Raw genomic sequence first — 72,089 nt, 5'->3', positions numbered from 1 at the left:
CAATCTTAACCCTTCATTTCCCCATTTCTTCTATAAATAGAACCCTTCTCCTCAAGCAAAAGAAAGCATTTTAGAGTTTTGTTGTTATACTGGCATTAGCATAGAGCTTTCTCATAGCATCACTATTTACACTTGCATAGCATTTGCTTATCATATTCAACTATCTTGAATCTCCATATGGCATCTATGGCTAGTGCTAAAAGCTAAGAGCTACACTCATTTGGGACTTGGAGAGGAGAGGAACAAGGGAGGAGCAACTATGAGCATCTTGATTAGCTATTTTATTCTATGTTTATATGCTTTCTATTTCATGCTTAATATCTCTCTTGATATGCCTGTTTAGGATAATCTTTTGTTTCTAACACTAACGTTTGTTTCTTGTGCTCTTGTGTGTGTTGCCATCAAACAGATTTTCTAATCCTTTTTGCAGAGCATCAATATCAATATATATTTAAGGCTTAACAATATAACGAGATTAAGTTTTGGTCTGACGGTCACCTTATTAGAACTTCATAGCTCAGATCACTTTGATGGAATGGATATTTCTGAATCCTTCACTCAGTCAAATGATTTAGGCCTAACCAATTACTATGAAACCCTCCAATCCATCTTCTTGATTATGAAATACGAATGTCAGATGACTAATACAATTTCGTTTCAAGAAACTTTAGTTTGTATTTGATGTGATTAAGTTAGATCATCATTTCAGGAACCATCAATGCTAGTTAAAGCAAACAACTTTTGAGATCTTAAGCAAGACCATGGCCAAGTTAAAGTATCCCATCTCTGTCTGTAATGACTGTAAACAGTTATTCCCTTATTCCCCTGTTTTCAATTTTAAAATACTTAAAATTTCAGACATCTCTGCTAAACACAAACAATTCTGCCAAATGACAGTCATACCGTAACAGGGATCACTGCAAACTGTTCTGGCAACATTTTGCAAACTGTTCTTGTTACAAACTGCCTCGCGGCTCGCAGCCTTTGGCAGGGACTGACCCTTGTTAAAATTGAATTTAAAGCTGAAATTAATAGAGATTCCATTAATAGCAGCTGGAGCTATAGCTACTAGTACACACTAAAACAACAAGAATTTGATGAATAAACAACTGCGTAAAACAACCCACCAGACAGAGAGAAAGAAAGTCACAATCAAGTTTATAAATTAAGACAAAACAATGGATCAGGGCTCTATTAAACTCGCGCAGAAATTATGTTAACTAAAAATATTTGATAAATAAGACTAAAAGCGAGGCATGAAATACTATTGGAACTCGATTTATCAAATTGCTTTCAGAATATTCACTAGCACTTCCAAATTAGTTGCAGACCCTCCTCCTTTACTCACTTCCTCCTCGGCCAAATCCCTAAATCTCATTGCTACTTGTCTTGCTCTCAAACCCTCATCCCCTTCCATCAACATTCTCACCTTCATCTCTACTTCTTCAGCTCTTATAATCCTTTTCCCATCCTCTGCATTTTTCAGCCCTAACGCAAACTTCAACTCCTCCACCATGAATCTGCAATTGTAAAACTGGTCCGCTGCAAGAGGAAATCCCAACATGGGAATACCCGCCGAGACACTTTCCATGACCGCATTCCACCCGCAGTGGCTCAAAAACCCTCCTACGACAGGGTGTTTCAGAACCTCCGCCTGCCTAAACCAGGGCGCAATTACCCCCTGCCCTTTACATTCCTCCAAAAATCCAGTCGGCAACATCTCTGAGACATGACCCGCCTCTTTATCTGGACGAAGCGCCCACAGAAAATAGCACCCGCTCTTCATGAGACTGTCTGCTATTTCCCTTACCTGAGATCTTTCCAGTCATGAAGCTCCCGAAGGAAACATAGATAACCGACCGCGCTGGTTTGCAATCCAGCCATTCAATACGTCTGGAGCTTTGAAGAGGAACCCATGTTCAAGGGACCCACATTGTAAACGGGGGTTTTGTGGCGTTGTATCTCCACTACTTTGCAATCCAAGGCGTAGAAGGAATTCGCCACAATCCAATCGGTTGTACTCACATTGGCCAAACACTCTGTAATTTCATTGCGCAATGGAGAATATGTTGGTTATGGAGGCGATGTGGCAATATAATCCTTCCATCCTTCCAACCCTGCAATGGGGAAAAAACAAACAATCAATTATTTCTTCCCACGAAATCAATCAATTGCAACAATTAATTCAAGTTTTCCTTTTACCTTGACCCTTTTGGTTCCTCTACTCGGTGTGGCTACGAAGTCCCTTTAGTTGTGTGGTTTCCCACCAAGGGTACTATTTTCTATTGGCAGTTTATTTCTTTTATTATCATGGCTATGAAGACAATTGTAGCCCCTACCACTACTTTCCTTTTGCACATTCCCTGTGTCATGCTGCTTCAAACTCCTCTACTCAATTTTGACGGTCCTATGGAGGGGGACCTTTAAGCTATGGTGGGTGGCATCCTTAAGTGTTTTAGGTCTCTTTTGATGAATAAGTGATGAACAGCTAGTACCAAACCGATACTGAGAGGGGGGGGGGGGGTGGGTGAATCAGTACAGGCAAAAACACTTTTCCTGAACCGGTTTGATTGCAAACAGTGCACTTGACTGGCAAACGCTAACACCGGTCTAAACCAAATTACTAACGGTAAAACACAGTGAAAATGTGAAGGACATAAACCGGTAGCCCTTAGCTTTCCATACAATCTAATACCTCATTTCCACTTCACCCTTATGCATAAACAGGTAATCTATCATCAAAATATAATGACTGCTAGTTCAACATATTTTACCAGTTTGACATAAAACACTAAACCATCACATGAAAGGCATCACACATGACACATTGATTTTTCACGTGGAAACCCAACTGGGAAAAACCATGATGGGGATGAATACCCACAAGCTATTCTTGAACTCTTTTGAAGTCCGCTCTGTTAGGAGCCTAGTCCGGTTAGAGACTTTTACAATAGGTTATGCTAGGAACCGATCCTGCTAGGGATCACCCGGTTAAGGGATGGCTAAATACCCGGTTAAAGGTTAGAACCCTGTTAAAGGTTACCTCGCAAGAGGATTTGAAGAACACATTAAATTGAGTCACCCTGTTAAAGGATTTACACAAAAGCCTGTTAAAGCTACCCGATTAAGGGATTTTCCAACTACTGAAATGGTTAGAAGTCAACAGATAATACATTGATCTGATAAAAACACTCAATGCCAAGGCAGATCCACTTTAGCTCCTTTTCTTCTACAATCACACTCTGCAGATATCAACACACTTCTCCGGTCTGACAAGATTCAAGTATCACTCATTGGGATACACACATACCATTTGCCAACAACTTCAAAATGAAAAACATCATCGACTTTATAGGAAACAGATAGGTCGGTAGCATAAGCCCTAAACCCTAAACATTTAGGTTTTACAATCCAGTCGGTTCAATCCTGACCATTAATCACACTGCATCGAATACAACAATCTTGAACCGATCTCAAGACGTTCTCCAACGTTCATTCTTTGCCGCTTCAGGAAGCTGATAACTCATCACGCGATCTCCACCATTTACAGAGACTTCGCACATTCTCGAGGTAGATAAGATCACTCTCCATGCAAGATCCTCAAGGAAATCCTTCACGTGCACAAGGCTGACGTGGCAACACTTATCTGGTCTTCATACAATGCTAACTCATCACAAGATGTCATCGGTTGAATCGCACAAGCTTGGAATGCATCAACCGGAAACCCTGAAGTTGAGACTACCAACTGGTAGTCATGCCCAATGGAACCCCAATACAAAACTTCCATTTACCGGATCTCATACCAACATGTCGATTCACCTTGAACAAACATACCGATTCACTTTTTCACAAATACCGGTTTACATCATCATACCGGTTCTCTTGCCAGTTTGCTTACTACACCATATCGGTTCATACTTCAGCATATTGACATCAATGACAACATACACTATCATCATGTCATCATGCTCTGCACATATGCCAACATCTTTGGCATGGTAGCATTTTCTTCCCCTTTGAGAGACTGTCATTCAATTCTCTCTTCTTGTTTGGATTTGGTACTGAAAGTGTATTTTGTTTTGCTCCTTCTGGGGACCTTATGGAGGTTGGTTTTGAAGTTGCATTTCTCATAAAGGTCTCTGTCATGATCTTATTTCATAAATTTCAAAAGTGATTTTTTTTTTTAAAAGATAGAAATATGTGTATATATTTTTAATTATATCTTAAATATGCATAGAAAATGTTACAACTGATTATCTTATATCAATTTAAAATTCTTTATTGTTTGTTTTGTATAATTGACACAAATTGAAAGATAATAAAATATTAATTTTGATTAGCTCATTTAGATAAAAAAAATAAAATGGAACAAATTATAATGCATGCATAGGATCACACAAGAAGCCCCAAATTCTATTAGGTCAACACTTTATAAGGTATGCATTGACAATCACATCATCTGATAATATTTTTCATAATCCCCATTTATATCATTATTTTTTCTATCTTCCTCCTCAAATGCCTTTTAAAAAACTAGACTTTCCATTGATCCAATATTGAGCCATGGATTTTCTAGAATATTTGAATGTCTTGTTATATTTAGATCTTAACATTTTAGTCTTATTTCAATGGTTTCCTACCAGGCGGAAGAGATACCAAATCCCAGGTATTATTTTTCATCAATGCATCCATTTCTTCTTGCATCACGGACATCCATTGATCATGATGAATATCACTACAAGCCTGTTTAAAATTAACCGGCTCTGTTTGTTCAGTAATCACAGATTCAGGGCACTCAGGTAATAACATTTCATAATCCTTGAATTCGGCCAGAGGTTTCCTCTGCCTCGTAGACTTTCTTAAGTGACCAAAATCAGGACTACTAAAGATGTCTATCATCTGCAATTTGGAAGGATTTTCCCCCGTATTTGAAGGGCACACCCCTATTCCAGAATGATCCCCTGACTTTTGTGTGCCTACTGCCTGCGAATTATTCAAAGCACCTCTGGATTCAACAGAGGAAAAACTACGAGCTGAAGACATGGGAGAGGAGCCACGGGCCTGATCAAGCTGTAGCTCTTCTTCAACACCCGTGGGCTCCCTTGAATTGAAAAAATGTTGTGCACACTCCCTTGACTGTCCAACACCCTGCATATGTTGAACGCCTTGCATAGTTTTAATACCCTATATATCTTCAATGCCTTGCAAATTTTTAGCACCTTTGATACCTCCAATGCGCTGCAGATTTGTAGTGCCATGGACATCTCCAATGCCTTGCAGATGTGTAGCACCTTATACATCTCCAACGTCACATGACATAGTGTGGGGTCCAGCACAAAACCCACGTAATGGCATGGCGTGGGGAGTAGGGGCATCTGTCGTGGCATCCAAACCTGCCATGTTACCTCCTGCAGAGCCGTGTAAAGAATTTGTTGGTCCATACAATAACTCCCTATGTCGTGAGAGGAAAGGACACGCAGTCGGAGCAGAAATAATGTTTGTTTCCTCATTAAGATTAGTGGCCATACTGCTCGATGGAGAGGATGACGTAGGAATGGGGAGATGTGTTAAAACATAGGTGGGAGAAGAAGAAGGCACTGAATGATCTTCTGAAGAAGTTTGTTCAACGATACCATTATTAACTATATCTGCTAATAGTATATATTCGGTGATGTGCCTTACCTGTTCCTTCAATCGTGGAAACACTCTCTCATTAAAAATAACATCTCTGCTACGAAGTATTTTCCTGTCAACTGGATCCCATAATCTGAACCCATATTGGTCTTCACCATATCCCACAAAAATACAACGCTTGGATGGATCCCATAATCTGAACTCATATTGGTCTTCACCATATCCCACAAAAATACAACGCTTGGATTTGGTGTCCAATTTGGTTCGTTTCTCTTTGAGGATAAGGGCAAAGGCTTCACAACCATACACACGGAAATGACTGTAGGTTATTCTTTTGCCCAACCACTCTTCCTCTGAAATACCAAAATTCAATTGAGAGGATGGACTCCGATTAATCAAATATATCGTTGTATTGCAAGCCTCTGCCCAAAACTCTTTACCCAGTCCAACATTGGAAAGCATACACCGTACTTTTTCCAAAATCATTCTATTTAACCTCTCCGCTGCTCCATTCTATTGAGGTGTAAACAAAACAATTTTAACTCTTCAAATGCCATTATCTGCACAGAAAGTATCAAACTCTAATGAATAGAATTCCCCAATATTATCGGTTTGCAAAAACTTAATGTTATAGCCACTCTGATTTTCAACTAGAGCTTTAAAAAATTTGAATTTACTAAACACTTCAGCTTTTTTATTGAGCACGAAAATCCAAACCTTCCTGGTGCAATCATCAAGAAAGGTTACAAAATAATTTGCACCTCCAAGAGAGGTTACCTCAGTTGGTTCGAAGAAATCCGAATACACGAGCTCCAAAGGTGACGTATCCTTGTCACGACCCATCTTCAAGAAGTTGATCCTCTTTTGTCTGCCATAAAGACAATGTTAACAAAAGTCGAAATCTACTGATTTCAAACCAAGTAATTGGTCTCTTTCGATCATCACTTCTAGGCCTTTCCTACTCATATGGTTGAGCCTTTGATGCCAAAGTTTGGAGTCACCATGTACAAGTAGCATAGCAGCTCCCACTTCACCAAGATTTTCTAAAACATAAAGAATACCAACTTTATTGCCCTTGGCAATAGCCATGGAACCTTTCGTTACTTTTCAAGTATCCTTAAAGAAGAAAGTATGACAATCTTGTGAATAAAGATGACTCATAGAAATCAGATTTAGATATCTTTAATTTAGGAACATGGCGAACATCTTTTAACAACCATTTACGTCCTCCTTTCAATGGTAATAAAATATCCCCTTTACCAATAATTTCACAAGATTTGTTATCTCCCAGATATACAGTTCCAAACTGACCTGCTTGATAATTAGAGAAGGCCTTCGTAAACGTCGTAAACAAAGTAGCATGAAAGGAGGCTCTAGAGTCTATAACCCACGAATTTGAAGTAGTTTCACTTGTAGACAAAACCAAAACACTATCATCTTTATCGTAGGTCGTATTAGCCTTGCTATCTTTGACCTTCTCTTATGCCTTCTTGTAGGAATTATAATTCCTTTTGGTGTGGCCAACCTTGCCACAAAACCAACAATCACCAAATTTACCTCTGGATTTTGACCTCTTAATAGATTTCAATCTTCTTCAATTGTTCTCTTTGCGTCTCTTTTCAAGTCCCCCTCTGCTAACAATAGTTAGAGCTTCAGCGGAGGAAGGGTCTTAGTTCTTCCTACATATATCTTCACTAAGGAGTGTGGCTGCTACATCATCAAACTTCAATTTACTTTTGGCAGCCATAGAGTTGCTCACCACCATGACAACTCCTTCCCAAGTATTCAACAACAAACACAATTAAAAAATTGCCTTAATTTCATCATCCAAGCTAATACCCACCGAAATTAGTTGAGTAACCAATGTGTTGAATTCATTAAGATGGTTGGACACAATTCCACCTTCATTCATTTTTCAGATTGTCTAATTTCTTCATAATGAATACTTTATTGTACAAGTAGAGCATGGTAATTAGAAGACAAGAAATTAAATTCCATAACCTTTGCCAGCATCTTTCCTATGTGTACTAAAATGTGATGTAGCCAGTTAAAACATAACCAATATAACAAAGAATAATCAGAAATAAACACAAGTCTAGATCAAATGTTCTTCATGACTCTTCTGCAACTCCAACCATTCTGCCATTACAATGAAAAAGTCCCTATTTTAAACAATCACCAAAAATTTCCTTTTGGGGAGATTTTTACAAAATCCGAAAAATTGTCATTTAAGGAAAATTTCAAATCTATCCCAAAAATCATGAAATCTTCTAGAAATCTAAAAAACATTCCTACGACACAAAAAAACCAATTTTCTAATCTCAAAAAGATTATGAGCTCAAAATTAACTAAAAAACCAACTTTCTAAAAAATCGAAAAAGAAAGTAAAAGCCAATTTTGAGGTCTTAGATGAAGGAATCCGCCCTTGGAAATTTAAATTTTTGGAGGCCCTAGCAAACTAGGTTCTGTCAGCAATCCAATCAACTCCTCAAGATCTACATCCACGTAAAATTTCAGCCCAATCAGACAACCGAGTCAAAAGTTATGACCCCGTGAAGTCCCTGCATCAAAATGGGGTATAAACATCCATAAAAACATAATGGAAGAGAGATTCCTTTTAGATATTGCAGCTAGAAATATTTTGATAGACATTATATGAAATGTGGAAGCATAAATAAGGTAGTGTTTGACAAGATGACTCAAATAAATGTGGTCTCATAATTTTATAGTTCTAGCATATATATATATATATATATATATATATATATATATATATATATATTAAGCAAATACAATTGATAGATTTCAACCCAAATTTACAACCATTTGATTATCTTGTACCAATACGGGAGTTTCGGAATAGAAATCTATCGAAGTAGATTTTATAGCTACAACTACTCTAGTATATATATATACGCGCAAAATGTGGAAGCATAGAGATTGCATGTGAATTATTTGAATGAATGCTTCAAAAAGATCTTAGCTCTTTGTTGTTTGCTCCAAAATCTCATACTAGGAATTATAAATATTAAATTATAAAATCTGTTGTAATGAGAACTCATTTTATAATAAAAAATTTGTGAGGTTACCGACAAAAGAAGAATATACGATTGAGTATGATGGTGGATTTAGCGTAAGAGTCATTATTAGGAATATGATAGTCAAATAAAAAATGGGAGCATACTTTAATAGGTAATCATGGAGATGGTGTTAAAGATGATGCTAGTATTTGTTGTTATAGAAGTCTAAGTCTATCCTAGATTGTGAGTGGAAATCTATCTTTCTTTTTAAATAAAAAGTTTATTCCATCCATTTAATCAAAGTATAAGATCTTACAATCCAATATGGAAGGGTAGGTTGAAATAAATTGGACAATGGCACCTAAATCTTGATTTCAAAATTTTAATGGCCAAATACTAAAAGGAATTTACAAATTAAAAATAGTATATTCTTTCACCTTTCATAAGCTCATTGTAATCCACTTAACACCATCAATGTTATATTCTGGGTATTTTAACTCTATTAAAAGATGTATTATGATGTGTCTAGTCAACAAGTTTAACTTCTTATAACTCTTTTATGTATCTTATATATTTTTATATTTTTAATATGGGAGGCTCAACCCGTAGATGTCAAAACTTTGGATTGAGAAAGTTTATTGAGCACTTTTTTACATAATTGAGCTAAAAGTGATTTATATCTCCATGAATAAGAAACTACTCATGATCTAGCTTAAAAAAACTACCCAAGGCAACTTCTTTCTTGAAAAATAAGTTTTTCTATTCTATAGCCCAAAAATTTGCTAGTCTTATGTTCTTTACATTAAGATGAAAGTTTTGAGAACTTTATTAATATAATCAACTTTCTTTGTGTCATAAGGATATAAGTTATCTTAAGTGCCAGGAATAAAAAATGTGTTCAAAGGTTGAAAGACATCAAACAATCTTTGTAGGATAATGTTTGTAGATGTAGTTTTCCTCTTAGTACATGCAATTCAAATGTTTAACTAATATTTGTTCCTTTAGTGCTCTATGATGACAATATTCTTGAGAGATGTGAGGATGTCAAATGAATATAAATATTTTTCCTTTAAAAGCATTAGTACATAACACCAAATCACACAAACATCTATTTAATTAACTTAAAAATAAAAATAAAAAGAGTTAGTAATTCATATCATAATTTTAAAATTTGGAAAGGAGTGGAAGTATGCATCATTTTTTATATGAGTGAGTTGTAAAGTGAAACATACATTCTTCTTTAGTAGAAGGTGACCTCCAAATAGGAACACCATTTATAACACATGCAATTAGTCAATCATTTGATTGAGTAACATACATCCAAATGAAATTAGCAAACAGAATAATATGATATGAATTTTATACTTTAACCAGGAATTTTAGTGTTTCTACATATTCATTTTTTAAAGCAGGATGTATGATTATGCATTGGAAAAAAAACCTATTATGTGTTCTATTTAATTAGAATTTAACTATATAACACATCACATAATTTGATATGATTTGAAAAATATCATTTAAAAATAAATCATATAAATACTATAAATAAATATCTAAAAAATGTCAAGAGATATCTTATCTTGATTTACTTATATTTTTTATATACTAAATAGGGAAAACATGTTCTAGACCCTTACATAAGAAATGTATTAACCATAGATAAAATTAAAGTCAATGAAATAGTGAAACAACATTACTGATGCAGGAGCATCCCCAGTTTATAGCAATCTTGCATCAAACAAAAATATTTTCTTTTCTATTTTGTTTTTTGTTTGCAGTTTCAGTTTTCCTTTCTATGTGTCCCAGTTTTGACTCACTGGATCCTATGGAGTTGGATTCTACTTGAAGACTTATCATCTTTCTTTATTTCAAACCACATCTCATTTGGATCACTTTCCGGCAAGATATCGCTATCGGTTTCCATGACAATTTCTTCTTACCAGTTGTTCTTTTGTTACTGGTTGCCTGAGACCTATTCTGGTGATCTACCAAAACCCCTTCCGAAGCTTGCGGAGCCTTGGGCATTGATCTCAATTTTTCTTGGTGTGTGGCCAACCTTCTACATTTCATCCTTTGGATTTTCTTAAGGAATCTCTTGGCGGAGGTCGACCTTATTCATTTTGCATGTTATGTCTTGTTCTTCGGATTTTGATCCCTTTTGGGCCGACTCAATCCTTTGGATAGATATACATATATTTGTAATCATGCTTTAGAATGTATTCAAGTGAAGAATCAAGGAGTATCAGATAGATAGACTGTGCCTAGAAGATAGATCTTTCAGTTTAAGGTCCCGGTGTGACCTATTCTACCAGGCCTATGTGTCGGTATGTTGTAACCCGATTGTTACCGATTGGATGTAATCAAATTTCATGCAATAAAACTATATGTTCTGCATTGCCTCCATCATATATGTGTGTTTCCATTGTGTTTACTCTTGCTAATCAGTTTGGACTGATCTCCTTGAGGTCCCTCCTTCAAGTGGTACCAGAGCGAAGTTTCATTCCGGAGGTTGCATGTCCTAAATTTTGTTGTAGGGTGGAGGATTGCGGATCCAACCTACAATTGCAGAGGAGTAGCATGAATCAATGTCATGAAGAGGAACTAGGAATGGTGGAGCGCATGGGAATGCAGACCTTGTTGTGATGGAGATGTTGCGAGGAATAGCAGTCCGGTTAGAAGTCATGGAGATAGCCCAAAGAAGAGGCTGACATATTGAGGATGTGAGCGAAGATGAAGGAGAAGAAGCCTCGACAGAACAAGTGAACCCACTAACAATTGTTCAGGATGAAGAAAGGTTTTTAAGGGTTTTGAGTAGGGTGAACACTAAACCTCATTTTACCCCACCGAAATATGATGGGAAGTTAGATTCAGATGAATTGATGGATTGGATCTCGGAGATGGAGAAGTATTTTGATTTTGAAAACACTGCAGAAGAGAGGAAGGTGAAATATGCCTGTACCCAGTTGAAAGGTCATGCATCTCTTTGGTGGGAGCATTTGCAAGTTGATAGACAAAGAAGAGGTAAAGAAAAGATTAAGACATGAGATAGGATGATTTCTAAGTTAACATCAAAGTTTGTCCCAATGAGTTATCAAGTGGATTTGTTCCGGAAGTTGCAGAATCTGAGACATAAAGAATCTAGTGTGAAGGAGTACATTGAAGTATTTTACAAATTGAACATCAAATCTGAACATGTTGATGATGAAGTTGATCATATTGCAAGATATTTGAATGGATTGCGGATGTCTATACAAGATGAACTCAGTATGATCAAATTAGAGAGTGTTGAAGAGACTTACCAGTATGCAATAAAGGCTAAAGAGAAATTGAACAAAAGACATGAGCAAAGATAGAGAGGTAGAGGTGGAAGGTTTACAAGAGGAAGATTTCAAGGAGGAAGAGGAACTAGTATAGATCAGAACAAGGACAAGGAAGTGAGAAAAGAAGGTAATTCATACTAGAGGAGACAACCAAATGGTTACCAGAATGAGAACTTTGGAAGAAATGACAAGAGGACATTTAGAGGAACTTGCTTTAAGTGTGGAGGAGAAGGACATGGTGCATTTGAATGTAAGAAGATAGAGACTACCGAAAGAGCAACAGTGGTGGAAGAGAACCCCACCGGATCAGACAACAAATCGGAAGATGAAGAATTGTTGATGATGAGGAGAGCTTTGTGTCATACTGGAGGAGATGAAGAACCTATTCATGACCAGGTGTAAGGTATCTGGTAAGTGTTGTAAAGTTGTTATTGATAGTGGTAGTTCAGATAATCTTGTTTCAGAAGAGATGGTGAATAAGTTGAAACTAGAGATTGAAACACCCTAAGCCTTATCAGATAGCATGGATTCAGGATGAACATAAGTTGTTAGTAAGTGATCAGTGTTTAGTAAAATTGAAAATTGGGAATTATCATGATGAAGTTTTGTGTGATATTATGCCTATGGATGTTTGTCATCTTTTGTTGGGAAGACCTTGGTAGTTTGATAGATAGGAAATACATGATGGGATGAAGAATACATACACTATTGTGGCCAATGGGATGAAGCGAACCTTGTTACCTTTGGATGAACCTTTGAAGAGTGGAGTTTGTACGAATACTAGAATCTCTTTAGTAGATGGAAGGAAATTCATGGATGGACTAAGACATGAGAATGTGTGTTTTGCCTTATTCCTAAGAAGACTGAGAGACCAAAACCGGAAGGAGAACACCTGACAGAGATAAGATATTTGCTAACAGAATATGAGGATATCATTTTAGATAATGTACCCGATGGATTGCCACCTATTAGAAGTATTAGTCATTGCATGGACTTGGTTCCCTGAGCTAGTTTACCTAACAAAGCTGAACACTAGTTGACACCGGCAGATAATGAAGAACTGAATATACAAGTGCAAGAGCGTTTAAAGAAAAGTTTGATCAGGGAGAGTCTAAGCCCTTGTGCAGTACCAACAGTATTAGCACCTACGAAGAATGGAGAATGGAGGATGTGTACCGATTCAAGAGAAATAAACAAGATCACAGTGAAATACCGGTTTCCTTTGCCTAGGATGGATGACATAATGGACTGTTTGAGTTGAGCAAAATATTTTACAAAGATAGATTTGAAGAGTGGATATCATTAGATCGGGATCAGAGAAGGTGATAATTGGAAGACAACATTTAAGACTAATGAAGAACTATATGAATGGTTGGTGATGCCTTTTGGATTGACTAATGCACCGAGTACTTTCATGAGGCTGATGAATGAGGTATTAAAGAAATTCTTGGGTAAGTTTGTTATTGTGTATTTAGATGACATTATGATTTTCAGTATGAAAAAAGAGGACCATTTGTTGCAGTTCAGACAAGTTTTACAGAGGTTGAGAGAAGAAAAGTTGTTGATCAATATCAAGAAGTGCACTTTCAGGAAGAATGAGTTAGTTTTTTGGGCTTTGTGATATCTGAGGATGGTTTGAAGATGGAACTGGAGAAAGTGAAAGCCATTGTTGAGTGGCCTACACCGGAAAGCATTGCAGACATAAGATCATTTCATGGATTGGCTAGTTTTTACTGGAAGTTTATCAAAAATTTCAGTTCAGTTTGTAACCCTATGACTGAGACCATGAGAGGAGATTGGAAGGAATTCAAGTGGACCACTAGAGAAAACAAAAATTTTGAATTGTTGAAGCAGAAAGTGATTGAGCAGCCTGTGTTATCTTTATCAGATTTCAATAAGGTATTTCAAGTAGATTGTGATGCAAGTGGAACAACAATAGGAGCAGTTTTGAGTCAAGAAGGGAGAGCAGTAGCATATTTTAGTGAGAAATTGAATGATGTCCGGAAGAGATATTCAGTATGATCAACAATTTTATGCCATAATTCAAGCCTTGAAGAAATAAAGACATTACTTGTTCCCTAAGGAGTTTGTATTGTATACAGATTATCAAGTTTTGCAGTATTTGAACAGTCAGAGTAAGTTGAATCAAAGACATGAGATGGTTAGATTTCTTGCAGAGTTACACCTTTGTGTTGAAGCATAGAAGTGGGAAATCTAACAAAGTTTTTGATGCCTTAAGTAGGAGAAGGAATTTGCTGACAGAGATGAGAGTGGCAGTATTAGGTTTTGAAGATTTGAAGACCTTGTATGATGAAGACCCGGATTTTGCAGAACCTTGGAAAGCATGTAGAGAACCGCTTATGATTGATAAAAAAAAATGGTTGGATTATTTCATACAAGATGGGATGTTATTCAAGGGAGTTCAGTTATGCATACCTACTTGAGTTCCATGAGAGAGAACCTGATAAAATAGAAGCATAGTGGAGGTTTAGTTTTGGCATTGATAAAATAGTTGCATTGGTGAGTGAGCAATACTTTTGGGCCTAGATTCATAAGGATGTTAAGAGATATGTGTAGAGTTGTAGATTCTGTCAAGTTGCAAAAGGTAGTAGTCAGAATATGAGATTGTATAAACCTTTAGCGGTACTGGTAAGACCTTGGGAGGATATAAGCATGGATTTTGTACTTCGATTACCTAAGACACCGAGAGGGAATGATTCTATATTTGTGGTAGTGGATAGGTTTTCAAAGATGACTCATTTTATACCTTGTAAGAAGACATCAGATGCATTGCATGTAGTAGACCTATTTTTCAAGGAAGTGGTGAGATTGCATGGATTACCTAATATCATAGTTTCAAACAGAGACACTAAGTTTGTTGGCAATTTTTGGAGAACACTTTGGAAGAAGATGAAGATAGATTTGAAGTTCAGTTCTTCTTTTCATCCACAGACTGATGGACAAACCGAAGTAGTTGACCAGAGTTTGGGAAACTTTTTGAGATGTTTAGTGGGAGATAAAACCAGAAGTTGGGATTTGATCCTTGCACAAGAAGAGTTTTCCTATAACAATTCTGTGAATAGAAGTACAGGAAAAACAACTTTTAAGATTGTTATCGAAGTGCATCCTAGAGGAATAGTAGAATTGAGAGACATCAGTAATGAAGACCGAAAGAGTTCAAAAGCAAAAGAATTTGCAAATCACATGGTAGCATTGCATATTCAGGCTAAGTAGCATTTGGAAGACATGAATAGAAAATATAAGGAGAACGTGAATGAGAAGAGGAGACTTAAGGAATTTGAAGTTGGCAATGAGGTGATGGTATACTTGAGAAAAGAGAGATTCCGGGTTGGAACTTATAATAAGTTACAGATGAATAAGTTTGGACCCTGTAAGATTTTGAGGAAGTTTAGTTATGGAAATGCATGTGAAGTAGAGCTACCAAATAGTCTAAGTATTTCACCTATATTCAACATTGTAGATCTTCATGAGTACCATGAGCTAGAATTTTAGTGAGGACAGTGTTGCAGACCTTGAGAAACAATTACCCTAGAAGTCCAACCAGATCAGATTGAAGAGATTTTGGATAGTAAGATTGGGTGTAGTACCCAGAACAGTCAGTACAAAGAATATCTTGTGAAGTGGAAGAGCAGACCAACTAAAGATTCATCTTGGATTTCTCAGGCAGAGATAGACTGTCTTGGTTTCCCTCAGACCCCCAAAAAGTGAGAGGCTCACTTTTCATTAACCTCGGATGTCTGATGTAGGAGCATCCCCGGTTCACAACAATCTCGCATCAACCAAAAACATTTTGTTTTCTATTTTCAGTTTCAGTCTTCCTTTCTGTGTGTCTCGGTTTTGGCTCACCGGATCTTGTGGAGTTGGGTTCCACTTGAAGACTTGATCACATTTCTTTCTTTCAAACCGTATCTCATTTGGATCACTTTTCGGCAAGACATCACTACCGGTTTCCATGACAATTTCTTGTTACCGGTTGTTCCTTTGTTACCGGTTGCCTGAGACATATTCTGGTGATCTACTGGAACCCATTTTGAAGCTTGCGGAGCCTTGGACGTTGATATCAATGTTTCTTGGTGTGTGGCCAACCTTTTACGTTTCACCCTTTGGATTTTTGAGAGGAAACTCTTGGTGGAGGCCAACCTTGTTCATTTTGCACGTTAGGGTTTGTTCTTTAGGTTTTGATACCTTTTGAGCCGACTAGATTCTTTGGATCGATATATATATATATTTGTAATCATGCTTTAGAATGTATTCAAGTGAAGAATCAAGGAGTATCAGATAGATAGACTGTGCCTAGAAGATAGATCTTTCAATTCAAGGTTCCGGTGTGACCTATTCTACCAGGCCTGTGTGTTGGTATGTTGTAACCCGATTGTTACTAGTTGGATGTAATCAAATTTCATGCTATAAAACTATCTGTTATGCATTGCCTCCATCATAGATCTGTGTGATCCCGTTGTGTTTACTCTTGCTGACCAGTTTGGACTGATCTCCTTGAGGTCCCTCCTCACTAGTGATTGCTTCAATTACACTAAAGAAAAGACAAGCAACAAATACAAAACCTAAATAATTAGAAGTATGAAAACACCAACAACCCAACTAGTTTTGACTTTTGAAGACTCATTAGTACACGTTAGCAATTCAAATGTTTAACTAATATATGTTCCTTTAGTGCTCTATGATGACAAGATTCTTGAGAGATGTGAGGATGTGAAATGAATAGAAATAATTTTCCTTTAAAAGCATTAGTACATAGCACCAAATCACACAAACATCTATTTAAATAACTTAAAAATAAAAATAGAAAGAGTTAGGAATTCATATCATAATTTTAAAATTTGGAAAGGAGTGGAAGTATGCAACATTTTTTATTTGAGTGAGTTGTAAAGTGAAACATATATTCTTCTTTAGTAGAAGCTGACCTCCAAATAGAAACACCAATTATAACACATGCAATTAGTCAATCGTTTGATTGAGTAACATACTTCCAAATGAAATTAGCAAATAAAATAATATGATATGAATTTTATACTCTAACCAATAATTTTAGTGTTTCTACATATTCTTTTCTTAAAGAAGGATGTATGAGTACGCATTGGAAAAAAAACCATTATGTGTTCTATTTAATTAGAATTTAACTATATAAAACATCACATAATTTGATATGTACTTATAATTTAACTATATTTTTTCTTGATGTACTTATATTTTTTATATATTAAATAGGGAAAACATGTTCTAGACGCTTACATAAGAAATTTTTTAACCATAGATAAAATTAAAGTCAATGAAATGGGTCAGTGCAAGAAGATGAGTCCACTTTTTGGCCAAAAAGTGGAAGTGTTTTCCTTGTTTTTCAGATTTTGTTTCATTTGAGCTTAAATTTTGAAACACTTAGAGATTGAATATTGGAAAATGTCAGTAATATAAAAGATAGCTCTCTGAGTTTACTTAATATGTAATTTATTTTAATACCCAAATAATAAAAAATAACTTTTTGAATGGAGTTCTAAAAACTATGTTTTAAAAATGTCTGTTTCAAGACTATACCATGCATGTGTACGACCCACACTTTTTGACATAATTAAAATTATTTTCTCAAACCGTTTTGGGAAATGGTTTGTAACACATTGAAGATTGATGAGCATATTTTTCTGTATTTTTTTCCAAATATATTTTTTTTAATTAATTTTTTAATTGTCGTAATTATCTTTTTAAAATTTTGACGTGTACGACCCACATAATTTGACGTAAACTTAGCATTTTTTGAATTTTTTTTTTAAATAGAAAAGAATTTTGTGTAGATTGATGACATATAATTTTTTTTTCAAAACTCATTAAAATAAAAAAGTTATTAAATTAAGAAAATTAGTTAATATTTCAAATTTATGGACCTGATTTAGTATAAATTAAATGAAAAATAGTTAAAATAATCAATTTTTAAATTAATTTGCATATTTAAAATCTAGATAGTATAATCTGAAATGGGTTTCAATTTTGTATAAAAATTCTCTGATTAGAGACACGTAAGCTATTTCATTTCATCATATTTGTGCTTTCATTCATGGAGCTTTGAATTTGTAGGTTCATGTCTCAGGTGTGGCCATCCTAGGCCTATCCCAGGCCTAATCCCGAGGCAAGTGGCAGGTTGTGAATTCAAATTCTACATAATGGGCCCCCGTTTTATAAACAGGGGCCCGTTCCATTTTTTGCCCGTTGGATTTATTAACGGGCCCCCATTTTAAAAATGGGGGCCTGTTATTAAAACGGGGACCCGTTATTTAAATAATGGGCCCCCATTTCTAAATAATCGTTACTGTAAAAAAAAAGATAGATTGCATCAATTTACCACACTATCATTGAAATCCGTACTGACAAAGATTTTTTACATCATTTGGCAGTACTTTTTAATATTTTTTACACGATTTTTTGAAGAACTCAGTAAAAAGATTATTTTGTGAAGACGAGTTTGTAAAAATGGGATCTAAGCAACGTCAAAAGAAAAAAAAGAGGACAATGACAGTGGACGAAATTCAAGCACAAAGAGAGGAGGAGGCAAAACACCGAAGAGATCAAAGATCACAACAACGACAATTGAATAACACTTCTGAAGCATCTAGTTTAGTGCCCGTTGTAGATGAGACCATTGAAGACATCATGATGGATGCAAGAAATGTAGAACCACACATGGGTATGACTGTTGATGCAAATCCTAGTATGTTTTTAAATCCTAATGACTATGATGCCAATCAAATCACTGATTTAAATGAAGCTAGATATAAATTTCATACACCAATACGAAAAGAAATAAAAATTGAAAATATTACACCACCCTCTCAGAAAGAAAATAAATGTAATTTGTTTACTATTGATAGCAATGTGCTAGATAATCTTAATGGGTTAGTTTCTTGGAGACAAATCAGAACACATGCAAACATATTATATAAACAATTTTTCTATAATAAAAAGTTAGGATTCCAATGTCAATTAATGCTACAATTAATAAAAATGTTAAAAATGCGTAAAGTCATGAAAAAAATAGGTATTTATGCAAAACCAAAAAGAAAAGATGAATCATATAAGCAAGTTGTATCTATTTTTGCCAGTGCCATCAATTCTATAGGAAAAATAAGTCGATCTAAAGATAAGAATGCAACATGTAGAGTTATAACGACTGCTATAGTTGACAAAATGATTGTTAGTAAAAGAATGTTAAGTGATATAAGTGGCTATTTGAACTTACATCATAGAACCTTGTTAAGAGCGGCCAAAAGAAGAGACACAATTGAAATTGATCCACTAAACCATTGTTGGAGTTTTAGTGGTAGACTTCAAAGGTCGGACATGAAATTAAATGATGAAACTAAACAATTAATTGCAAAATTTTGGCATGATAACACTAGAGTTTCATCAAATGCTAGAGATGTTTTAAAGTTAAGGGTGGGATCAAAAATTTGCGATCCTCATCCAAAACATCTTCTTGACATGACTCAAACTAAATTCTTTGAAAAATTTAGTGATGAATCTGTGTTAGTGAACTTACGAATTAGTCAAAGATCATTTGAAAAATGCAAACCCTGGTATGTTAAAATCAATAAACAAAGAATATCTTGTTGTTGTAAAACTCATGTTCAGTTTCGTTACTATTATGATGTTTTTTGATATATACGTTGTATGTTGCATGGTAATGATCTTGTGCAGGATTGTGGTGTTTATGTTCCACCTGAAACTATAAAAGATTTTATTGGAAATTTATTTTGTAAACCACCTAATGAACAATTATTTCTTTCCAGTTCATGCATTTATGGCCTTTGCAATTTATGTGGGAACTATTCTTCGATAGGTGAATGTTTGCATGAACATGTTTCATCTGAGTTTGGACAAAAAATGGTTGATGTTAGGAGATTTAAAAATGGGTAAACGTTTAGAATTGATTACAGAACAAAATAGTGTGAATGCATTTATTAGTGAGTTTAAAACTCATATTGTTCCAAAATATGTGAAACATTCCCAACATGCCCGATGGCTTGATGGACAGTTTCGCATATGCAAGAACACATTTCCAGTTGGAACAATAGTATCAGTTGTGGATTTTGCAAAAAATTATACTCTAAAACCACAAGAGGAAACTCAATCACAATACTACAACTCAGTGCAAGTGGCCATATTTGTGCACATTATATATAGACATGACCATGACAGTATAGAAGATAACAAATTTTTTTTGAGGGAGTATCATTTCTATGTTAGTGATAATCGATTACACTCTTAAGAGTTTGTTCAACATTGCTTCGAGGTATTTTATGATAATCTTAAGGAAAGAGAAATTGACATGAAACAACATATGATATGGTTAGATAACTGGACTGGACAATTCAAAAATGCAAGAATGTTTTATTGGCTATGCAAAGTTCACAAGATAACCAATGTCCAACATTTATGGAGTTTTTTTGAAGCGGGACATGGTAAGGGGGAACACGATGGAGCCGGTGCCTGTATAAAAAGAGCTCTTGCTAGAGAACAATTGAAATTCAAGGATGCAGTGAAATTTAGAGACGCTCGTGTAGTTGTAGATTGGTGCAATTCAAAGTTGTCAAAAAGATCAACTAAAAACTCTGCAATTCGACGTTTCTTCTAGTTGATAGAGGAAAGTATTCCTATTCGGCATGATTGTAATACCATCATTGATCAGCTAATGGCATTCGTTTAAGAGTTCTAATTCAAACACATGGACTATATTCACAAGGCAACTTGCTTGCTTTTGTCAATTTTGTGTTTCCGGAGATTGGGAATTATGTGAGAATAAAGAATGGGTTGAAGAATGGCAGCAAAGATCATTGACACCCATAGATGCAAATGATCCACATGAAAGAACTGATGAAGATATGGATCAAATGTTTGCATCAAATGACTATGATCACATTTCAGATCTTATACAACAAGGTAAAATTATTTTTGAAATTTGTTTTGATTTATTAAATACTACATATTTATGAAATCTTACAGTGTATATTTTTGTTTTTATTTCTCATTAAATATTAAAATAAAATTGTTTTGTGCACAGGATATGTCTATGTTGTTGTTGCACCAGAGGACAATGAAGAGGGGACAGAGTATTGGTTGGCTCGATGTGTAGAGCCAAAACATAAGCTAACCACTCCTCGAGTAGATGATGATGGTTATGACTACCCAACAGGATCTGTGGTTGTTGTTGGCACTTGGCTATGCAAATATCTAACAAGAAAGAATGGATTGCCCGCATTTGAAGATTATGAATTAGAGAAGAAGATTATACATTACTCGCATTTGGTAGTGGCAACTAATATAAAATTGGATAGATATCGTGGCAGGCCTGCTAATAAACAATTATGGACTCTCTCTATGGAAGAGCACGAGACAATTATAGATGCTTTGCAAAAGAGAGAGGATGCAAATGGTATAATGGAATGAATATCAAGTAAGTTATAAATTAAACCCTTAATCCACCTCCCTTTTAAAAGTCATGATGCATATTATATATAGCATTTTATATCATGCATCATAATTATAAAATCTAATCTAGTAAAATTTTGTTTCAAGTCTACCACAAGTAGAAGGCATCAATGAAAACAAAGTTATTTGTGCATACTTTATGTTTCATTTTGAATAATTACAAGTAAGTTAAATTTTGGTACCCTTAAGGCAAATCCCTTTGTATTTTAAATTCAATGCATCCTGATTATAAAAATTAATCATATGTATTTATTTTTTCTAAGTCTCTCAGAGTAGACTTGGCCTCAATGACTACTATTGTTTGTGCATACTTTATGTTGTATTTTGAGAGATATAAATACTTATTATTATAATTTAAATAAACTGTTTATTTTATTTTAGATATGTCTTCTTGGTTACATTTTGTGTACAATATACATAAATGAGAGACTATTGGTCAAATTTATGAATGAGATAATTATGTTTTAATCAAGTTCTATTCATTATATTTGTTTTGATACTTTTTAATTTAGAATATGTTATAATTATAAGATATGTTTCGATACTTAGTTCATGATGTATGCACCTTTAGTTTATCTAATCACAAGAACTATTTAAATGAAATTCCAAAAATAAAATTACAAGTCCACATAATGCCTATAAAGTTGTTTAAGCACAACTTCCATAAATAAAATTTCAAGTCCACATAATATATAAAGTATGCACAAAATTTCAAGTCCACATAATTTCAAGTCAATATATATGATATAATGTGCACATAATTTCAAGTCCACATAATTTAAATGAAATTCCAAAAATAAAATTACAAGTCCACATAATGCCTATAAAGTTGTTTAAGCACAACTTCCATAAATAAAATTTCAAGTCCACATAATATATAAAGTATGCACAAAATTTCAAGTCCACATAATTTCAAGTCAATATATATGATCTAATGTGCACATAATTTCAAGTCCACATAATTTAAATGAAATTCCAAAAATAAAATTACAAGTCCACATAATATATAAAGTATGCACAAAATTTCAAGTCCACATAATTTCAAGTCAATATATATGATCTAATGTGCACATAATTTCAAGTCCACATAATATCTAATGGGCACAATACACATAAAGTATGCACATAATATATATGATCTAATCCTATTATGAAACTATCCATATATATAAAGTATGTGTGCACATGTAAACAAATATGTAAAGCCCATAAAACAGTACATATCAGAGCCAAATAAAGTAAAATTTCAAGTCCACATAATCCATATAATATCTAATCCATATATATATCTAGATGGTAACATGATGTTCACTCTACATAATATCTAATGTGCACAAAATATATAAAGTATGCACAAAATATATATGATCTAATCCTATTATACAACTATCCATATATATAAAGTATGTGTGCACATGTAAACAAATGTGTAAAGTCCATAAAAAAGTACATATCAAAGCCAAATAAACAGTAAAATCTAAGTGCTATCATCAATAACATCTCATGGTCTCTTGTCCCTGGGATGTGGTCCAGATCCACCTGTCTCATGCTGTACAAGAAAAAAATAATATTAAAATATTACTTGAAATTAACTATTAAAAGAATCATTTATCAAATATAGTAGAATTCGTAAATTAAGTTACAAACTTACCATATGCTCATCAGATCCTCTAGCAGTATCTTGTCCAGTATCAACAACAAATGTAGTGCTAGCTAACTCCTGTACAAGGTCAAATTCAAAGTTTCCAATTAAATCTTAAATTAAGAGTCAAAATAAGATCAAATTAAGTATTACATATTAATACCTCAAAGGATGTCGATGCGTGTTCAAATTGGCTCTGATCAAAATTATGAGGATAACCTATCCTAATGGTAGTGTCCACCTGCATACATGCATTTAATGAAATCATATTTAGTGGACATATATATGTGTACTAAATAATTTCAAGTTAAGTTACAATATTGTAAGAGTTCATATTTAATTTAAGAATTATAAGATACATACCATAGATGGTGTCATAGTAGTCAGACCCTCTTCTTGATGTGATGTAGAGGGTCCCTCATGACCTGAATCCTGGAGAAAGAAGCATTCAATGTATCAACATGAAAATTTATATAGTATACGATGATAACATATTAACTTAAAAAGATAGTACAATGTCTAGATAGAAATTTATACTATACCCCATAAGGTGTGCCGAGTTGTGTTCCAGTAGATGCAATATTGACTCTAATATTAGGTGTAGTCCTTATCTACATAAACAAAATTTATTTAATGAAGTATTAGATTGTATAAAAAAAAAAAGATGCACTTATTTTATACCTATATTTAATGAAGTATAGAAATATTGACATGTACATGTATATATATCTATACCTGGTCAAAATGAACATTCGAGCAAAGAAAATCCATATAAGATGTCATCATACTATCATCTGTTGCATCATGCTCAGCTGGAACTGAAGTAGACCCTGCAGCAGCAATAGGACATACACATGTCTCATGACAACTCGAACACATATGTGGCATCCATCGAGGAGTAGATGCCATGTGAGCAGCTTGCTCACTCAGGTTACCTATGAGGGAAGTGAAAACATCTAATGTTGAAATGAATGATGTATTTTGGACATCTGCAAGAATTGATGGAGCAACAAGTGGAACTATGGGTGGATCCAGTAGGGGATTATTACTCCGTGCCCCTAATCTATCTTGTGGCATTCCATGACCAACACCCTGGAATGACTTAATTTCAAAATAATTTGGTTTTTGGTTCATTACAAACTCATAGTATAATTTCTTCAAAAAAATAAAAAGGGACCTCATAATTACGATGTGGTGGATAATCAAAAACCATCCACCATCTATCCCAAAAGTATCTAGCCATTTCTGGATGCACACACCACCTAATTGAAATTCTTTTCTGGTTAGGTTGCATTGGTTCTCTTGTTTTGGGGTTGGTAAAATATGGACATAAATGAGCTTTGGTTATTTTCAAATCAGTGATTTGCCTATAAGTTAAACCATCGGCATAAAAATCACACAACTCTTGTCGTCGTCTATGAAATTGATCTAATTGAGAATCAACAGATCTAACTGACTTGACAACAGTTTGCATTGATGTTGCAAACTCTACAAGATGGGGTGGTGTGATTTGCTCATTTTGGATAGCAACAATGTTTTGTTCAATCACTTGTAGGTTTTCATTAATTCATTCTCTTAAACGAATTTCATCCAATCTAGGGGGTGGAGGTGGAGGTGGAGGAGGAGGAGGAGGGGGTTGTGGTGGGGGATTTTCACCTAATAGTTCATCTATGTAAAAGGCATCCATGATAACAAAGAGCTCTTGCATATATAAAGATATACATGAATTATATACAACTCTATGTCAAAGAAGAATCTATTTTACTAAATTAAAAAAAAAACATTTATAAATAGTAACATTTCTATGTTGTTGAATGAGATACACATGAAATATATAATATAATATTGAACTTAAAAAAAATACATGTACATACTATTGAATCTTTAAATATAAAATTTGCGCACAAAACTTAATAAAAACTTTCAATGAAACATCATAAATCTATTATATATTCAATTTAATAAATTCATTTCTTGTAAAATGCATCAACTATTAAAATCAATATAAAATATTTCATACATAAGATCAATAAAGAAGTGAGAAATAAGATGATCCTCCTTCTAGTGTAAGAATATATAAGGATTGATGATAAGTGCTTAAAATAAGATATTGAAATGTAAGATCATTACGCTCTATAAACCAAGATATGATCATAAGATCGTCATGTGAGGCACAATCATATGATATTAAGATGCAAAAATGCGTGATCAAATAGTGATAATCTATTGTATTCTCTATAATAATAGGCCAATGTATGAACATAAGATAATACTTTAAGAAAATAGATTAACCAATATACAAACATAAGATAATGCTTTAATAAGATAAAAAAAACATTATATGAACATACATGTGAAGCAAATAGTCTTGAAGATCATGAGCTAGAACAAAGATTAAGGTATAAGACATCAATCATTATGGGAAATTAGTAGTTACTAATAAAGATTAGATTTAATGTAAAAATAGGAGATAAAACACATGAAGTAATAGAATATGAAGTAAACATAAAATATTAAATCATGTCATATCTAGTGGTTTTTCTTTTATGTTATGTGTCACCTCAATGTGTACATTCACTTTGTTGGTGCATCATTATTTTCTTGCATTTACCTAACTATTGCATTGCATATTTGCACCTAGAGGATAGGATAAGATTACTTGGGTAGATATCTACCTAGGTAGGCATCACATGTTCAACTCATACTCCCTACTTTGGTAGAGATGTGGATATATGTTACTCATCTTCTCAATTTTTTTGTAACAGTTCTCTGTAAATAGGATTTTATATATTAGAATTTTCCTAAAACATGTCTCAAAATGATTAAAAGACTTGAATCAAGGTCAAAAACTAGGAATGTGAGATACATGATATGGATGATGAAAAGGATGGTTGAGAATAAAGAGAATTTGAATGGATTGTGGTATGCTCCAAGTGTAGGGTACTTTTAAAAAAAATTATACATGATGCCAAGGTACTTGTCCAAGGTGTCATAAGAATGGTTTTCACCCATGAATAAAAAAATATGTTTACTTTTCTCTCTTTTTTAATTTTTATGCAAAACCAAATCCTTTAGGTGTGGATATGTTAAATGATACACAGGATATTTATAAGTTTTTAAAAATCTAATAATAGGACCAACTATGGACCTATTATGCAATGTCATGGCATAATAGGACCTATTATGTCGTCATGGCATAATAGGTCCATAATTGGTCCTATCATACTAAGTAAACATGTCGAATTAGCATAGTTTCAGTGTTGGAGATGAATTAGATGATGAAGTTGGCAATTTTCGAGAAAATCACGTCATGTTGTGGCTTAGTAGGTCCTATTATGGCATAGTAGGTGGACTATTATGCAATGTCATGGCATAATAGGACCTATTATGCCATGATGGCATAATAGGTCCTATTATGCCATGACATGACATAATAGGTCCTATTATGCCACGACATGACATAATAGGACCAACTATGGATCCATTATGCAATGTCGTGACATAATAGGACATATTATGCCATCATGGCATAATAGGTCCATAATTGGTCCTATCATACTAAGTAAACATGTCGAATTAGCATAGTTTCAATGTTGGAGATGAATAAGATGATGAAGTTGGCAATTTTTGAGAAAATCATGTCATGTTGTGGCTTAATAGGTCCTATTATGGACCTGTTATGCCATGATGGCATAATAGATGGACTATTATGCAATGTCATGGCATAATAGGACCTATTATGCCATGATGGCATAATAGGTCCTATTATGCCATGACATGATATAATAGGACCAACTATGAACCCATTATGCAATGTCATGGCATAATAAGACATATTATGTCATCATGTCATAATGTGTCCTATTATGCCATCATGGCATAATGTGTCATGTTATGACATGACATGACATAATGTGTCCATAATTGATCCTTTTATACCATCACATGATATAATAGGACCATAATAGGACCTTTATGCCATGACATGGCATAAACAGAAGCCTAAACTTTGATATCTAAAATTTGAAGAGTAATGTTAATTACTTTTAAGGTTATACTAATTTAGTGGCAACTTTTGTATTGCCTGATGAGGATTAAGAACAATTTAGGTATATATGTTTGGTTTTATTTCAATTTCATTTTCGAACATTTTTGTTTTTGTTTCCATTTCATTTTTGTTTTTTTGTTTGTGTCGATTTCATTTTGTTAATTATCTAGGTTTGGTTTTGATTTCTAAATTTGTTGATTACGGTTTAGGGTTAACTATTCAAAAATATTTTAGATCAAAATCAAGAATTTACAAATATAAAAAATAGTTTATTTATAGGCTACTATAAAAATAAAAAAAATAATACCAAAAAAACTAAATAATACACAAAATATATATATATATATACAAGAAAATTATGAAATGTGAAAATAGATGACTGAATGTGTACCTGGGATAGTGGTGGAGGCTTGAAATGGAAACCACAGCACGGGGGCCCATTTTTGATCTCCTCTTGTCAATTCACTGTCACAGTGAAAATGAAAAATTTGCCCAAAAAAATGGTAAAAATAGAATTTAAAAATGGGGGCCTGTTTTATTTAGCTTCGGCCCCCCGTCACCTTTCGGCTTGGGAGGCCGAACCATTAACGGGCCCCCATTTTTTTAGAACAAAAAATGGGGGCCTGTTTTGTGGAGCACGTTTTCCAACGCTCAGACTTCTGCGAATTTGTGACTCATTAGCTTGCACATACCCAAATAGTGAAACAACATTACAATAAAGAAAAGAAAAGCAACAAATACAAAACCTAAATAATTAGAAAAGTATGAAAACAACAACAACCCAAGTGGTCTTGACTTTTGAAGACTCGTTAGGACACGCCATTCAATAGTAGCAGAAAATTTCTTAGATTACATCAATATCAGCTGAGGTTGTAGCTATTATCACTTACTAAAACAACAAATTGATTTTTTCCATAGTATAGCTTTAAAATTGCATTGTGTGTAATCTTGTAATGCCCCACCTGGAAACCCTGAAGGGATAAAGCTAAAACACACAAATGGAGTGCAATTTTTTTTTTCCAAAGTTAAAACTCAAATCTGAGAACATTCATGGATTTTTAAAACCAGAATTTCCTGAAGAACAACCTAACACAATTTTTGATTTAACAACGAAATAAAAAGGTAAACAAGAATCCTACCTCTTTTAGCATTCCTGGCAAGATTTTGAAAAAGAGCTCAACCTGCAGCTCTAGAAATCCTTCCTTCCCAAAATCCCCAATTTTCTCCATCCAAAAATATTTTTCCCCAAAAAAAATCAACAACCCCAAAAATATTTTCCAACCGAGGTTAAATGGAATCCCATTTGACCTAATCTCCTAATTTCGAATTTAAACACTTTTAAAATAAAAAATGAAAAAAAATCATTCTTTTCAACTATTCAAAAAATCTAACTTGCTTTTCTAATTAAAATTAAAATGCTTCTCTCTCATTTAATTTTAATTTTCTCAATATTAACAAAGCTAACATTTATATTTCTCAATATTGATGAGGGTAAAATATTTTAATTAAATTAAATTCCCAAAATCAATCTCTAACACTATATCAAATATATATATAAATTAAACTTGCTTTTCTAATAAAAAATGTTTTTCTTAAATAATTAAAATTAACCTTTCTATTTCAAAAAGCAAAAAGGGATTAAATTATTCCTATCTGGAATAACTTTAAATCTTCCCTTTTCAAAATGCATAAACTAAATAAATTCACGATTTTAAATTAACCATTAAATTAAACTTGCTACAACATAAATAGAGCGATCTTTTTAATTAATGATTAATCACATAAAAGAACCTATTTATTTTAATTCCTCAATTACTAATGCGTAAATGAACACCTTAAATCGAATTAAATACTTAAACTTGCTACAAACATAAATAGAGCGATCTTTTTAATTAATGATTAATCACATAAAAGAAACCTATTTATTTTTAATTCCTCAATTACTAAGGCGTAAATGAACACATTAACTCAAATTAAATACTTAGGATAAAATCATCAATTTTTACCACACGCAAGGCATTCAACCCAAGAAAGCCAACCAAATACATGACCCGCAAACCCAAACGAAAAGGGAAACTAACGAACCACAGGTGATGCTCACTTGAGCATGAATAGTGTAAAATGAGGGTTTTACGACCACCTAACCCAAATTCTAAGGGCAAAAGAGGTATACTCAACCCTGCGAATCCAGGTGAAGGCGAACCTCACACCACGACGGTACTGTACCTGCAATCTCCTACAACCAAGAGTCACACAAGCATATGTATATATATACATACATACATACATACATATATACATACATACATACATACATATACATACATATAGATACATACATACAGATACATACATACATACATACATACATACATACATACACACACACACACACACACACACACACACACACACACACACACACACACACACACACACACATAATGAAGGTGTTAGCTCGAGATCAATAACAAGAATCAAGGAAACAATTAAACTTACACAAGAATCGATGTGAAAGCACATTAATAGGTATGCACAATAATCATAATATCTGACTACAACATTACATTACGGTAAATCAACCATTCAAAAAAATCAACCAAGGTCAAACCGGTTTTACAAAACTAACTAGGGTAGGGGCACTACAAATCTAAACATTGGAAACAAAGTTGGCAAACCTTTGCTAACAACATCAACATGCCAACAGAGACAATAATAGACAGAAGGAGGCATAATCATTATAATATAAACAACATTATGCATAATTTAATGTTTAAATAGATTGTCATAGAAATGAAAAACTCAAAATCTAATTTTGACATACTAAAGCCTCCTAATATTATTTTTACTCTCTTTATTTATCTCAACTAACATGCATACCTTCTCCTTACCTTCCCTATTTTCCAATTTTTCAATTTAAAATGAAAATCAACTCCTATAAATAATGTGATATAAAATTTCTAAAAATTATAAATATACAAAGCCAACTATCAGAGTAATAGGAAGATTTGCAACTCGGGGACTAAGAACTGCTTCTCGGTTCCTTTTGCTTCCATTGGCTAGGGTTTTTTATACAACCAGTTTTCAGTCAATCTGATAATATTTTGTTGTTGATCTTTATTATATACTTGTAACTTATTTTTTTCTGTCTATTTTATATATGTATGTTAGCCAGAGTGTTCTCTTTATATAATCTATCTTTTTTCAATCTTAAATTACTTTTTTCTCTTTTTATAAGATTTTTTTTATTAGGAACATTAAGAAAAAATGAAAACACAAGGCCTTTCCTTTAGCGAATTAAAATTTTATAAACAAAACATGCAAAGTTGCCGCAATAACACGTCATAATATATTTGCTTAAAGCAAAATTTCAGCACCCCTTCCACTCATCGTTCTTATCAAGGTTGATCAACATGACATTTGATAAATATAGGTTTGGCTTATATTATATTCAGTTTTGGCATTTTGACAAGAAATTTAGGTGCGCATAAAATTGTGGTAGGGGAAAGGAGTTAGTAGTGGACGTAGCTAAATTCACACATCTAAAGCTCCTAAACAGTTCATTCGATTTCAACAATTTTTTTTTGTTCTCTCCATATTCAACTTAACTGCTTAAAGCTATTGTTTTGGCTTGTGGGTAGTAACGATGCACGTTGTGGAGTTGTTATGTGCACAAAGGTCAAAAAGTACAAATTTTAAAGTGTGGTCCAATACATAATCACCTTTGCACCAATAGTAGATAGCTCAAAATAGCTAGTAGTAGTGGACAAATACCCTAGTAGTTAAGCACAAATGACCTAGTAGTGGTTAACAAATGTCTCAATAATGGGTTAATTATGGTTAGAAAAGCTAAAAATTATCCACTATTGGTATATGTGATATTTATTAATGGACCTTCCATTACCATTTTTTTGGCTCCTACTATGTCTACTAATCAGAAGTGACGTTGACAAAAGATGACGATTATTGGTCCTGACTCCTTTCCCTATATCCGTTTGTTTTTTGGAAAAGTTACCGTTACGTTTCACCACGTTTAAAGTTCAAAAGTAAGATAAAAGTCAAATAAGCTTCCTCGGACCACATACAAGTCTGAAATTCCAGTTCGTTACACACCACTTTCTCCGAACGGTTTCAGATCTAACATATAGAGCTCAGTTGCACCGAAAAAAGCCAAGCAGAAATAATGGCAGCTCATGCGGTACTTGTTCCATTTCCCTCGCGAGGCCATGTAAATCCGATGATGCATCTCGCCTTAAAGCTTGCCTCTCAGGGAATCTCCGTAACATTTGTGCTGACTGAGTTATGGCGCAAAATCATTTCCCAGAACGATGAGAATCCTTTCAGCCAAGCACCAAACCTCCAGGCCGCCCTCATTCCAGATTGCGTGGTCGATGAGTCACAAAGGTGGGCTGACATGGTGGCCTTTATTCGCTCTCTTTCCGACATCGAAGTTCATGTGGCTCAACTCCTAACCAATCTCAAACACTCCGGAACACCGGCAACATGTATCGTCGCTGATGTATTCCTCAGGTGGGCGGTTCCTTTTGCAAAACACACGCTCTCCACTCTGTTTCGCTGTGTCCAATGTCTGTCACAAACTTTTCCATCTTTTATCATTTAAACTTAGGTATGTTACAAGAACTTATGATTAGTCGGAGGATTGCAGACTTGGTGGGAATAAAATATTTTTTATATAGTTTGTCGTTGCAGGGTTAGAAGGGTGGAAATTTTTATATTGCTGAGTCGCCTCCACTACAACTGACGGACATTCCGGCCCGTCTAATCCCCCCGTCTAGTAGAGTGTTTTGCTAATGTGAGGAGAGCAGATTCGATTGTAGCGAATTCGTTTTACGCTTTGGATTGCAAAGCAGTGGAGACACAGCGCCACAAAACACCCGTGCATTGTGTGGGTTCCTTAAACATGGCCTCCTCTTCACAGATCAACACGCACTGCAGTGAATGGCTGGATTCCAAACTCCTTCGGCAGTGTCCATAATGCGGCGAGACCTTAGGTAAAGGAAATAGCCGCTGGTCTCATTAAGAGTGGGTGCTATTTTGTGTGGGCGCTTCGTTTAGATAACGATGCGAGTCATTTCTCGGAGATGTTGCCCACTGGATTTATAGACGAATGTAAAGGGCAGGGTTTAATCGCAGCCTGGTTTGGACAGGCGGAGATTCTGAAACATCCTGCGGTGGGAGGGTTTTAATTGAGCCACTGCGGGTGGAATACCGTCATGGAAAGTGTGTCAGCGGGTGTTCCCATGCTGGGGTTTCCGCTTGCAGGAGACCAGTTTTCCAATTGCAGAATGGAAGGAATGGAAGTTTGGGTTAGGGCTGAAAAATGCAGAGGATGGGAATAGGGTTAAAAGCGCTGAAGAAATAAGGAGCGAGGTGAAAATGTTGATGGAAGGAGAGGAAGGTGTAAGCTCACGAAGAGCAGCAGAGAGATTTAGGGATGCGGCAGAGCAGGTGCAACTAATTTAGAAGCGCTAGTAAATAGATTGAAGGTAATTTGATAAATTGCGTAATAATCAAATTTTTTTACTTGACATGATAGCCCCGACGAATCTTTTCTGTCTCAATTTACAACTGGATTATGACTCACCCTATGGTGCGGACAACTTTATGCAGTTGTATCGTGTCTTTACTACTTGTCGTCTTAGTGGGTGTTAATAGCTATAGCCCAAGTGGCTATTGTTGTCGCCTCGGTTATTGTATTATGTGACTATTTTATATGGTAAAATAATCTTCTTTCAGTTTTACTTAATTTCTAATAGATATTTTGGGATCTCGAAAATAATTCATTATAATGTTTATACTGTTACAGTTCTTCTCAATATTTTATTTTTTGTATTATGTACCTTTCATAATATAATTACTTTAGGAGGACATAAATCTATTATTTTAGAAGCAAATATGAATTCTTTAGTCATATTAGAGGTTCTTATAAAAAATCAAACTAATAGAAGGATAAAGGTTTTAAGAATTAACAATTGTCATAAAAAAATTTTAAGCAAATTTTCATACATTATATAAAGAATATGGGATAGAGAGATATAATACAACACCATATACCCCTTAGTAGAATGTAATTATAGAGAGAATGAACAAGATGTTTATGGAAATGATTAGGAGTATGCTATAGAAGTTCTAGGAAGAACTAGTTAGTATTGCTTGTTACCTATTATGTTGTCCTAATTCTATTTTTAACATTTTAAAAATTAAAACAAAAACATGCAAAATAATTGTTGTAATAAGTATCAAACAAAACCATTCCCTTCCATGTTTACACCATCCCCTAAAAAAAATAGCTCGCTATCAACATTCCATCGCACACAAATAACGTGCAACTGCTAGTTTTACAATATCACGGCGTTTTAGAATACACTCTCAACTAACAACTAGCTTACCAGCCATAGCTCCATGGTTTAAAGCAACTGTAGGATTTTCTTATTTTGTTGTTTGTTGCTACTTCAAATTGCCTTTTCTTTTGTTATGTTGTTATTGTGGTCTTTTACTATAGTGTCAATTGGTTAATCTGAAGCAATGGAATATGTTGCACATTAATTAAATATGAGTTCATGACTTCAGAGCCCAATTCATGAAAAAACTAAAACTAATGATGTTACCCAAAAAAATATTTTGTAGCAAAATGGGCAACTATCAGATGGATGGGCCATTATATTTGGATATAGTGAGTGTTCCTTGATCTGTGCACTAATACGAAAATTCAAGGCTTTTGGGTTGTATATGTTGAACATTCTTCATCACATGGGTTTTATGTATTTTACTATGGTTTTTTTTTTTTCAATGTTCCTTGTCATCAGTGAAAATATTTGATAGAGCCTGCCTATCGATGTTCCAACTAATTGAACTGCTTGAGCGGTACTGCCTCACCTTTGATGTATATGATTAGCTGATTTTGTAGAGTGGAGATTTTCCTTTTGAATTAGGAGTAATCTCAAGAGTCATTTGTCACATTTTCAACACATTGGAGGCTCAAAATGTTGATTATAGTATGAAAGTTGCATGGCTAGAGCTATTTAATGAAGAAATAACATATTTCTTGGTTCTAGATGAGTTCCCAAGACCCTTTGATGACAAATCCTTTTGATTGTAATTTGACTTTTCTTTGAGTTTATCGTAAACAACATGATGTGATTAAATTTTATTATTCTATAGTCATTCTCATTGCATATTCTCAATCAAAATTTAGATCAAATCAGTAACTCTAGAGTGTGAAGAACTTGTTAAATGTGAAAAACTTATATCCTAGGCCAATATTAGATCCTAGGTTGGTTAGTCTTCTTTAGATACTATTACAATAAATTATGCAAGGAAGAGACGTAAGGACGGTATGGGGAGATAAACAAAAGATTTCTCACTTTTGGACATGTGATTTCTACTCTGGTTGAGCATTTAAGCCACGAACCTTATAGGAATTGGAGTGTCAACCTGTAGTTTCTTATTTCATTTTCTCTTCTAGTTATTTCATATTCTTAGCATTTTCTTTATCCAAACAAAGACAACAAGTTGACAAGAATGTTGAGAGATTCTTTGGCTGGGAAAACAAAGATAGTATTGTTGCCATAATTTCATCTTCAGACTATCGTCTAGAAAAAACTTTCAGCACATTGGATTATGCTCATTGTGCTAAGAGTCTTTTGTTATTTCTGTCATGATGCATACCAATAATTGTACAATTTTAAACAAGGTCTGCTTCTTGAGCATCTCTATAGAGATTTCTATTATAAAGTTTGACTCAAAATTGTACAATTGAATTCCAATAAAATTAAAATGTCCATGGTCATAAGAGTGAATTATTATGAAGCACAACTCATAAACTTCATTTAATTGCAGAATTATGGTTACAACAAATTTTTATCCATTTGGAAAAATGGGAGAGAGTTGCATGCAAATTTTCTAAAATGAAAAACATAAACAAACAATTAATATAAATAAGAAACTTACAGTCAAATATCTTTAGATGTGTTCAATAACAATTAGTTTAAAAAAAATAATATTCAATTAAAGATATCTTTTGACATACTTTACATGTATTTTATTTAAAGATAATTATGAAACATTACTACTATTTATATTATTACTATTTTATTTATAGATATACAACATTAATATTATTATTATTATTTTATATTAATCCTATTATTATATTTATCATTATTTCATTCACATACACGTAATATCCGTGGATAACATCTTTGATGCAATAAATGTACAAAGATTTACAATATTAAGTTGATCAAATATGTAAAATGATATTATTATTATTATTATTATTATTTAAAATGAAATCAACTTACACTTAACAATCAAGTACTCTATTAAAACTTCATTCTTGAATATTCTTCATATTTTATTTTACAAATACTAATCATAACTAAAATAAGATAAACCATTACACCACAAATTTTGGTAGCTAGAAGATTCGTTGCTATTACATTTTGATTGATTGTTTCAGTAGTGACTGCAATAACAAAGGCAAATGGTGGACCAATTGGTGAAAGCAATTGCTTAAAATCTCAAATGGATGAATGTTCTACTATTGCTTACATGGGCATTTGACTGCTTTCAACTTGTCGGCAAGTAGTTTCAGATTAGTTGCAGACAGTCCATTCGTGACTTCCTCTTGGGCAAGCTCTCTAAATCTCTTCACCGCTCCTCTTAAACTTAAGCTCTCCTCCCCTTCCATCAGCACTTTCACCTTTCTGGCGATCTCTTCTGCTTCTATAATCCTATTTTTATCCTCGCTACTCCTCCCTCTCAAACCGAACTTCCATTCGTCCACAACAAGCTTACAATTTGTAAACTGATCCATTCCAATAGGAAATCCCAGTATGGGAATACCCTCTGAAACGCTCTCCATGATGGAGTTCCACCCACAGTGGCTGAAAAACCCTCCTACCGAAGGATGTGAAAGAATCTCCCCTTGCCTAAACCAGGGTGCAACTAAGCCCTGCTCTTTGCACTGCTCCAAATATCCAGCCGGCAACATTTCCCAGACATGAGACGCCTCTTTATCTGGCCGAAGTGCCCACACAAAACAGTAGCCGCTCTGCATAAGACCTATTGCTATTTCCCTTACCTGAGCTCTTGACACCTCAACAAAGCTGCCGAAGGAAACGTATATGACCGACTGTGCCGGTTTTGAATCGAGCCATTGACTGCACTGTGAAGCGCCTTTCCGATCTCCCCAGTGGACAGAGGGCATGTTCAAGGGGCCCACACTCTGCACAGGGGTTTTGTGAAGCAGGGCATCGATTGCTTTACAATCCAAGGCGTAGAAGGAATTTCCAACAACCCAATCTGCTTCTCTTACATTTATAAAACACTGGGCAATCTCGTCGGTCACAGGGGAAGGAGAAACATTAAGCGCGCTCGGAAGATCCGCCTGTGTTAACGGAGGCATACCAGGAATATAATCTATGCGGCCTTGCAATCGAACTGCAACAACAAATAGAAAACGATCAGTTTTTTTCTTTTTTACCTCTGTCAAACCCCAAAATAATTGAACTACTAATACTTCCTGGTTTTTGCCTTACCCAAGTCCGAATGATAAAAGATGGAGAAGGTTGTGACAGACATTGGCCAGAGTGCTACAGAAAGGAGATTGTGTCTTTTAGCCAGAGGCACCGCCCATCTGAGGAAAGTGTCGGCCACTATGCATGAAGTAGGGGCTCCCGATCGTTTGAGATTTGTTATAAGCTCGTTGACATGAATTTCCATGTTGGAGAGTGACAGAAAAAAGTCCGCCATGTTACCCCACCTTTGTGATCCACCCACCACGCAGTTTGGAATGAGGGCAGCCTGAATGTCGAGGCCAAGCTTTTGGGCATGGGAGAAAACATCGTCCTCGGCCTCTGTGATGATTTTGTGCCACGACTCAGTCAGCACGAAAGTGACAGAGATTCCATGGGATGCGAGCTTTCTGGCGAGATGCATCATGGGATTGATGTGGCCACGCCCTGGATATGGGACTACTATTGCATGCCCTGCCATTTTTCGTTGCTATCCAAAGAAGCCAAGAAAAAAATCTATTGTCTTCTGTGTGATGGATTTCCTCTCACAAGGCTTATCTGTATGAGTTCTTTCGTAATTTATTTTATTTTCTTGGAGTATGAGTTCTGTGGTCCACCAAATTTCGGGTGGATCGACCTCAATATGAAGGATATGGGCGTGCTGCACGATTTTTCGTTTTCTACAAATATTTTATGTCGTGTTATTGCTCCAACTTTTGCATGTCTAGCCACTTTTTTTTATTCGAAATTTTTAAATAAAGCATTCACATGTCATTATCGCTAAAGAAAGGCTTTTGCTTTCATTTTTCTTAATGATTTTTTATGGTATTCGGCTTTTTAAATGAAAATTATGCTGCATTTATTTAATTTAATTTATTTCGTAACTTTTTTTCTTCAATTTAAATTGATTGTAATTAGCCGATAGGCTATTCAATGTGGGCATTGCCCGTCGGGTTTGTCTCACGCATCTCGTAATCCAAGAAATTTGCCACCGGGGTTGTTTGACGCATCTCGCAAAGAGGAAATTCAGGCCAGTGGTAAAATATTATTTCATACACACTGATGCGTTTGCGGTTTCCAGGAAATTTGACAACACCTATTTACGTGTTGAGTTAAATTTTAACGTGGCGTTTAATAGTAGATGTTAAAAAAAACTGTTGTTGGCCACCCCACCACTCTCCTTCCATCAATTCTCATCTATTTGCCACCCACCGCTCTCTTGATGCTTAAATAGGCCCGCCTGGAGAAGAACGAAGCCATATCAACAAACAGGGTACCGTACAAAATAAGCTAAGGTGAGTTTTTTTAGTTTGTTAAATTCCATAATGCTAGCTTAAATATGTAAAATATTTGATGGTTTAAAGATATTAAAAATAGATATTGAGATCGATGTTTGAATGATGAATCCAGGGTTCACAATTATTTACAGTTACCGCTGACGAAGAAACAAAGCATTTGAGCAATTATCAGGTATTTATCATATGATCTATCACTGCCTCTTTGTTTTTGTTATGTCAGCAGTCTTATTTTATCTCGTTGTAACTTTGCCAAACTATAAAAATATATATGCCCAAAGGATAGACCAACATAGAAAACTTTACACCATAGCATACAAAATTCAGGCACAAATTATTTCTTTATTGCTGGTCGATATAAACGAGTGGGTACGAATGGGCATACAACCTCAATTCCATGGTTCAATTCTGTAAGTCAAACAGTGTTTGCCCTATCCTCTATGGTGGGTCAAATAGCTTATTCAGTAGTTGAAGCACCTTTTGTTTTTCAGACGCTGCTTCAGCTGTATACAAATGGTAATTTATGTTGTAATATTTTGATGGTCAATAATAAAATTTCTTTACAAAATGTAATTTGAAAATAAATTCGAATTATATATTTAATTTATCTAACATTTCAAGCTAATAGTAAGGGATCGATCTTCTATATAGGTTTATCCAAAATATCCTTTTTTTTCAAAATCAGTGTTCTTAAAGTAAATGAAAAAATAGTTTTAATCTATCTAATAAAACTCAAAACAAGTACAGATAATCTCGGACATTTCAATGACACACTATAAATAATAAAGCTTTATTTCCAAATTGCTTTTTACTATTATACACCTAAACTTATAATAGGAACTAGAATAATTATATAAATCAAATGAATTTTAATTTAGAGGTGAAGTTGCTTAAAAAAATTTACTATAGAATACATATCAATTCTGGTTCTTATCAGTAAATGGATGTTCCTGGATCATTTTAAAGTAAAATTAAAGGGATCTAAGATCTGAGCAAATCATATCTAAGAAATATTTAAAAGTTAAGATTAATTTATATATAAATGTCAATTTAAATAGGTCTAAGCATAAATCAATTTAAAGATCAGTTGAGCCTATGTTATTGCCTAAAAGATCCTACAAATCAACTATGCCTAACAAACCATAATTTTTTTATATACTTCAAGTCTATTTAGTCAGGCTAGACTAAATATAACCCGATTTTTTTAATATTTATATTATTGACTTTAAATTGTATTTCATTTGTTGAAAATTTGTGTTTATTTTATTTATTTAAAGATTATATTCAAGACTATTTAAGAATAATATCTACATGAAGGTTTTAATTTTTTACACTGAAACAATTTTAGTTTTTACACGGTTGCGTATTTTTTATTTAAGCTATTTACATGAGTTATTTTTTTAGGATTTAAGGCATAGTTAAATTAATATTTATTTACTTTTAACAACTTAATTCGTTTAGGTGTGGCAGGGATATAAAACCTTAATTTTAACTTTTATGAAGTTTCGTATTTATTTCATTTGTTGAAAATTTGTGTTTATTTTATTTCTTTGAAGATTATATTCAAGACTATTTAAGAATCATTTTATTATTATTTATGTTTAGATTCTCCTTTATAAAATGCTAGCTTCTAGGTTGTTTGATTTTAGATTGAAGGTAGACCAACACATTCAACTTCAGATTTTTCTGGCAAATTATGCTATTTAATTTCTTCCATCAAATTCAAAGAAAAAAAGTGGCAAAAAGGAATTGTTTCATAGTGCATAATTTAATTAGTCTATTTTTAATGTTGATTTATCTAGATGAAGGTTTTCATTTTCTAAACTAGATTATGGAACAATTTTAATTGTTCCAGGGTTACATATTTTTTATTTAAGCTATTTACACGATTTTTTTTAATGGAACAATTTTAATTTTTACATGGTTTCATATTTTTTATTTAAGTTATTTACATGAGTTTTTTTTTTTAAGGATTTAGGGCATAGTTAAACTAAGATTTATTTACTTTTAACCACAACTTACATCATTTAGGTGTGGCGGCGATATAAAACCTGAATTTTAATTTTTACGGAGTTTCGTATTTTTTATTTAAGTTATTTTGATAAGTTTTATTGCGCTATTTATGATAAAAAATAATGATTTCTATGTAATAGAATATCACACCTCAACTGGGCATGTATTTTCTTAGGTTTCCATAGTTTTGGTCTATATATTCATAATGATACTATGAGTGCTTTAGGATGTCCTAAAGATATGTTTTCAGATACTGCTATACAATTGCAACTTATCTTTGCTCAATGGATACAAAACACTCGTGCTTTAGCACCCAGTTTGACAACTCCTGATGCAACAACAAGCACCAGCTTAACCTGGGGAGGTGGCGATTTGACAACAGTAGGTGCCAAAGTAGCTTTGTTACCTATTCCATTAGGAACTGTGGATTTTTTAGTACACCGTATTCATGCATTTTCTATCCATGTGACTGTATTAATATTACGGAAAGGTTTTTTATTTGCTCGCAGTTCTCGTTTAATACCCGATAAAGCGAATCTTGGTTTTCGTTTTCCTTGCGATGGCCCTGGTAGAGGAGGAACATGTCAAGTATCTGCTTGGGATCATGTCTTCCTAGGATTATTCTGGATGTACAATAAAATTTTGGTAGCAATATTTCATTTTAGCTGGAAAATGCAGTCTGATGTTTGGGGTAGTATAAGTGATTAGGGAGTGGTAACTCATATTATAGGAGGAAACTTTGCACAAAGTTCCATTGCAATTAATGGGTGGCTTCGTGACTTTCTATGGGCACAAGCTTCTTAAGTAATCCAATCATATGGTTCTTCATTATCTACCTATGGCCTTTTATTCTTAGGTGCTCATTTCGTTTGGGCCTTTAGTTTAATGTTCCTATTTAGTGGCCGTGGATATTGGAAAGAACTTATTGAATCTATCATTTGGGCTCATAATAAATTAAAAGTTGCTCTTGTTATCCAGCCCAGAGCCTTGAGTGTTGTCCAAGGACGTGCTGTAGGAGTAGCTCATTACCTTCTGGGTGGAATCGTCACAACATGGGCATTCTTTCTAGCAAGAGTTATTGCAGTAGGATACTGACTAGGAGGATTTGAAAATCATTATTGCATCAAGATTTCCAAAGTTCAGCCAAGGCTTGGCCCAGAACCCAACTACTTGTCGTATTTGGTTTGGTATTGCTACTGCACATGACTTTGAGAGTCATGATGATATTACTGAAGAGCATCTTTATCAAAATATTTTTGCTTCTCACTTTGGTTAGTTAGCTATAATCTTTCTCTGGACCTCTGGTAATTTGTTCCACGTAGCTTGGCAAGGCAATTTTGAAGCATGGGTCCACGACCCCTTTCATGTAAGACCTATTGCTCATGCAATTTGGGATCCTCATTTTGGTCAACTGGCCATAGAAGCCTTTACCCGAGGAGGTGCCCCTGGTGCGGTCAATATTGCTTATTTCGGTGTTTATCGGTGGTGGTATATAATTGTCTTACGCACTAATGAAGATATTTATACTGGAGCTCTTTTCTTGCTATTTCTTTCTGCTCTCTTTTTAACAGCGGGTTGGTTGCATCTACAACCTCAATGGAAACCAAGTGTTTCATGGTTTAAAATTGTCAAATCTCGTCTCAATCATCATTTGTCAAGGCTTTACGGAGTCAGTTCTTTGGCTTGGATGGGGCATTTAGTTCATGTCACTATTCCTCAATCAAAAGGAGAACACATAAGATGGGATAATTTTTTAGATGTATTACCACATCCCGAAGGGTTGGAACCATGGTGTCCAAAAAATGTGTGAATACCTTTGTTCAACCAAAGCACTTGCAGCTCTACAAACCTTTGCATTGTCTGTGATGACTTGGATAACATTTTCATGTCCTACCATATCTATGGAATCAAAGAGGATTCTGGAAATGTATTCTGCTTCTTTGAGTTGCCCCTCACAATCAACTGCCCTAAAAAACATTGCCCTTTTGGGGGACACTGTAACAAAATTTATCAATGGACAGTTTTTGGCATCCTTCCGTCCATTAGAAACAATAGAAACACCTGATTCAATGCAAGAATCTCTAATCAGTTTCAATGATTGCTCTACAAAATTCTTCTCTTTTGCCAATAAGGTGGTGCACACCTTTTCATACCTAGGACTTGTGAAACAGTAGGTGCATTATTGATTGTTGTCACCATCTCCTGCCAATATGGTGATCTTACCAAGTTAAAAGGAAGACCATTGGCATAGAGGCAATGTGCAAATTTTTGTTCTACAACATCTCTTGATTCCATTTTGAATGGTTTCTCCAATTGGCCTCTTTTGCGGGAATGGGAATCATCTACTTCAACTTCATCTTGCATAGCAGGTATATTCATTACTAACTAAAATAGACTGAATCTATCATAAGATGTTTAATTTGTACCAGTGAGAATCAGGGCTTAAATGGTACCCAGTGGTTATTAGAATTCCTAGGTTCAAGGCATGCCTACAAAGAAATTATCCACTAGGGAGGAGGCCAGGTAACCCATTTTACCTGGATTATTGCACATAATTACAATAGCAGCCACAAAGCATCTAAAGTTAAAAACCAAATGGCCTCACCTCTACACAGTATCTAAAGGGTTTGCCTGATTTGATTTATAATGGCTATGAAAATCTACTAAATTTAAAAAATGAAATAAGGTGTCTAAATTTAACTATATTTCATTATGTTTCATAAACTTGAATGACCTTCTGCTACGACAGAGTATGTGTGAAATTAAAAATGCCAAAACAAACATCACTTGCCAATTGCACTAGCATCCTCTTAAAGAATAGCTGCAATGATGACAAGTTTTGTTCTGGTTTGTCTTGAAGGAGGCAAATGGTGCCCAATCACAATCTCTGATGGACCAAGTGCAAATGCTGACAAAGCATAACAAGAAGTTCATCACACTTACAAATATTATAAACATGAGATAATTTATGGTTCTATAGTCCATATATACGAGAATAGGATTTATGGGTAAAGACTGTGTATTTATAACAAAAAAAAACCGTTTTCCTTATTAAAAAAATGTTAATTTGAGACATGAATTCATTCTGATGCAGAAAGAATTATGAAATCGTAGGATATGTAATTTTATCAACTAATCAAGACAACTTTGCCAAAAAGAGATAATTGAACTTATTTGAAAACCATAAGAGTTATTTCTCCATTTAAAAATTACACTTGTCTTCAAGCAGCAATAGCATTTTTGAAGTGAGACCGAAAAGAAAGGTAATCAGGCTAAAGGAAATATAAATGATGCTGCTGAGGGCAGCCTAGGTACTCTAGAGTTTTACGGCTTCAAGCTGCCTGTCTAACTGTAAAAAGGAGTGTTGGACGCGACATCATATAACACCTATTTACGTGCTAAGTTAAAATTTGTCGTGATATTAAATAGTAAATGATAACTTGATTAAACTTTTTCTGTGGTGTTAAATACGTCTACTTGAAGGAGAACAAACCTAGATCATCAAACAGACTACCCTAAAAAAACTAGCTAAGGTGAGTATTTTTATTTTGTTAAATTTCAGATTGATGGTTTAAAGTTGACAGAGAAACAAAGAATTTGTCCACGAATAAGGTACTTATCATATCGTTTATCGATGCCTCTTTGTTTTTCTTATATTATTTGTTTTTCAAATGTTGTTGCTACACAGAGATGGTTATTTGTTTTGCTCACTATCACTACTTGCTTTAATTTTATAAATATTTCTTTTTTATTATTAGTAAAACTTATAATGTAAGTTAAAATATATATTTATTTATTTTATATTTTTAAATTAAAAAATATAATAAAACAATAAAAGATAAAATGTGCTTTATTTTAAAACACAAAAACCAATTATATATGAAAAAAATCAACATAAATAACTAATACATTAAAACTTACCTAACAAAAATAAATTATTGTTGTTATATAAATTTGAGCAACAATAATGTAAATAATGTTAAAAACAATTCACTTTCTCTTAAAATTTGAGTATATCTTAAGGGTGATAAAATGAAGATTAAAAAACTCTTTTCTTAATTTATCTAGATGGTCTCTTATGTACTTTGGCTTTGTTCAAATTAAAAAGAAGTTATTTGTATGATATGTATTGTAACAAATATTTTAGATTGTATTCAATTTATATAATTGCCTCTACTTATTCTTAATATTAATGTAAAAAAAATTAAATAAAAATTATTAATTTTAAGATTATTTTATTATATTTATATTATTTACTTTCAATTTCATTGAATTTATCAAAAATTTCTATTCAAAATTATCTAAGAATTTTTTATTATATTTATATTATTTTCTTTTATTTTTTTTTAACTTAATTAAAGATATGCGCTCATTACAAGGCCAAGCATTGACCGTGCTCCAAGAAGACATGAACTATGTAAGATACATTCTCATTGATGAGATGAGCTTCATACGATACTTTATGTCAATTGCATCTGAAATGATTAATAGATACAATTTTCATGCCTTAATTTTATACTCTCCAACATAATGATTAAAGTATATTTTACAATTTGCTAATCATTGGCAATAATCATTAATCATAGTAACATTCTTACTAATGGAGCATTACATATGATTATACAAGGAACAATAGGCACATGGAAATCTTATCTGATCAGTTGTATAAGGAATACACTTCAAGGAGACACTCCCTATAGGCGTCAAATCCTTACACTGGCTCCAACAAGAATGGTTGCATTTAACATAAATGCAACAACAATACACTCAACACTGAAAATCCCTATTAAAGATATGCACCCATTGCAAGGCCAAGCATTGATCGTGCTCCAAGAAGACATGAAATGTGTACGATACATTCTCATTGATGAGATGAGCTTCATAGGACCAAAACTACTTCTACGAATAGACACGAAGCTACGTGAAGCTTTCCCAAATAGACAACATTTACCATTTGGAGGGATATCCATAATTTTGATTGGTGACCTTGCACAATTACCACTTGTAATGGACAAGCCTATCTATGCTTCATGCTCAAGTGCCATAGCACTATGGAACCTATTTACAACAATAGTAACCTTACAAACAGTGTTCTGCCAACAAGGTATAGAACCAACACAAGCAAGATTCAGAAAAATCCTTACCAACATACGAAATGCACAACCAGAGCAGGATGATTAGCAATTGTTGATGATACGCACAAGCAAGGAGCTTACACCCATTCAAAATGAAGAGTTTAACAAATCAATACACCTGTTTGCTACAAACGACATGGTAAAGAGTGATAACAAAAAAATGTTACGAAAATTGAATCGTCTAGTTGCAATTAGCGAAGCTGCAAATGTTCGAAGTCGGCCAAATGGTGAATCTGAGGATGAACAACTTGAAAATAAAATTCTATTATGTTAAAGGACAACAAATAATGCTAACAACCAATATATGGACCAAAGCATGGCTCGTAAATGGGGTTGTAGGCAGAGTAGTCGACATTGTGTATGAATATAGCTCCAAGCCACCAGATATTCCAGCATATGTAATAACAAGAATTAATAACTATACTGCGCCATGATGGAATCTGACATATCCAAAACTTGTACCAATAACTCCAATATCACTGGGAAACAAAAGACAAATCCTGCTTAAGATGGCATGGGCTATAATAGTCCACAAATCCCAAGGCTTAACACTTGAGAAGGCAACAATTTATATAAAAGCTACTGAAAGGCGAGGCTTGACATTTACAACCATATCCAGAGTTAAAACATTAGACGGTCTTCGTATAGAACCTGGATTCTCCTTTGAAAGATATTGTAAAATGCAAAACAACCCATATACAATCATTAGGAAGCAAGAAGAAACAAGACTACAACAATGATCACTGTAAAATAAAATAAAAGTTATATGTCAGAATTATAGAATATTGGATGAATGATTACATCTCTCTATAATTATATTTGTTCATAATTTTAGACATCTAAATCTTTACAAATTTATTTAGTACTAGAAAAGGTTGTTTAAAAACTGATAGATTACTTCATGTCAATTGAATATGAAATGATTAATAAATACAACTTTCACATGCTAATTTTATACTCTCCAACATAATGATAATAATTAAACTATATTTTACAATCGGCTAATCATTGAACCTTTGTTTTGGTGCAAGTGCTAGTAATAAAAATTTATAGGAATCGAAAGAGTAAATTTTTATTTTAAATTAAGAAATAAAAATAGAGAAGTTAAAGAGGAAACATGTATGTTTATAAGTGGAGAAAGATGTAGAGAATTAAATAAGATTATGAATCAGATTTTGAGTATTTTGTTTGTGACAAATCATTTAAAGATAAAAATGCATGTGACTTTGTTAGTTCTGGACTAATTATGTCACTTCCCATGTATTATTGTCTTCTTTGGCATATAAATATTTTTAGGAAAGGTTTCTTAACCTTGTTTCTAATGTTTAGACAACAAACAATATAATTTCTATTTATAGAATGAGAAGACTCAATTGTTTTAGGCTATAGAGTGTTTTATGGCACATAATAATTTTTTTAAAGTTGTTTGGCAATATTTCCACAAACAGGTATTCTATATCTCTTCAAGATATATAATTTAATATAATAAAACAAAGTGGCCCAACATAGACCAAAACCTATGTTACTAGAAATGATTTTAAAAAAACACTTGAAGGCAATTGTCAAATAACATAGTATAAGTGTAACTTTAAAAAAATATAGCATTCCATAATCTCAAACATAATTATTAATATAAAAACCATATAGGATGAAAAGTATAAGAACAAAATATTAAACCTCATTCAAGGCTGTGTTACCCTCCCACTCTTCTTGTAAGGCTTAGAGATGGGTTCTTATGGATTTTATAGTTGTGGTATTAGCATTAATGGATTTTTCTATCCTTGTACAAGCACTTAAAATATCGCAGTGATAGTGGCCTTATTAAAATTCATAAAATATCAAATGTTTCCTTTTACCTCTATAGTGATAGTGGCCTTATTAACATTTGGGATTTTGGATTCCACACTAATGTCCTCATATTCCCACATTTTCATTTTAAATTAGTCAAAATAGACGGAATCACCCTATGTAAACCATACCACTTCAAACATCTTAACCCTTTAGGACTCACATTTAAGTTTAGCTAAACCTAGGAAGGTGTTCTTAGAGGTATCCCTATTAGAATTGGTTACAACTAAAAAATAATATAAAAGTATTATAGTACAATCAGTTGGATTCAACATAGGTTTGGATTTGAATTCTAGAACACATAAATCTCTATCCATGTGCATGCCCTTCATATTGAGCTTCTAAATCTCAAATTTTGTGTCCAATAAATTCTAGATTATTACAATAGACCACTATCCCTATTTTTTATAATCTAAGGCGATATGTCTTTCATACCATGATAGGAAGAAAACATGTAGAATAAACTCCCTATACTAATAGTTGATAGAAGATGTAGGAAAAAAATTAGACTAATCATATAATTACAAAGAAATATGCCATAGTGATTTACATGATTGTAGATGTCATAATTTTGGATTCAAGAAGTTGACCAAGCATTTTGTTAAAAAATATAGATCTCAAAGAGAACTACATTTCCATAAATAATAAAATAATCACGATCCAACCAATAAAGTATGACCCAAAATGACTTCTTGCCTTAAAATTAAGGTTTTTAATTTTGTAGTGAAAATTTATAAATTTTTATTTTCTCAACATTAGAATGCAAGGTTGGAGAATTTATTTTTTTTAAATTTCAAGCCAAAAGAATGTGTACAAAAGTTGGAAGACATCATACAATCCTTGTAGGGTGTTATCTATAGATTTGTTTCTAATTTTAGTGCACCAAATTAAAAATAAAAAATAAAAAATAAAAAATTCTTAGGAGGAGAGGATTCATGAGAGATGCAAATATGTGAATTTAATACAATTAAACTTTTGTAAATATTCTAGTACATGTCATTGAGTCACACAAACATTCATTTAGTAAACTTAGAACAAAAAGAAAAAGGTGTAGTAAGTGGTATTATAATTTTAAAATTTTGAAAGAAGTATAAGAATAAAGTGGTGATTCATTTTTTGTGGTGTTTGGTTGTGGGTGTCTACTAGGTTTTGATCTTTTTTGGAAACTGGCACTCTAGTTTAGGGCTCTCATTCGTCGTGAGACCTTGGTTTTTTTCTTTAGCAGCTATGTAATGGTTCAGGCCTCTCCTAGTTTTATTTGATCGAAATTATTCAATCATTTTATTTATCAAGATGCTAACCTTACAATCTGATATAAAACATAAATTTATTTTATTCTTCAATTTTATTTTATTTTCATATCCTTTATTTAAAAACAACATGTAAAAGTAAACATGAATTTTTTTGTCGTTATGTAACATTTAATAAATATTTGACTATATAATACACTAGCATACTTGTCTATAGCAGAAAATAGATAAAGTATGTAGAAAGCTATCATATTTGTTTATTATTCCACTTAAAAACTTAATATATTAAAATATTGTTTTAAATATTAAATTATTCTTATATTATGATATTGTAATTAATATTAAATCATTGTTAAAATGTGATTATATTATTTTTTAAATATATTATTATTTTTTATATTACCAAATCATTATTATTATATTTTTATTTTATATTCTTGCTTATCCTAATTTTTGAGAAAAAAGTGGACTTTATGTGGGGACACTTTCAATCCCCTATAATTGATAATATTAGACTGAGATAATTACAAAGTCACTTGATTGCATGATGGAAATGGACAAATTGATTCATCATTAAACTTGAGTGGTGATTGAGAGGTGAAAATGAAGATATAATTAGTATTAAATAATTAAAAAATAGTTAATTGAGTGCATGGAAAGATAAAATAAATTTAAATTAAAAAATAATAATTTTTTTTTTCTTTTCATGCAATTAAGTATCACAAACACATCAAATTAAATGCTTCTAGTTTTTATTGATGGACATTTTTGCATCCATAAGTATAATACACCTTCGGCATAATCACATAATTTGATATACTCTAAATAATATGACCTATAGATAAAATAGTATAAGTATGTTAAATACATCTATATAAAATATGCCAAGAGATATCATATCTTGGTATACATATATTATATTTGTTATTTAAAATGGATAAGCATCTTAAAACTGTATTACTTCACATGCTTTGCATAGATGCATTTAAGATCAAAAAAAGATAAAAATACAATTCATTTGATTTAATGTAATTTCTTTTATAATTATTATTTTAAGAATACTATTAAATTCTCTATCATATTTTCTTTAATTTACCATAAAATTATCTCATTTTTCATTATTATTTCTCTAAACATAAATACTTGTTTATAAGATCCTCATTAACAACAAAGAAAAAAATCATATATGATATGGAATTTATAAAACAAGAGAAACCACTGTTAGACAGTTCAGATAACTAGAAGACAATTGAGAGGGGGGTGGGGGTGAATCAGTTGTCACAGATTATCTGAAGCATTAGCAATTTAAACTTTTAATACCGGAACCCAAAACAATAATACTGGAATAGCAATTAATCCAATTAAGCATAAACAATAATCACAGAATAAAAGCCATCCACACAACACCAATATTTGTATGTGTAAAACTCGGTGAAGGGAAAAACCATGGTGGGAAGCCTACCCACAATCAAATAATACTTTTGCAGTAAGTATGTGAATTACAATGAAGGGGCTTGCACTTGCAAGAAGGCCAACAACCTAGAGCACACTACTCATCACAAAAAGAGTCTCACTGACTACATATAAGTCCAAACTACAAACTGGAGATGTGTTGAACTGCAAAAGATAGCATCTCCTATGCCAGAGTATAGTTCTGGTTAAGCTCAATATCGGAGGACTAAATCCTCTTACATAAACCCAATTTGATCTCCAATGATCGACCAACTCCTCTGCCTAAATGATATTACATTATTGACACATTACATTCCTTGATCATGACCTCTTACATTAACCATGATGATCTACAATGAGATCTTACATCTTATTTATACAAACCCTCGACCATAAACAATCAGGTCGGCCACAACACAATAAACCAATTACATAATTACAAACCATGTCGGCCTAAGACCAAAACAAATAATATCCAACACATAAGACATTCCAGAAATACAACAATAGGTCCTATCCAAACATTACATTAATGTTGGTCCATAACCTAGATCAACTGGGACCAAGTATAGGTCCACACGCTTCAACAATGATCTCCAATCTGTCAAGTCTCAAACATGATCACCAATAGCATTCTGAAACTCCATCAGAAGCTACACCTACACCAGTTATGCAATCCATCAAAGATCTCCACCAAAAGCTTTGTCGGTGAAACCCTTGTCGGAACCAGAAACCAATCTTCTAAGCAAGTAGTATAGCATCCAATCACCAGACTAAAACCAACTAACCAAATATGAGTATAAGTAACATGAACAAGCCAATTCCATCATCAGATTATACCAAAGTCAATTGGGTTGGATCCAATTTATCTAGAAACCACTCAACCTACCGGGACCAGAAGCATGTGGGTAAAGCATCCAAACAGCTAGTGTTGACATCAATTACAAAACATTAATGCAACACATAATCAATTCCACCAAATGGCCAACAATCTCCCCCTTTGGCATTGATGGAAACACTAGATGTGAAAAACATTTAAGTACCAAGAAATGTCAAACAAGTGTCCCCCTATGGAAGACAACCAACAATCTCCTACATATAGCTCTAAATATCACTATCTCTCCCTCTTTGAATAAAAGCTCTGAATTTCTTTTTCACATCACCATCTCTCCTCCTTTGACATCAATGCCAAAAATCTGATAGAAATATCAAAGCAAAAACATAAGCTTCTGAATCTCAAAGTTGACTACTCCCCCTGAGTAGTAGCGTCCTACATAAGTGTCGGAATGAATAGTATATCAGATAATGCATGTCAGACTGATGCCAAACCGCATCAATCAAGTTTCTACCAGAGGGGAAGAAACCCCCTATCTGTCTCTGAGATACTCAAATGATTCCTTGGATAAAGGTTTAGTAAAAATATCTGCAATCTATTCTTTAGTGTTCACATAAACTAGTTTAACTTCATTTGCTTCCACCTTCTCCTTCAAAAAGTTAAACTTGATAGATATGTGCTTTGTCTTAGAATGAAATACCAGATTCTTTGATATATCAATAGCAACAGAGTTATCATAGTGAATAACTACCGGTGCATCACAATCCACCTTTATATCCTTCAACATTTGCTTCATCCATAAAACTTGTGTACAGTTAGTAGCAACATCAACATACTCAGCTTCAACAGTAGATAAAGAAGTGCATGATTGTTTCTTGCTGATCCATAAAACCAACTTCTTTCCAAGAAAGAAAGCTCCACCGAAAGTACTTTTCTGGTCATCAACATTTGTATATGTACATAAAGTAAAGTTATCATCCTTAGGGTATCATAAGCCATATTTTGATGTACCCTGTAAGTATCTAAAAATTCTTTTCACCGCCATCTCATCATTTTCTCTAAGATCACTCTGAAATTTTGGAACAATAAAAACAACATTCATAATGTCAGGCCTAGTCTGAGTCAAATGAAGTATACCTCCAATCATAGATTTGTATCTTGTAGGATTTATCGGTGCAAAAACATCTTTTCTTGTCAATTTCTCACTTGTAACCATAGGTGTACTTACCGGTTTAGAATCTCTCATACCAAATTTCTTCAACAATTCCTTAGCATATTTAGTTTGACAGATAAAAATACCTTTGTCAGTATGAGTAATCTGCAAACCTAAGAAAAATTTCATCTCACCAATCATAGACATCTCAAATTCTTTCTCCGTATTCTTAGAAAATTCTATGCATAATTTATCTTCACCTGCAAAAATAATGTCATCAACAAATACTTCAACAATCAATATATCATCATCGGTGATTTTATAATATAAATTACTGTCAGCATTCCCCTTAGTAAAACCAAGCTTCAAAAGATATTTATCCAACCTTGCATACCAAACTCTAGGTGCTTGTTTCAATCCATATAAAACTTTCCTTAACCTAAAAACAATATCAGTATCATCTGATAGTGAAAAACCATCAGGGTGCTCAATATAAACTTCCTCATCAGGATCCCCATTCAAGAATGCACATTTAACATCCATTTGATAAACCTTGTAGTTTTTATTAGCAGCATAGGCAAGAAATAATCTTACAGCTTCAATCCTAGTTGTAGGTGCAAACGTTTCTCCATAATCAATTCCTTCCTTCTAAGATTATCCTTTACAAACCAATCTAGCCTTATTCCTTATAACTTGACCATCCTCATTCAATTTATTTCTAAAACCCCATTTTGTTCCAATAACATTTTTATTTTTAGGTCGGGGAATCAAAGTCCATATGTTATTTTTCTCAATCTGATCTAATTCTTCTTCCATAGCTTTTCACCAAAATTCATCTTTACATGTCTCAATTACTGATACTGGTTCAACTTGTAAAATTAAACATACCTCATTAGTTGTCAGTCTTTTTCTTGTCATCAGTCCATTGCTCGTATCCCCAATGATTTGATCTTCAGAATGATTCAATCTCAAAACCATTCAGTATCCATTTAGCAACAGTAGCACATGAATTGCTCATTTAAAATTTGCAAAATCAAAACAAGTGGCTAAGCATGCAAAAGTTGCCTCAACAACACGACATAAAATATCCTCTTTATTGACGTCGAGCAACCCCACATTTGGTGAACCAGAGAACTCATAATCTAAGAAAATAAAATAAAATATCATTTTATCTTAGGGGAAAGAACCTAGTAGTTGTGCACCCTAAATTCACACTTCTCAAAATCCTACTTGGAAATTTCAAATCACTCTTATTTTTTTACAGCAGCTTACTTGGCAAGTCCCCTGCTTATAACTAAGGTTTTAAGGCCACATCATCAAATATGATGCCACATCAGCATGTTTTTTGCCAAAGTGTCCAAAACAGCGCCCAAAAAAAGTGAGACCAATAGGCATGCAAAAGAGACCCCAATAGTTGTGCAGTTGACATGGCATCACCCGATTGGTTACTTTTTACAATATTAGTACATTTCTTGACAACTATTGGTACATTTCCTAACAAATGTTGGTACATTTCCTAACGAAAAATGATATTTTTTGTTTCAAACAATAGGTTTTATTTGTTCAATTTTTGGAACTATCAACAACCCTCACAACAATTGGTACATGCTCAACTACTGAGTCCTTTCCCCTATATTATAATCATTTATCGTGCTTTTTTTTTTTTTTTTTAGAATACGTATTATGTTGTTCAGCCACCTCAGAATGCTACATCATACGAAGGCACTTATACGGTTAAGCCTTGTGAGAGGAAATACATCACACAGAAGACAATACATTTCTTTCTCGGCTTCTTTGGATAGCAAAGAAAAATGGCTGCGCATGCAGTACTTGTCCCATTTCCAGGGCGAGGCCACATCAATCCCATGATGCATCTTGCCAGAAAGCTTGCCTCTCATGGAATCTCTGTTACTCTCGTGCTCACTGAGTATTGGCACAAAATCATCACAGAGACCGAGGACGATGATTTATCCCATGCCCAAAAGCTTGGCCTCGATATTCAGGCCGCCCTCATTCCAACATGGAAACTCATGTCAGCGAGCTTCTAACAAACCTCAAAAGCTCGGTAACCACCCCGTCCTGCATAGTGTATGACACTTTCCTCAGATGGGCGGTACCCCTAGCGAAAAGACATGCTCTACTCTCTGTAGCACTGTGGCCAACGTCCGTCACGAATTTCTCCATCATGTACCATTCGGACTTGGGTAAGGGAAAAACCAAGAAGACTTAGTAGTTAAATTATTTTGGGGCTTGACAGAGGAAAACACAGAACAGATCATTTTTTATTTGTTGTTGCAGTTGGGTTGCAAGACTGCATAGATTATATTCCCGGTGTGCCTTCGTTAAAACCGGTGGATCTTTCAAGCTCGATTCTATCTCCTTCTCCTGTCAGCAACGAGATTTTGAAGAGTATTATAGATGCAAGAGACACAGATTGGGTTGTTTGGAATTCTTTCTACGCCTTGGAAACTAAAGCAATCGATGCCCTGCTTCACAAAACCCCTGTGCAGAGTGTGGGCCCCATGAACATGCCCTCTGCCCACTGGGGAGACGGGAAGGGCTTTGACGGGAAGGGCTTTTCACAATGCAGTGAATGGCTGGATTCGAAACTGGCATTGTCGGTCATATACGTTTCCTTCGGTAGCTTTGTTCAGGTTTCAAGAGCTCAATGTAGATCAGGGAATTGAAAATCATCAAAACAATAGCAATTAGGACAACCACAAAACCTAAAGCTCCTATGGAAGCAATCCTAATCCAATCAATGAAGACATAAAGACAAGATATTCAAATCAAATGAAATTGAAACAAACCGACGCAGATATCTCCTTCATGTGGCTCCATTGTTCTTCTTTCACCTTCAAATTTGATGTGGATCTCACCTACAAGTGCAAAATGCAAGTGGAAAGCAAGTTGCTGAGAGATGAAATTTGTAGCATAAGGTTACTTGAAAATCTGATTGATCTCCCCTTTTCATTGAAGAAAATCATCCAATTTGTAAACAAATTGGAGAGAGGACAAGATTAGCATGAAGAGATTTGAAAGGAAATTCAAATCAAGAATGGCAAAATTATGACAAATGTATGACAATTTCTATGCAAGGTGTATGACAAATTATGACAAATTATGACAAGTTGCTATGCAAGATGTATGACAACTTATGACAAGATTGAAATAGAAATTAGGAATTAGGAGAATTTAGCAAATTAGAAAATTGAGGAAAAAGATGAAATAGAAATTAGGTGAATTAATTAATAGGTTTTCATCCATTAATTAATTCATGAAAGAAACCTAGGACTAAATAAATAGATTTATTTAACCCACAAAGAAGAAGAAAAGGATTAAATGAACAAATCATAAAACCCTAGAAATAAGAGGACAAGGAATTAGGTCAAGACAACAAGAAATTAATGTAGGTTCGATCATGATTCTAATTGACAAAGGACCAATGTTGATAAATGATTGAGATTGGTTGACAAAAACCAATGACAAATTGACCAAGATTGACAAGGAGATCAAATTGATAGGCGCCAATTGACGAGGAACAATGACTAATCGATCCAAATTGACATGATTGAAAAAGACAAGGATCGATGACGAATCGATCGCAAAATGACAAGATTGACAAATTGATAATTGCAAATGATTACTAACAAGCTAAAGATGATTGAAAGATTGACAAGAGGACAAAACCCTAATTCTATCATCAATTAGGATTGATGATGTCCAAAATGATGACTAACAAGCTAAAGATGACTAAAGATTGCTATCGACAAGACCTAATTCAAAAACGAGAAAAATGAGGAATGCAGAAGAAAGACTCAATGCTCGCAAATGATAAAGACCAAGTGCGCAACATAGAAGAAATGTTAATGCAATGCAAGAACCCTAAAATAAGGCAATGCGCAAATGTTAAAGTATGACTCCACAAGCGTTGACCATTTTTAGACGTCTACATTTTGCCCCTCTTTGAAACAATGTGATTCTAAGCGTTGTTTTAAAGAACAATAATGAAAATTCCCTAGACAATAACAATGACATATGCATGCCCCCTCAAGGAATTGACTAGAAAAATCTAGAAAAGAGGCCAAGTGATCGATAAGAATGACAGAAGACGATAGGTTCAAACAGATCAAAAATCGAAGGTCGGATGCACAAAAGACAAGCACTGGAAGGCGCAAAAGACCATGACCATCATAAGATGGAGAGCATGCACGTCCATCTAGATACTGACAAAGATCTATATAGGAGACAAGGAGAAGAAAAAGAGTTCATTTGCACTGGCCAAAGTGGAGGAGTTGTTGCTCAAGAAAAAGGACCCTTGTAGAGAGATGGCGAACATTTTAATGGCAGATCACTTTAGGGAACGTGTACGCACCTATAGATGACCGGACGATGTCGGAACAGTGGTATGTAGCTCAAAAACCCATATGTTCAATTTCATGAATTTTGCTTGATTGCGGGACATTGCGGGGCCCATAGCGGAGGGAAAAATGCAGATCTGCGCCTGTGTGGAGATGTTATGCACCTGTGTAAAGATGTTATGCGCCTGTGTAAGGTACACAAGCGCAGCTTGATGCTGCACAAGCGCAAGACAGTGTGCACAAGCGCAATTGTGCACTTATGACCGAACTAGACCGAATGGACTGCCAAGACTGACGGAAAAAATGTTAGTAAGAAGAAATTAGACAAAGGACAGTTAGAGATGAAGGAAAACTTGCTTTCACAAATGCACATAAGTAGGTGAGAACCTTTATTTATTGTAACAAAGCGGATGCAGAGCATCATGGCATTGAAGGCCAGAGCTGGAACGCAACCTCTTTTGCAAAAGATAGAGACATCGCACACAAGGAATGAGTGAAGCATCCTAGAGTGCATACATCAAGGGTCGAGGTATGTGCGGTGTTCACAAAGCAAACATACTTATCACAGACACCCAATGATATAGTTGCCCCAATTTATGACAAACGTTCCACAAACAGCAAACACAACAAAAAAAAGGAAATGGACCATGAACCATCCCGGTCACTCTAAATCACTCAGTGACATCATCGAGCAACATAGGAACATGATCGAAGCCAAAGATAAATCAGTAAAAAGATAAGAGCACAAATTCAACCAATTCAAACAAACAGTTTGATCGTCATTGTCAAAAGTGGAAAACAAGAATGATCATGCTGTCTGGTTTCAGGGAATGTGGTACCCCGTCGAAGACAGGACACAGTTTGATTTTGAGTATACCACACCCTATATAAGACCCATGATAATGTTGACAAGGACCAATGGTAATGTTGATCCTATTTGGATTGATGTGACAACTGTAATCAGGTTGAATGCTTGCTTGGTCGAACAATTTATCTGTTAATGCATGATTTCATTAAAGCACAATGTTTGATTGATTGTCGTTGGATGTATGCTCAACGATCTGTCTATGCACAAAGGGGACCATTTATTGACAAAATGCAAAATGCCAAAGAAATTGTTTTTGGGTTTTGATGTTTTTCACTTTGTAGGAATTTCGAGTTTTTTACAATTTTTTTCTTCATTTTTCAGGACTTTATTTGACTTTTTAGGGATTTTTTTCATGACATTATTTTATTTTTAGGGATTTTTCAGGACATTATATGATTTTTAGGGATTTTTTCAGGACATTATATGAATGTTTTTGAATTATTTCGGGACATTTTTTGATGTTTTTTTGGATTATTTCAGGACATTTTTTGATTTTTATGATTTTGCCCCCAGTGTCTAGCAAGGCAAGGAATATGACAAGTGAATAAATAGGCTTTCTAAAATGATGGTGGAAAGAAGGAAGACAAAGACCTTTTATCATGGGGACAATACGGATGCAATTTTCAAGGGCTATTGCGTAATGGGACAAGAGACTGGATATGACAATGTAAAGTAGTGACATGGCATGAGGGACATGTCAAGAGGTTTTTGAAACCATGTTTAAATTTTGCGTCCTTATGTTAGATCAAGATCAAGGAATGAAAAAGAGTGTATGGATAGGATAAGCATGACCAAGAATGGATAAGGGACATGGATTGAAGGTCGGGGTAGGCTAAGGGATAGTGGCAAAAAGTTGCAATAAGCTAGGGAATATGGATGAAAGGTTATAATAAGAAAATGGATAAAGACCAAAAGCTATGATGGACTAAAAGCTGTAAACAAGATGCATGATGCTCATGACGATCCTCAGCCTTGTCAAGATCAAAGGTAGAAAGGGAAACTGGACATGAGGGATAATAGGATATGAAGGGTAATAATAGGGGTTTGATAGGATAATGAAACAATGAAGGACAAAAGGATATGATAAGATAAAACCTGTCCCTAAGTACGGTATGCAAGAAGTTCATAGATTACTCATGATGCCTGTTTGCCAAGTTTTCATCACGGTACTTGCCCAAGGCACCTATTTGCCAAGTTTTCACCTGTGGACAAATTATTTTTGCTTTACTTTTTTTTCTTTTGTCTTTTTTTTTCACTTATTTTTTTGTATTTTGACTTTTTCAATAGAAGATGGACACGTGATAGGGGATGGAAGAAGGACTCAAGCGTCTTTTTGTTTGGATAGTAGCCTTGAAAAAAAATGGACCATGACCTTTAAAAGTATGCTCAAAGACATTGGTAGGATAAGGACATGGAAAAAGAGATGAAACTAAGACAAGGATTTATGCAAAGGATGGGATCAAAGGGATCGAAGGATGGAAAATATGCATTGGATAATGGATAGGGTATTGGAAGAATTGGGCTTCAGTGGAAGGAAATGTTGGCAAGATCACCATTGGAACACACCTTGAGGGGTGATGGACTGATGGAGGAAGAGTGGGTTTTGGATATGGAGATTTTGATGAAGGAATAGCTAGGGATTTGCAGACATAAGGGCCCAAAACGGATGAAGAAGGTGATGGAGGGACAAATTTGAGGGGTTGGATGGAGGAATAGCAACTTTGGATGCCAAGTTGGATGTTTCTTTAGGCTTTTGTGCTTCAAGGAGCCGCTTAGGGATCCACATGGTTTTTTATTTTTCATGCTTTTGTGGTTCATTGGAGTGCATTGCTTGCACAAGGGATTTAGGAACCCATATATATTTTGAATTTTGTTTTTGAGCAATGGGCCTTTGTGACCTTTTGGATTTTTCCTTTTCTTTTTGGATCATATTTTTCTTTTCTTTGACATGTTGATTAGATTGGACATGTTGATCCTTGAATACATGTGGATTTCTAGACTTATGACTTTTATACTTGGCATCCAAATTGCTTTGAGGGGGAAAGGAATGCATGGATGGATATGAATGAAATGGAGTTCTTTTGGATGGATGAAATTTACTCAAGGATTTGTGCCTTTGCTGACCTTGCATAGAGGATGAAGGAATATAAGGACCTAAGATGGATGGAAAGTATCATGGGGAAGGTGTACGTTTTGATTTTGATGGAGGGATACCAACGTCTTGAGACTGAGTTGTGTAGACATGACCCTTAAGATCTTCTTTGATATGGAGGGGTTCTTTCTCATGAAGGTCTACCCCTTTTCCTTTATGAATATTTTGACATGTAGGATACTTTGTGCTTTTAGAGGAAGATGCAAGTCCATTATTAGGTGGATATGATATGAGAGAAATAATGAGATCTTGAAGTGGATCAGATTGCACCAAAGTGGAAGAACCCATTATGCATGTCGAGGGTTCATGAACATCTTGCACTGACACATTAGAATCATGAGGGGGATTAGGATCATGAGGGGGACTAGGATTGTGTAGTGGACATGGTTCAATGACAGGCTCTTCAAGAGATGGAACGGGAAAAATAATGGGATCATCAAAAGAAATACGATCTTGGAGTGTATATGGAGCATTAAGACAAGGAGATGGAGGAACAAAAGGATGTTGTGGAGGATTTAAAGGAATAATTTGATCTTGACAAGGAGGAAGATCATTGGAATCCTCTTTAAAATTGCTTTGTGCTGGACTTTTAATGGGATCATCATAAAGGATGGAAAGGATATCTTGATCTTTCTTAGGAAGTGGAATGCCAATGGGATTTGAAAGGATGTTTTTTTTCATAAAATGGAAGGGGATTGTTTGGGATTGGATGGACTGGGATATCTTGATCTTGCTCGGGGAATGGAGTGTTAATAGGACTTTGGATAGGATGGACAAGAATAGGGGAATCATCGTGAGTGTCTGGGAACATGGGGTCCTGGTCAACAATTGGATGGGATGATAAGGTTTCGGGATCTTGATCTTGATCTTTTTTAAGACACATTTCTTCATGCTCTAAATTATCCTCTTGACATGGGGTTGGACTTTGGATATGCATGGGGGATTCTGACAAGGGAACAATGTTTTGGCATGAAGGAAATGCTCTTTGAACATTTGTGATGGATTTTGGCAAGGAATCAATGCTTGAACATGAGGAAGAGGGACTTTGAATGGGGTCCTCTAAAATAGGTAATGGCAATAAAGTGCATGGTTGCATTGGGTCTAGTATTTCTGAAACATGACAAGGATGTGCATCATGAATTGGATTATCTAGGCAATCAATTATGGATAGCCCTTGGATAATTTCATCCTTGGGTGTATTATTTGATGAGGACAATATGGAAGGTTCTTGTGAAACTTCTAAAGGTGTAGGGATAGATGCCACTGGAGAGTCAATTTGTTTGTAGGGGGATGAGGCATTACTAGACATAAGTGTATTATTTTGATCTTCCTCAAAGAACTCACTTGGTAATTTCCTTAAGATCCTTGCAATAAGGTCACCTTTCTTTCGAGGTTTTGACATAGTTGTATCTGGAATTTGAACTTGTTTGGAAAGGAGTTGGTTCTGGTCTGATGTCATGTTTTGATTTCAAACTAGATGTTGATCAAATTGGTTTGACATGTTCAAAATTTGGCTTGGTGCATGTTGCAAGTTTTATTTTTGAATTTGTGATTGTAGTTGTTGATACTGAGTTTTTTGTCGATAATTAATAGTTGGTTGGACATATTGTTGAAATTGGACCATTGGTTGTGCTGGTTGTATATGTTGGACCATTGGTTGTGTCTGTTGAAAATGTCGGAACTATTGAACAATTGGTTGTGATGGTTGAAAATGTGATTGATAGTAAACACCTTCTTGTTCTTGTTGTGGAGGCACATAATGTTGTTGTCTCTTTTCTTGAAATTGTTTCATCATCTCTATTTGTGAGAGGAGAGCTGATATGTTTGATTGTTCAATAAGAGATCTTACATCAATTGGCTCAAAGTTTGGGTTTGGACCTTGAAATTTTTTAAATGTTTTGGACATTTGGGATCTAATCTTCTCACTATTTTTCACCTTTTGTTCAATGATCTTTGTTTCTCGAGCTAGTTTCTCCTCTAGTTTTCATATTTGGAGACTTGTTTCATCATAAAATGTTTGACCAATATTGCCATGTTGTTGGGTTGGATATAGTTGTGAAAGAGTTTGTTCCTCATGTAATGTTTGAGTTTGAATTTCATGTTGCAGGTTCAGTTGATTCTAGTCAAAAGGTGTATTTTCCCTTGGCGTTGGTGAAACACTCCCATATCCCGGTTTCATGGGTACAAACACTGGCTCATTTAATGGAGGTGGTCCAAGTTGAACCATTCCATATTGTGGTAATGATGTGTTTGAGGAACCTTCAATTTGTAATGTTTGACTAGGTTGAAAATGTGAGTTTGATACGTTGTCAATGGGTTGATATGTTGGTTCGCCCATCTTCTTGGATTTTGACCTTGTTTCAATAGGCATGTCACTATGCAAATGCAATATCTTTGGGATTTTTTTTTATTTTAAAAGGATGATGTATGATATGCAACTAAATGCAACCTAAATAGATGGAAATGTAATCTATGACAAGAATGCAACCTATGTTTTTGTTGTTTTTCAAGGTTTGGACAAACTTTTTAGAATGCAAACCTAAAGACTCAACCTTGGGAAGTTGAAATGAAGCGAAGACCTTAAAGGACAAAGGACCAAATGACAATAGGACAAATTGACAATGTCTCACCTATATGCTTGGATGCTGATCTAGGTTTGACAAAAATGATATTAATTATGAAAGGACAAATTTTAGACAAGGTCAAGACTCCCTAACAACAACTTAGGGTATCATCCAAAATTTTGATTTTTTAAGTTTGACAAATCAAATTTTTAAGACTAAATGCAAGAGGGCAATGATTATGACAATGACTTAGGATATGACATGAAAATGATCTAAGGACATGATATGACAAGATGAAGCCAGGACAAGATGACAATACAATGATAAGGATATGCGAAGACCAATGACTTGGAATATGCAAAATGCAACCTATGAAAGACCTAATTTTAGCATGACAAGGATAATGCACGAATGTCACCTAAATGGAAATCTAGCTTTGATATGACAATGAAATGAAAACTTAGGGAAATGATTTTGAACCTAAGTGCAAAATGAGGACGCTTGCAATGAAAAGGACTAAAAATGAAGGGAGATAACAATATGCACTAGGAGCTAAGTTGGACTATGCAAAACCTAGCCTAAAGTGACATGAATTTTGAAACAAAGATATTCAATGTTTTGACAAGCCATGTTCAAATGTTGGATGAATACTTGGACAAATTTGGACTTCTGTTTGGATTTTGTTTTGAATTGAAGGTTGTTGATTTTGAAAACCCAAGTTGATTATGAGCACTTTTGAAAGTTTATTTTTTATTTAACTTTTGACAATCACGGAAGACAAAATGTTTGTTTGACTTTGACTCAAGACAATCAAGCACATTCACAACAAATCCTATAGCTAGCAAGGGCAATATCTGTTGAATCCTCTAACCATAAAATACAACACTTAGCCAGATAGCCAGACGCTTGGTAGCACTGGCTCCCCCTTACAGTGCACTCACTTCTCGGGCATACCAAGCTTCGAGTTCAAGGGGCATCACTTCCCAAGAACTTGCTATCTCTAACTGAGGAGTACATGAGAGGTGTCTTCGGCATGCACATATCACAACGCTTGAGCCAACAGATAGAAGGATTTTGGCATCTAAAAACAAGACATTCTAGTAAGGGCATTTGTTCGGGTGGGTATTAATCCGGTGAATAAATCATCGCAATACCATTCCAGCACCCGTTGTCTACAACTTTCATTGCATCCACAGTTATTTAGAGTGGTTTGGAAGAGCTTGGCTTTAGCCTGTCACCACTTTGGGTTGTTCCCTCTCACATATGCCTGTGCGAAGTGCCAGGCAAATCAGGAGGCAGGCCCAATTCTAAGGGTTAAAACATGCAATCGAATTAAAAACAGACAAAGCATGCATGGTGTTCATTAACTTTTAAGAAGTGAAATGTGCAACTACTTTAAAAATTGCAAGCAAGATGTTTTAATGAGAGTCTTTGACCACATCCTGCATAAGATTTGTTAGTAGTTGCATTTTTAGTCTTCGTCACACGTAACACCAAGATGCTGCACAGAGAATTAGCACCAAAGAAAAAACCAAAATGCAAGAAATAGAATGAAAACAAACAAATTTGTGAGTAAAAACAACTGATTTCACCTCTATTTCTGGCCTTGCGCAGGCGCAGAATGCCTCAATACAGGCACAGAAAACTCAAACACAGGCACATAAAACTCAAACACAAGCACATAAAACTCAAACACAGGCACAGAAAACGTCAACACAGGTGCAAAAGTGTCCAGAAAGCTCCGAGTCACCTTGTTTCTTGAGTTTTTTACCTGCAAACAGCTCAAAAGCACTCAAAACATAGTTAAGGGGTTAGTTCATGTCGGGTTCACCAAAAAATGTAGATCAGGAAATTGAAAATAATCAAAACAATAGTAATTAGGACAACCACAAAACCTAAAGCTGCTATGGAAGCAATCCTAATCCAATCAATGAAGACATAAAGACAAGATATTCAAATCAAATGAAATCGAAACAAACCGACGTAGATATCTCCTTCATGTGGCTCCATTGTTCTTCTTTCACCTTCAAATTTGATGTGGATCTCACCTACAAGTGCAAAATGCAAGTGGAAAGCAAGTTGCTGAGAGATGAAATTCGTAACATAAGGTTACTTGAAAATCTGATTGATCTCCCCTTTTCATTGAAGAAAATCATCCAATTTGTAAACAAATTGGAGAGAGGACAAGATTAGCATGAAGAGATTTGAAAGGAAATTCAAATCAAGAATGGCAAAATTATGACAAATGTATGACAATTTCTATGCAAGGTGTATGACAAATTATGACAAATTATGACAAGTTGCTATGCAAGATGTATGACAAATTATGACAAGATTGAAATAGAAATTAGGAATTAGGAGAATTTAGCAAATTAGAAAATTGAGGAAAAAGATGAAATAGAAATTAGGTGAATTAATTAATAGGTTTTCATCCATTAATTAATTCATGAAAGAGACCTAGGACTAAATAAATAGATTTATTTAACCCACAAAGAAGAAGAAAAGGATTAAATGAACAAATCATAAAACCCTAGAAATAAGAGGACAAGGAATTAGGTCAAGACAACAAGAAATTAATGTAGGTTCGATCATGATTCTAATTGACAAAGGACCAATGTTGATAAATGATTGAGATTGGTTGACAAAAATCAATGACAAATTGACCAAGATTGACAAGGAGATCAAATTGATAGGCGCCAATTGACGAGGAACAATGACTAATCGATCCAAATTGACATGATTGAAAGGACAAGGATCAATGACGAATCGATTGTAAAATGACAAGATTGACAAATTGATAATCGCAAATGATTACTAACAAGCTAAAGATGATTGAAAGATTGACAAGAGGACAAAACCCTAATTCTATCATCGATTAGGATTGACGATGTCCAAAATGATGATAAATGAGCATGCACCATGATGCGACAGGATAAGATCGACCAACATCATGACTCAAGATTGCTATCGACAAGACCTAATTCAAAAGAGAGAAAAATGAGGAATGCAGAAGGACTCGATGCTTGCAAATGATAAAGACCAAGTGCGCAACATAGAAGAAATGTTAATGCGACGCAAGAACCCTCAAATAAGGCAATGCACAAATGTTAAAGTATGACTCCACAAGCGTTGACCATTTTTAGATGTCTACACTCAGATAAGGGAAATAGCAATGGGTCTTATGCAGAGTGGCTATTGTTTTGTGTGGGCACTTCGGCCAGATAAAGAGGCGTCTCATGTCTGGGAAATGTTGCCGGATGGATATTTGGAGCAGTGCAAAGAGCAAGGCTTAGTTGTGCCCTGGTTTAGGCGAGGGGAGATTCTTTCACATCCTTCGATAGGAGGGTTTTTCAGCCACTGTGGATGGAACTCCATTATGGAGAGCATTTTAGAGGGTATTCCCATACTGGGATTTCCTATTGGGATGGATTAGTTTACAAATTGTAAGTTTCTTGTGGACGAATGGGAGTTCGGCTTGAGAGGGAGGTGTAGATAGGATGAAAATAGGATTATAGAAGCAGAAGAGATTTCTAGAAAGGTGAAAGTGTTGATGGAAGGGGAGGAGAGCGTTCGATTGAGAGGAGTCGTTGAGAGATTTAGAGAGCTTGCCAAAGAGGAAGTCACCAACGGACTGTCTGCAACTAATCTGAAACTACTGGCCGACAAGTTGAAAGAGTTCAAATGCCCAAGTAAGGAATAGTAGTAGATTAAGTCATTTGAGATTTTAAGCAATTTGCCTTCTCCAATCTATCCACTATTTTCCTTTTTTATTAGTCAGCAGCGAAGCGAAACAATCAGTCGATATTTAATGCCAACGAATCTTCTAGCTTTCAAAATGTGTGGTGCAATGCCTTACCTTATTTTAATTATGATCAATATTTGTACCATATATATCTTTTATTCTAAAATTACTTTTATTTTTAGTGTTATTTATACTAAAATTTACATAGAATTGTTAATTTGCATAATCTTTTGATAAATTTTAACATTTTTTATTTAATATATAAATTTTATCTTAAATATAGAAATTAATATTTGTATGTTCTTTTAAATTAAAATAAAATCAACTCAATCATTCTCAAATAAATTTGTTTATATTCAATACTTTTCAAATGATACAAAATTACACAACTCTTTTGAAAACTCTTGCATAAATAAGTAAAAAATATTTTAGATGCATTCTTTTCCATCCATATACAAACCTGAAAATTCAAATTTTATGCTAAATCATATATATAATTTAATTAATTTGAATTAATATATATATTTACTTGCACTTGTGAATGTTAAAATGATATGTTATTCTAAGGAAAGAAAGTGTGATGAAATAGAAGTCCATGGAAATTTAAAACTTGCATTAAACAAATTATTTGGACAAAGTATGGACATCAATTATAAATGATTAAGATGGAACTTACCATCCAGAGTAGTTGTGGTGCAAAAAAGAAAGGCACAAGACAAAACAAATTTCTTTTAAATAAGCATAAAAAAGATTTGGTGGAAAGGCTTTCAAAAACATTCAAAGATGAGTACAATTTTTGTGATGCAAAAGAGAAGGAAAGTTGTCATAATTATAGGATAAATAATGATAAGGATATACAAAACCATAAATAGATATCTGTAGGAAACATATATTTTTTTAATATTATATTTTTTTCATATATACAAAATTATAAATAAATTATAATTAATTCTATTAAATTTAATCTAACTAATAATAATATATTGCTAAATTGATCATTACTAGCATGTTTATATTTTAAAACTCAATATAAAAGTTGTTCAGGGATATCAATTTGAAAATTGCCTACAAATTCAAGACCAATTCTAATATACATATACCAAAATTGAACACACATGTTTTTGGTATTGCTGTTGATTATCCGAACCCCATGACAATCCTACATCAACAAAAACCAAAATTATCATATATTCTAAATTAGAAAATACATGCAAAATTGTATTTTGATAAAATTGTACCTCCCATATCTCTACCACGAATCACTCTCAGCTTGACCCATTCTCAATCTTAGAGGTCTCATATCTTCCTAATCTTTGTTGATAACTAATCTTAGATGTTGAGGGTTGAAGTTCAAGCATATAGCATAATTGGTACTAAAATAAAATTGTATATCAAAACCTATGATCCTAATGGGGTGATGTAGTATAACATATTAATGATCAGAGTTTGGGGTTGCCATACAAAAGGCTTGTAACCTAGTGTTTGTATCGGGGAGTTTTGGTTTGGATTAAAGGTATGATGGTAAGAAGTGTTTGTAACAAAAGTGAAAAAAAGAGTTAGGGTTAAAAGAAAGGGATGCTAATACTGAAGGGAAAGCTTGATATTGGAGCCACATGAATAAGGAGAAAGGTGGAGTTGGGAGAAAAGGAATGTTGGGATGATAAATTTTGATGTTTTGATAGGAATAATGAAAAGGGTAGAATTTGGATGAAAGGAATGTTAGGATGGAAAACTATGAAATTTTGAAAACTTGCACACACAAAATTGAACATATCTATCTATATGCATAAAAAAATTTGAAACTAATTGCCACATGTAGAATGAAGAGGGAGAACATATATGCAAATCTTTACCAAGGAAGGTCTCACAAAAGTGGGAAATAGGCCTTAGTCCACAAATATAAATCAATGAAAAACTAGACATTGCATGTCTGCCAACTCTTATCTATCATATACAAATTTGACTTTTCATGATACTTCAACAAAGACTAAGGTTTCAATGATTATTTCTCATATTTTGAAGGATTTGCATTACAAATGGATTTTGATTTATAATTACGTCTTTCAAACAGCTTAATCTCATATTAGAATTCTTGATTTCATAATATTAAATCACTAAATGTTCTATAGTGATAATGGTGGTATTATTGGTCACAATCATTCGTTTAGGGGTATTTGCATTGAATGCATAATGGAATACTTCCCGTAAAGCTGCATCAGATCGAGCTCCATTAGAGAGATCAATTGTAAGCTTAGACGCCTCTAGCTTACACATCCTGTAAATGAATGGCTGGATTCCAAACAGGCGCGGTCGGTTATCTATGTTTCCTTCGGCAGCTTCATGACCGTGGAAAGATCTAGGGTAAGGGAAATAGCAGACGGTCTCATGAAGAGCGGGTGCTGTTTTCTGTGGGCGCTTCGTCCAGATAAAGAGGCGGATCATGTCTCGGAGATGTTGCCGATTGGATTTTTGGAGGAATGTAAAGGGCGGTGGGTAATTGCGCCCTGGTTTAGGCAGGCGGAGGCTCTGAAACATCCTACCGTGGGAGGGTTTTTGAGCCACTGCGGGTGGAATGCCGTCATGGAAAGTGCCTCAGCGGGTGTTCCCATGTTGGGATTTCCTCTTGTAGCGGACCAGGTTTCCAATTGCAGATTCATGGTAAAGGAATGGAAGTTTGGGTTAGGCCTGAAAAATACAAAGGATGGGAATAGGATTATAAGCGCTGAGGAAATAGAGAGCAAGGTGAAAATGTTGATGGAAGGGGAGGGTGTGAGAGTAAGAAGAGCAGCAGAGAGATTTTGGGATGTGGCGGAGGAGGAAGTGAGTAAAGGAGGACGTCTGCAACTAATTTGGAAGTGCTGGTGAATAGGCTGAAAGTAATTTGATAAATCGAATTCCAATAGTATTTTATGCCTCACTTTTAGGCATATTTGTCAAATATTTTTTAGTATCTGCGTGAGTTTTATAGAGCCCTGATCGATTGTTTTGACTTAAATTATACATTGGATTATGACTCTATTTTTTATCCCTCTCTCTGGTGTGGGCGGCTTTACACAGTTGTGTATTCATCAAATTCTTCTTGTTTTACTGGGTACTTGTAGCTATAGTTCCAGCTGCTATTATTGGAATCTCTGTTATTTTCGGGTTTAAATTCAATCTAAATTCAATTGGATCAGTAATTTACCATCTCCTTATTCTTTTTCAGACAAATTAGATGACGACCCCATACAACCTTTGATCGCCTCCGTATCCGTCAAGGCCAATCTGCTTCAAAGCACAACGATCCAGACATGAAGGACTCTAAATGATTTCTGTATCATGAAAAATGTAGTAGTCAGCATTCCAAGCCAAAATTCCTTTCAAATTCCATACAGATCCAAGTGAACCTTCTAAATCAGCTTTTTAATTGTAATATGTTATCAGCTTCCAGCAAATTTCTAGCTAAAATGTCTGAAATTTTGTTTTTTTTAAAATCAAAAACAGGGAAATAAAGGAATAACTGTTTACAGCCATCACAGACAGAGATGAGAGACTTTAACTTGGCCATTGTCTTGCGTATGATCTCAATATCTGTGTCTATTAACTACCAAAGATGGTACCTAAAATGATAATCTAACTTTATCACATCAAACACGAACTAAAGTTGAATGTTCCTGAAACAAAATTGTATTAGTCCTCTGGCATTCGTATTTGATTCTCTAAGTAAATGGAGGATTTTTTTCTTTTTCTCGGAGGGTTTAATACTAAATAGATAGGCTAAAACCATTTGACTGAGTCAGGGATTGGTATCCATTTCATCAAAGTGAGTTCATCCCTAATGATGTTGGGATATTGCACGTAGTAAGACTTGATTTCTAATGAACTCATTTCAAACCATCCGACTCCACCAACAAACCAAGTGTCTATTGTTAGAAAGGATTAATTTTCATTCTACTTCATTTACAAGTGGAGCGTAGTTATTAATTAGAATACAAGAAACTAAATTTCGTAACCTTTGCCAACATCTTCCCTACGCGTGCTAAAATGGACATTTTTTGAATGGGGTATAAACGTCCATAAAAACTTAATGGAAGGGAGATTTTTATTAGATATTGTAGTTGGAAAAGTTTTGATAGACATTATGTGAAATGTGGAAGATAGATAAGGTAGTGTTTGACAAAATGACTCAAAGAAATGTGGTTACATAATTTTATGATTCTAGAACATGTTTAATTTTTTTTTAAAACAACATTACAATATATTAACCAACTACAATTGACAGATGTCAACCCAAATTTACAAATTTTACTATCATCTTATTTTCTTGTACAAACATGGGAGTTCTAGAATAGAAACTTATCAAAACAGATGTTATAGCTACAACTACTATAGTATATATTTATGCAAAATGTGGAAGCATAGAGATTAAATGTGAATTGTTTAAACGAATGCCTCAAAAAGATCTTAGCTCTTTGTTTTTGGCTCCGAAATCTCATAAAAGGAATTATAAATATTTAATTAAATTTGTTGTAATGAGAATTCATTATATAATGAAAAATTTGTAGGGTTATCGAGAAAAAAATAATATACTAGATGAAAACTTGAGTATGATGGTAGATTTAACATAACATTAATTACTAGGAACAAGATGGTCAAAGAAAAAAATGGAAGCATACTTTAATAGACAATCATGGAGATGGTGTTAAAGATGATGCCAACATTTTTTGTTATAGAAGTCTACGCCTAGCCTAGACTGTGAGTGGCAATCTATCTTTCACTTTAAATAAAAAAATTATTCCATGCATAATCAAAGTATAAGATGTTAAAATCCAATATGGAAGGGTAGTTTCAAATGCGTTGAACAATGGCACCTAAATCTTGATTTAAAAATTTTGGTTGGCAAATATTAAGAGAAATTCACAAACTAAAAATAGTATATTCCTTCCACCTTTCATAAATTCATTGTAATCCATTCAACACCATCAATGCTATATTTTGGGTTGTTTAACTCTATTAAAAGTTGTCTTATTATGTGTCTAGTCAACAAGTTTAACTTCTTATAACTCTTTTATGTATCTTATAGATTTTTATATTTTAATATGGGAAGTTTGACTTATAGATGTCAAAAATTTGGATTGAGAATTTTATTGAGCATTTTCTTACATAATTGAACTCAAAATGGTCTATATCCCCATGATTAAGGAACTGTTCATGATCTAGCTAAAAAAATACTACCCAAAACAACCTCTTTCCCGAAAAATAAGTTTTTCTATTCTATAGCCCAAAATTTGTAAGTCTTATGTTCTTTACATTAGGATGAAAGTTTGGAGAACTTTATTAATATAATCAATTTTCATTGTGTCATAAGAAGATAAGTCATGTTAGGTGTCAAGCACAATAAATGTGTTCAAATACTGAAAGACATCAAACAATCTTTGTAGGATAATGTTTGTAGATTTAGTTTTCTTTTTAGTGTATACAATTGAAATGTTTAACTAATATTTGTTCCTTTAATGTTATATTATGACAAGATTCTTGATAGATTTGAAGGTGTGAAATGAATAGAAATAATTTCTTTTAAAAAATTTAAAACGTAACATCAAATCACAGAAACATATATTTAGTCAACTAAAAATTAACAATTCATATCATAATTTCAAATTTTGAAAAGGAGTGGAAATATGGATCATTTTATATTTGAGTAAGTTGTAAAGTGAAAAATACATTCTTTTTCAATAGAAAATGAAAACTAAAGAAACAAAACATGCAAAGTAGCTGCAATAACACGTCATAGAATATTTGTTTAAAACAAAATTTCAGCACCTCTTGCCCTCATCGGTCTTATCATGGTCGATCCACTCGACATTTGATAAATACAAGTTTGGCTTATATTATATTCAGTTTTGGCGTTTTCACAAGAAATTCAGGTGCGCATAAAACTATAGAATATCCGTTTGTTATTTGCAAAAGTGACCGTTGCGATTCACTATGTGTAAAGTTCAAAAGTAAAATAAAAGTCAAACTAGCTTCCTCCGACCACCTACAAGTCTGAAATTCCACTTCTTTACACATCACTTTCTCCTAACAGTTTCAGATCTAAAATATCAAGCTCAGTTGCACCGAAAAAAGCCAACCAGAAATAATGGCAGCTCATGCAGTAGTTGTTCCATTCCCTGGGCGAGGCCATGTAAATCCAATGATGCACCTCGCCACAAAGCTTGCCTCTCAAGGAATCTCCGTTACATTTGTGCTGAATGAGTTATGGCACGAAATCCTTACCCAGAACGATGAGAATCCTTTCACCCAAGCACCAAACTTTCAAACCGCCCTCATTCCAGACTGCGTGGTGGATGAGTCGCAAAGGTGGCCTTTCTTCGCTCTCTTTCTGACATGGAAGCTCATGTGGCTCAACTCCTAACTAATCTCAATCTCTCGGGAACACCGGCAACATGTATCGTGGCCGATGTATTCCTCAGGTGGGCGGTTCCTTTTGCCAAAAGACGCGCTCTCCAGTCTGTTTCGCTGTGTCCAATGTCTATCACAAGTTTTTCCGTCTTTTATCATTTGGACTTGGGTATGTAAGAAAGAAAAACTAGAACTAACTATTACAGTTGCGTGATTGCAGGCTTGGTGGGAAGAGAAAAATGATTGTTTCGTTTTTGTGGTTGCAGGGTTAGACGGGTGGAAAGATTATATTGCCGGGTCGCCTCCGTTACAAGTGACCGA

The 72,089-nt window shown here is 34.2% G+C and overlaps 3 protein-coding genes and 2 pseudogenes across 3 annotated transcripts; 3 read left to right on the top strand and 2 right to left on the bottom strand.

Moving 5' to 3' along the window:
• Positions 1-817: 817 nt before the first annotated feature.
• On the bottom strand, positions 818-1,786 carry LOC131875032 (UDP-glycosyltransferase 85A1-like). Its single transcript, XM_059219033.1, has 2 exons — positions 1,307-1,786; positions 818-1,078 (listed from the first exon to the last, which is right to left on the bottom strand). Exons 1-2 carry the CDS (start codon positions 1,784-1,786, stop codon positions 818-820), a joined length of 741 nt encoding a protein of 246 aa, XP_059075016.1.
• Positions 1,787-35,589: 33,803 nt separating this feature from the next.
• Positions 35,590-37,318, bottom strand: LOC131061951 (UDP-glycosyltransferase 86A1). The gene is made up of 2 exons (XM_057995788.2): positions 36,741-37,318; positions 35,590-36,642 (listed from the first exon to the last, which is right to left on the bottom strand). The coding sequence occupies exons 1-2, from the start codon at positions 37,195-37,197 to the stop codon at positions 35,741-35,743; spliced, it is 1,359 nt and encodes a 452-aa protein (XP_057851771.2). The 5' UTR covers positions 37,198-37,318; the 3' UTR covers positions 35,590-35,740.
• A 1,068-nt stretch (positions 37,319-38,386) lies between these two features.
• LOC131875031 (photosystem I P700 chlorophyll a apoprotein A1-like) lies at positions 38,387-41,119 on the top strand (annotated as a pseudogene).
• Positions 41,120-53,401: 12,282 nt separating this feature from the next.
• LOC131875030 (UDP-glycosyltransferase 86A1-like) lies at positions 53,402-65,299 on the top strand (annotated as a pseudogene).
• A 2,425-nt stretch (positions 65,300-67,724) lies between these two features.
• On the top strand, positions 67,725-68,249 carry LOC131875029 (UDP-glycosyltransferase 1-like). The gene has a single exon (XM_059219032.1). It carries the CDS (start codon positions 67,725-67,727, stop codon positions 68,247-68,249), a length of 525 nt encoding a protein of 174 aa, XP_059075015.1.
• Positions 68,250-72,089: the final 3,840 nt, after the last annotated feature.

Source organism: Cryptomeria japonica, chromosome 4, assembly GCF_030272615.1.
Source record: "Cryptomeria japonica chromosome 4, Sugi_1.0, whole genome shotgun sequence".
Lineage (NCBI taxonomy): Eukaryota > Viridiplantae > Streptophyta > Pinopsida > Cupressales > Cupressaceae > Cryptomeria > Cryptomeria japonica.
The sequence above is the reverse complement of the archived record's forward strand: the minus strand, read 5'-3'. Positions and strand labels throughout refer to the sequence as shown.

Coding starts and splice junctions, on each gene's coding strand:
- LOC131875029 (XM_059219032.1), top strand. CDS start 67,725: ATGACCGTGGAAAGATCTAGGGTAAGGGAAATAGCAGACGGTCTCATG.
- LOC131061951 (XM_057995788.2), bottom strand. CDS start 37,197: ATGGCAGGGCATGCAATAGTAGTCCCATATCCAGGGCGTGGCCACATC. Junction 36,643..36,740: donor CTTTTATCATTCGGACTTGG/GTAAGGCAAAAA, acceptor TTGTTGTTGCAG/TTCGATTGCAAGGCCGCATA.
- LOC131875032 (XM_059219033.1), bottom strand. CDS start 1,786: ATGAAGAGCGGGTGCTATTTTCTGTGGGCGCTTCGTCCAGATAAAGAG. Junction 1,079..1,306: donor CAACTAATTTGGAAGTGCTA/GTGAATATTCTG, acceptor TTGTTGTTTTAG/TGTGTACTAGTAGCTATAGC.